At 42.7% G+C, this 58,037-nt stretch overlaps 5 protein-coding genes across 8 annotated transcripts; 4 read left to right on the top strand and 1 right to left on the bottom strand.

Moving 5' to 3' along the window:
- Positions 1 to 1,663: 1,663 nt before the first annotated feature.
- Positions 1,664 to 5,219, bottom strand: fam167b (family with sequence similarity 167 member B). The gene is made up of 2 exons (XM_005477629.4): positions 4,813 to 5,219; positions 1,664 to 4,338 (listed from the first exon to the last, which is right to left on the bottom strand). The coding sequence occupies exons 1-2, from the start codon at positions 5,149 to 5,151 to the stop codon at positions 4,075 to 4,077; spliced, it is 603 nt and encodes a 200-aa protein (XP_005477686.1). The 5' UTR covers positions 5,152 to 5,219; the 3' UTR covers positions 1,664 to 4,074.
- A 1,957-nt stretch (positions 5,220 to 7,176) lies between these two features.
- On the top strand, positions 7,177 to 15,772 carry zgc:154055 (myotubularin-related protein 9). 2 transcript variants are annotated; one of them, XM_003446228.5, is made up of 11 exons: positions 7,177 to 7,711; positions 8,021 to 8,077; positions 9,390 to 9,498; positions 9,638 to 9,763; positions 11,472 to 11,645; positions 12,212 to 12,429; positions 12,504 to 12,665; positions 13,624 to 13,765; positions 14,020 to 14,240; positions 14,326 to 14,477; positions 14,624 to 15,772. In XM_003446228.5, the coding sequence occupies exons 1-11, from the start codon at positions 7,527 to 7,529 to the stop codon at positions 14,722 to 14,724; spliced, it is 1,647 nt and encodes a 548-aa protein (XP_003446276.1). In that variant the 5' UTR covers positions 7,177 to 7,526; the 3' UTR covers positions 14,725 to 15,772. The 2 variants fall into 2 exon arrangements, with proteins under 2 accessions (XP_003446276.1, XP_005477684.1); XM_005477627.3 differs by lacking the exon at positions 8,021 to 8,077 and having other exon boundaries at positions 7,178 to 7,711.
- Positions 15,773 to 15,909: 137 nt separating this feature from the next.
- On the top strand, positions 15,910 to 19,761 carry tdh2 (L-threonine dehydrogenase 2). Of its 2 annotated transcripts, XM_003446229.5 has the most exons (9): positions 15,910 to 16,560; positions 16,686 to 16,892; positions 17,482 to 17,524; positions 17,609 to 17,679; positions 17,764 to 17,913; positions 18,006 to 18,178; positions 18,257 to 18,347; positions 18,430 to 18,699; positions 18,786 to 19,761. In XM_003446229.5, the coding sequence occupies exons 2-9, from the start codon at positions 16,700 to 16,702 to the stop codon at positions 18,929 to 18,931; spliced, it is 1,137 nt and encodes a 378-aa protein (XP_003446277.1). In that variant the 5' UTR covers positions 15,910 to 16,560; positions 16,686 to 16,699; the 3' UTR covers positions 18,932 to 19,761. The 2 variants fall into 2 exon arrangements, with proteins under 2 accessions (XP_003446277.1, XP_019204658.1); XM_019349113.2 differs by lacking the exons at positions 17,482 to 17,524; positions 17,609 to 17,679 and having other exon boundaries at positions 15,910 to 16,892.
- A 2,187-nt stretch (positions 19,762 to 21,948) lies between these two features.
- On the top strand, positions 21,949 to 33,439 carry srrm1 (serine/arginine repetitive matrix 1). 2 transcript variants are annotated; one of them, XM_013271921.3, is made up of 17 exons: positions 21,949 to 22,100; positions 23,014 to 23,103; positions 24,980 to 25,102; positions 27,319 to 27,489; positions 27,834 to 27,928; positions 28,025 to 28,273; positions 28,366 to 28,548; positions 28,644 to 28,763; positions 28,881 to 29,089; positions 29,286 to 29,366; positions 29,884 to 29,970; positions 30,177 to 30,312; positions 31,024 to 31,113; positions 31,312 to 31,791; positions 31,894 to 32,074; positions 32,366 to 32,542; positions 32,634 to 33,439. In XM_013271921.3, exons 1-17 carry the CDS (start codon positions 22,080 to 22,082, stop codon positions 32,742 to 32,744), a joined length of 2,604 nt encoding a protein of 867 aa, XP_013127375.1. In that variant the 5' UTR covers positions 21,949 to 22,079; the 3' UTR covers positions 32,745 to 33,439. The 2 variants fall into 2 exon arrangements, with proteins under 2 accessions (XP_013127375.1, XP_013127374.1); XM_013271920.3 differs by lacking the exons at positions 21,949 to 22,100; positions 23,014 to 23,103; positions 24,980 to 25,102 and adding an exon at positions 25,171 to 25,477.
- A 2,343-nt stretch (positions 33,440 to 35,782) lies between these two features.
- clic4 (chloride intracellular channel 4) lies at positions 35,783 to 54,629 on the top strand. The gene is made up of 6 exons (XM_003446185.5): positions 35,783 to 36,116; positions 47,481 to 47,590; positions 50,675 to 50,800; positions 51,125 to 51,231; positions 52,054 to 52,235; positions 52,875 to 54,629. Exons 1-6 carry the CDS (start codon positions 36,048 to 36,050, stop codon positions 53,037 to 53,039), a joined length of 759 nt encoding a protein of 252 aa, XP_003446233.1. The 5' UTR covers positions 35,783 to 36,047; the 3' UTR covers positions 53,040 to 54,629.
- The last annotated feature ends 3,408 nt before the right edge of the window (positions 54,630 to 58,037 follow it).

Here is a 58,037-nt window from a genome sequence, read left to right as displayed (position 1 = left end):
AAATATGTGCTTAGAAGACTGCCACAGCATAGATTAAGTCTCACTCATGATGAAACCACCTGAGTTCACTCTTTTTTCCGTTAAAGTGCAGAGTATAAATCTAGGAGGATGTGTGAAATGTGCTTCACTTTTCTCTTTTTTTATTTTGAGAGTGATGTAAATAGGTAGGTGCATGTGACTGAAGATAAAGTCTGATCATCCAAGAACTCTTCTTTGATACGTGCTGGGAGAAAAAGTGTCCCGCCATGTTTGGCGATCAGCTTTGTGCAGGCCTGGAGCTTTAAAGGTATTCCTTTCTTCCTCTCGACCACAGTTGTCACTACTTCCAAATGTGGTTGGAAATCACATTCTGTTACGCAATCAAACTGTGATGCTATCAGTGTGCAGAAAGTTTTCCAGGCCTCCTACCTCCTGCTGCATGATGCAGGTGCTGGCCTCTTTCATGAATGTAAATGAGGGTTCTTTTTTTTGCTTTTTTTTTTTGCCTCTGGTGCTTACTCATGTGCATCATGTAAGCTTACTTGGCTTCACGATAAACAGATGGATTATTATTCTTTATTTACACTGTAATATCTTCTTCTGCTGGTTTGATGGCAGGCAGAAAGATACGGGCAAAAAAGGGTCACGGGAAAGTATCTCCACAGGGCAAAGAATGAGCAGCCTGAGAAACACAAGTCTGCAGCCCTTTATTATGAAAGCATTCACTCGAGAATGCGGCCTCAAGCAGTAGTACTTAATCCTCTGTGTCTTCCATATGATACTCATTTCCATGTGTCTAACTATTGAGGTCCCGCGACCCACATGAGATCACACAACTCCTAAAGTATGCCACTTGTGATCATTTCAACAGTCCTAGTTGCGCTCTCATTTAACACGGCGTCTGCGCTCTGCCAAGGCATATTTAGTGTCGAGCTTGACTATGTCTGCTTCTGCACATCCCTCCAGGGCCCCTTTCATACGTCTGAGTGTTACAGCAGGTCATGGCTGTCTCTTGGGAGGAAAGAAGATACCGTTGTGCCTGGGTGGCTTTAGGACCGAGGGTGGATGATGGAGATGGATGTGGGGATGTTTTCCCTCACTTACACCGACAGAAATCATGCCGTCATCAGCATTTATATCTCTGTTCATCCATACTCATGTCTGCTCCTCCCATCTCACAACAACCATTCATTCGAGCTCCTTTAAACATGGCAGGAGTACCTCTGGGCACCCGAGTAAGTGCAGGGTCGAACTGGCCGTTGTTTGGATGAGCAGAGCTTGTTTGTTTGGCTGTCCTTGCTGTGTTTATAGCTCAATTTCAGAGCCTAAGTTCAGAGCATAAGTTTAACCCTGATCTTAAACTGAGCCTAACCCTAATTCTAACTTCAACCAAAACTACTTACAAACAGGTCTCTGAAAGGCAGTAAAAAAGCAAAAAGAAAAGGGATATCTCACCAAAACTTTTAAGCTTTTACAAAATGTCATGACTCTAAACGCTTGAAACCTCAACCTGTTTCTGAAAAAGGTGGCTGGGAATGTTTTTATTTCACTCTATTCGCTGTGTGTGGTTTCCTGAGACACTTATGTTGCTCAGATGAGTGTTTTTTTGAGAAAGCTGCCACCCATTCTGAACAGGCAGGTGTAACGCTGTCTCCCATCATAAAGTAATTATAACTGACTCAAATATGACAAAAAACTCTTTAATATGTCCTTTGTGTGAAAGAAAAAGATTTTGAAATTTACACTTTAAGGCGTTTTTCTTATATATTCATTCAGTTAAGTCATTACATTCACATTACAACTTGATTTAACAATCTGCATAGAATAATACATTTAATAGATGTTTTACACTTTTAATGCAAGCAAAGTTAAATTCATTCATTCTTTTTTTTAAACTAAACTAAAGAGCAAATCATTTAAAACATAAAATACACTTGGTCACTTGCCAGCCACATATAGTCTAAAATCAGGGCTCTGCAGCATCCTGACGTGCTAATGGAAAACAAAGAGCATCGGACACGAGCTCCTGGTTTGTGTCACTGCAGCGGCTAGGTTGCAGAGATATTTTTGGTTTGTGAAGAAGAGGTGTAAAAATGCTGGAGTGTGACCTGCCTGTGGCTGCTGTAAGTGTCTGCATTAAAGGACTTTGTTTACTTCAACGTGTTGCTGAGAATTTCTTTATCGGCCCAGACCAGACAGGAGCAGCTGCCTTCATGCTTCAGTATCAGTAAACCTGTGTTTCCCAAACTTTTTGGCTCATGACCTTTTGAAGGGGTCGTTAATGGCTTTGCTTAAATCTTACTTGACATTCAAAGGGCCAAAAAATATATTTGATGGAAATACATTTGACTCTTTTCAGAAGTCGTGACCCAGTTACTTAAAAAATAAATAAATAAAAATCTGCAGATGTGAACATCAGCAGTTAGTGCACGGCTGTGCAGAAATGGTATCTAATCGTGATGCTTGTAAAAGCATGATGGCATGTAAGAAGTAAAGAGGCTTTAACCTTACTTAACTGCAGTCCTCACATGGCAGATCAGGGTAGATTAAAAATAAAACTTGAGTCATGATTTCAGAGAAGAGACGTTGCTGCTGAGGTATTTAAATGTATTTTAGGGAGAGCTATTAGATTCCATTATATTCAAGAGAAGCCAGGCAAAGTGAGAAACTCAGAGCCAACCCAAACCAGTCCAGAGAGATGAGTAGCATGAGTAGCACTGCAGGCCACAGGGGAAATATGTCATTTTGGTTTTTATCGTTTTCTTCTGCATGGATTCAAGCTTGAAAACAGCTTCAATATGTTTTGTCTTTATTTCATTTTCTAAATTGTAACATCTCATTTTTGTTCCAAGACCTATTTAGGTTGGCAGCAAAACTTCTGAGGTGATGTAAAGTAGTGTGAACATTTCCTCATTTTCTGCCATACAGTGCTTAACAAATGATTTAGAAATCTGTAAAAAAAAATAAAAATAAATAAATAAATAACTTGAAGTAAAAATAATTTTCTTTTGTTTTTTATCAGGCAAATTGTTGCTTCTGTTCAGGAATGCAAGTAAATGACTGTAATTTGTAATTTGGCATTTTAATCAATAACAGTAATAATAATAATGTGCTTTACTATTTTTTCAGTAAAAAATTCACAGATAACATTAATTATAATTTTTATTTAATTTTCATTAAAAAATATAAATTTGATTAAAGCGCCTGCACATGTTGCCAGATTTCAGAAGTATAAAAATTAATTTGGTAATTTTCAAATGCATGCTCTAATGCATTTGCTAAGCACTGTATATATAAGTTATATCTGTTCTAGGCACATTACAATGGAGAACATTCATATTAAACATGAATTAAGTTCCCAATAATCAGAATAATGAGGTCAGTGTATGCAAAGTAATCCCTGTGAGCCCAAAGCTCAGGCTGCAGACTGCTCCAAACACAGTTCCGACAGTTTTTTCTAATGACCTCAATGAGAGGGGATAACCTTAACAAAATCACCTCACCTCTTCTCAAGAGGGGCAGCCAATCACAATAAAGCTGGCTTCGAGGTGCTGAAATGTCTCGTTTCCAACAGTGGGTCGAGTGAGCTCAGTAGAAGGTAAATAAGGCATTTCTGAAATGTGAATTTCTACTGTACTCCTGCAGAGTCCAAGAATATAAACTGAGCTATAAATGAGCTATTGTGACGCTTAAACTTCTTTGGCAAATATGAATTTGCATCACCAAATCGCCTTGGTTTCTGGTTTTAAAAACGTACTCAGTTCACTGAGTATACTTCAGTCTAGCTCTTAGTCTTCATTAGTTCTCTCAGTCAACAGCAGAGCTGCCCAGACCTCATCCAGCAGGAAGCTGCATGATGATAAAGGTGTGTGCCCTGCAGGTCTGTATGCACAGGCTTCCTCATGCATGTCATACCAAGGCACACATCAAAGTCATCATCGTTTTCATTTTCATTCACAGCTGCTAGTGGCTGCTCTTTACTTTTGCCCGACTGCACCTCCCAAAACGGAAATAACCCTTTATAACAATAATGCCTACACAAACACAGAGGAGGTGACGGAGCGTCCTCAGTGGCATGAGCGAGGCCTGCGGTCTTTAACACAGTGAGAAACGCCTGGAGTTGATGTTCATCTTAGTGAGGCCCAGATGTTTTAGAGGGGTGGACAGAGCAAAGGCAGCCTTCATGGGGATATCACACAGCAGGTCCGACTCCTCTCCGCACTCCTCCAGCTCATACGTTGCGTCGTCCAGCATCTCCTTGTGACGGTGGCACACTTGCTCCACTTTGAGCCGATGGATCTCCACCCGCAGACGGATCAGCTGACGGGCCAGTTGGTTGTCCTGAACTTGCATTTCCCTCTGAGGGAAGAGGAGGGGGTGGAGGGAGCGCGGTTGAGAAGAAAGGGAGTTTCAGTGTTCAGTTTAGCAGAACATATGTGGAAGTTTGGATTTGGATGGTGCCTATCTTCTCATCAAAGGGTATAAATCATGTGGAATAGATGGGTTGCAGCTTATGAGAAAACAGGCATCATATTGTTTCACAATCTGTGTGTTTAGACTTCTTTCCCTTAAGTTAAGACAAGTATTCATGCAAGGAAGATCACTGACACCTAAAGAGATGCCTATCTGTTTTAAAGGTGAAGTAGGAGATAGATAGCTATCTGTATTTCTCAAGAATGGATGAGGATTCTGTATTATTTATTTATTTATTTATTCATGTATTAGTTTTAATGATTGGAGGATGAGATTATCAAGAAGTGCTAATTATCTCTCAAGGTTTGACGCATCTTTAGATAAAAATAAAATCAATTCAAATGCCCTGGAGGAACTCACCAGCTCTTTTCTAAGATGCTCCAGGGCATCGTCCATGGTGTCAAAGCCACAGATGCTGCCCACAACCAGTTCGGAGCTCCCGTTCCTCAAAATTTCCGGCACGGAAACGACTTGCTGTCCTCCTGAGCCAGGACCGTCCGCGGAATTTCTTTCCTTCCACGCTCGGCTCTGTACGCGCTCCTGCCACTCCAGGTAGGACGGTCTGCGGGTCTGTAACTTCAGCTTCTCCGTGAGCGCTTTCACGCTGTCCAGATCCTCCGTGTCGCCCTCGGAGGACGAGCCGTCTCCAAGCTCTTTAAAATCCATCGACGCAGCAGATTGTTGATACACGCTGAGCATTCAGGGAGCAGGCTTGCTTTCTGCGCTGGCAGCTTGGCGATTAGAGCGCAACAGGTCCATGCCTCCTCCTTTATAGGGAGAAATAGCGCAGTGACCGCCCATCCCGCGCAGGACAGGGAGGCCGGAGAGTTTGCAAGCTTTTGTCAGGCGAGGGAACAAGATACCCTGAAACCTAATCCCTCAGGATCTTACTGCAAAGTCTGATTATCTGCCTAATAAAAAATAGATTTTATTACTGTGCATTCACAAGTTAAATGACTTAAAACTATTTAAAATATTTTTTTACATTTATATTACAGGAGAAACTTCCAGCAAAGAAACGAATACAGATGCATGTATTTCCTGGACATCACACGTTGATGTGCAGGAATCGCTTTTCTCTTTCTGCTTGCCTTGCTTTGCATTGTTTTGATCTAAAAGTAGGTCAATTAACTGCCTGCACTGAAGTACAGATTAAATTTCCATCTGCAGTATGAAAATGGAAATAAGCAAGTAAAGTACAAAAAAAGTGGATGTATGAGAAAAATCTATACATATTTTCACACAGTCAGGTGAAAAACAAAGTTTTCTGTTCAGCTATGTGAAAAACTAAGTAGCCTACAGGCTTACTGCAAATTCACCACAAGGTCAGACCGAGCAATGCTCAGAAAAACTGCAAAAACCCAGGAGCTCCTTCTCAGACTCTACAGGCCCCAGTTAGCATGTTAAAGGTTAAAGTTCATGATAATAAAATTAGAAAAAGACAGAACACGCTTGGCTTCTTTGGAAGGGTTGCCAGGAGAAAGCCTCCTCTCTTAAAATAACATGGCAGCACGGCTTAGGTTGGCAAAGTTGCAACTGAACAAACCACAAGACTTCTGGAACAACATCCATTTCTTTGTCCATAATGCACAGCACCATGTTTGGAGACACCCAAGCATAACATGTCAGCACAAACCCCTTATACCAACTGTGAGCACGGTGGTGGAGGTGTGCTGATTTGAGCTCCTCTGTATACCAATGCAGAATGAAATGTGGAGACATGTGTCCAACAGAGAGAAATTGGCCAAAACTGAGTCATGTAACAGGACAATCACCCCAACCACATCAGCAGAGATACAACAGCTGAACTGCTGAAAAAGCAGAAGAATCAATATGCTGCAATGATCCAGTCAAAGTACAGACCTCAACCTGACTGAAAAGAGCTGTGCATGAATGAATTCCTGCAAACCTCAATGAGCTGAAGCAACGCTGTAAAGACGAGCGGGCCTAAAACTCTTCCGCAATGATGTGACACATCGATAAAGTCAAACAGAAAACTGCCAGAGGTACTTCTACAAGCTCCTGAATCATGGGGGTGTACTCAGTTTATCACTAAGACTGCATATAAAACTTACTGGATACATAAACTCAAGTACATAAATAAATCTAAACTAGTTATTTTAGGCCTATGTTGCTCACTTTTTTCTTTCATTCTAAAAGTTGTTTGCGGGTGTGTTTTCTTGCATCAGTGTTCCTGTTTTTATTATTGTGGTTTATGCTGCATGAATTATATTCCCTGGGGCAAAATGAGTGTTTAAATGGATGGACGGGATAGGACAAAGCACCGTATTTTCCAGTTGGTTCAACAGCCGTAACAGTGTACTCTATCACGTTACGTTTACTCTTTACATTAAGGATAGATACATATTTATATATTTTACAGGTGACTTTATTTAATGCAAAACATGTAAAATTGCAAAATATAATGAAACTAGTCATAGCTGAAAACTGTTGATTCAGTACCAGCTACACTTGTTTACACTGTAGTGCACCGTAATACCAGCAAAGTGATACTGTGTCAATATTTTGTAGGTGACAGAGTTCAATATTTACACTCAGCAAAAGCCAACTTAGTATTTGGCAGATGAGTTGTGATTTACGCTCTTTTGTGCGTGAGTATGGCGCCATCTAGTGACAATCTAATATACTACAGGCACCTCACAGTGCCCCCCCCCCTCTGCAGTGCGCAGTTTTACCAGTGATAAGTGACACTTCTCACTCACTGTCTCAGGAAACGTAGACTTCCGCCTTTTGTCGCCTAAAGCAGCACATTTTCCACTCCCACGGCAGTTGAGCTTAGCCAGCTGTGTGTGCAAAGGTGTAGCCACATAAGAGGACGACAATGTTAAGGAAAATATGAAGCTTCTTCTATTTATAGACTTCTTATCGCCAATCAAACAGAGCGCGGCTGCAACGCTGCCCAACCAGCTGTGCGTGCAGAGGAGGAAACCTGCTTTCGTTTTCTTACAAGAGAGGCGAGGACGTGATTGAGGTGCGCTCGGCCACTTCTGCAGTTTAGAAAGAACAGAAACAAAGTTCTGCAGACGGACTTTGGGTGTTTGAAGGGGGGGCTGATGGAGTTTGCTGAGCACATCAAGACGGCCAACGTGGAGGATGTTGTGCTCCGACAGCCGCTGCAACCCCCGAGCAGAGGAACCCTGTGCATCACCGGCCACCACCTGCTCTTCTCGGACAGGGAGGAGAGCGACTCCCGGCAGGTTTTATTGCTCCTCAGGAACATCGATGCCATTGAGAAAAGGTGAGGGAGGATTGAGGTCAGAAAGGTGATAAGGAACCAGATCAAAAATGTGTCGTATTAAGAAAATTAACGAGTATCCTGCGAGAGCAATGTTGCACTTTTCTCTATCGCAATTATTTTTTTTAATTTTAATTTGATTAAATTGTTGATTAAATCTTTTGATGGTGGACTCGTCAATCTTAGAACTTATTTATTATGATTATAACTCGCATGATCAAGCCAGTAATCACACTAATCAACACGAAACGGTGTGAACTTGCCGGTAATTCCTCTAATCTCTCATTCCTTCCTCAAATCTTTTTTAACCAGTGTGGAAAACCTTACGGGCTATTCCGGCTTCTTCTCTAATGCAAGCCACAGTGAAAGGTTGGACATCCTCTGTGTTGCCATGTCATGCTGTGTACTGCTCTTGTTACCCGCAATTCTGAAGAAGTAACATTTCCCAACAAGATTAACGCAACGTTTTTTTTCCGTTTGCCACCTTCCTCATGCTCAGAGCTGTGTGCTGCTTGCAACTAACAGCTTTTTTTCTTCTTAGCTTTTAGAAAGCAATGTGAAACCTTTTGGCAGGTATTGCCCCCCCCCCCCCCCCCCCCCACACACACACACACACACATACATACATCTTGGAGAAGCGCACTGCGGTCGTGAGTTCTCAGAATCGGCTCTTTGAGCACAAGAATGACAACATCACGGAGCGTAAGTTTGATAACATCATGGAGGAGCTCGCGGCTCCCCAACGGGAGATTGAGTGACCAGTGTTGGACTGTTAGAACAACTTTGAAATTCATATGAGTTGTTCGCAGTAAAGTTAAAACCACCATCACTTCATTCGGATACCCCTTCGGCGCCAGCTGCGGTCTCAAGGCTGGAGCTGAACAACAACACCCTGATAACGACTGTGTTGAGACTGTTCTTCCCTTTCTATGCAAGGCCACCTGGGTTGGCTGGAAGACTGTTTACTTAGCCTGGCAGGGTGAAGGACACTGTCTCAGCTGAACTCTGGACACACACACACACGCACACAGCCATATACACATGCTGATGTACACTCATCCCCCCTCCAAACGCCTTCGACGCTTATTCCCTTCCGATGCTGACGGTGGATCATGGAGACCAGCGCATAGGCTGCAGGCCCGGATGTACTGTCTACATTGGATGTCTCTCACCCTTTACCCATCCCTGTTGCTTGTCATGTGTTTCTTTGGTGTATTAAGAGTTTTTTTCATGTGCTATGTGCAGAGGTGTTTTTTTTTCTGTTCTCAAACTGATCTCCCTGTTGGAGCTCAGTCTGGGGGGAGTTCTTTTTTTCTCCTCATCTTTCCTCATGTTGTGCTTTTCCATGTTATACCCCTCTGACCTGTCTTCCCCATGTGATGTTTGTGTAATGTATGTATGGTCGGAAGGGTAAGACGGCGCTGGCACGGCTGGCAGCCTTAACCCAATTTCCCTCGGGATGAATAAAGTATGATCAATCAATCAATCAATCAATACATATGCACCACATACACAGACAGTCTGCCTGCCTCGTTTTGCCCACTTTTTTTGCTGCAAGTCGAGCCTTATGCGCCGCCATAGGCAATGTGTGTGGCTCTTAGAGGGGGTGCATTTTTTCTTTTGTGTAAGAATCATATATTTGTGTGTGTGTGTGTGTGTGTGTGTGTGTGTGTGTGTGTAGGATGTCTGGTTCATCTGGAACAATTACGATGAAGTGTAAAGATCTGCGTGTGCTCCAGCTTGACATCCCAGGCATGGAACAGTGTCTCAACATTGCACACTCTATCGAGGTATACAACTAATGCAACCTGAAACACACAGGCATAAGAAAATCAATCTAACTGTTGGTCTTAGAGTAGCCTGTTGTTTTTCTGCATATGTTTTTCACTGTTTTGCATGTATTGGTAATCTCTCTTTAACTTTCTGCAGACACTGTCCTGTCTGGACTGCGTGTCCGAGATGTACCCTTTCTTTTACCGACCTGTTGAGCTCAGCCTGCCGGAGCAGTGGGGTCTCTCATCTCCTGAAATGCACTACAGTCAGATGAAGGAACTTGTAAGCAACATATAAAACTCTGTATGCTTGTTTTCTGCTGTACTGAATGTAATACTTGTAGACACAGACATTTTTTAGGTAACATTTTCCAGCTATGTCCCTCCAACCACATGACAGGAAAATGCCAGGGAAGTATACGGGTCGGGCTTCAGGATATCCTTCTTGCTTAGCTTTCATTTGTTTTCCCCTTAACTTCAGAATGTGTTGCACGCAGTTTGAATTCATGTTTAACACACCAACGTCTTCCCGTGGGAATGGCATGTTGCTATGGTGAAGGGTCGCAGCTGAGGGCAGCATTTTTGCATGTGTTTTACGGACACAAAATTCCCAGAACATGTAGGATATCTTTGCTTTTAGTCAGGCCAGCCTGAGTAGTGTTTTTCACCCAGGATAAAGTGGCTGGAATTTGCAAGTCCCAATTATTTCTGTCCCACTGTCACAACAGGAGCTGAGCTGTTCTGTGTAGTTATAAACTACGAGCCTCAACTATTCATACAGAAACTGTGACTCTATGCCAGATGCAGTTTTGAAGAATATCTTTTACCATTTAGGGAACTTGATGATTAAGTTTCTTTGATAAAAATCTGAAAAGCAAGAAAGTTGTCATAACCATAAGGCAAACAGAGCTATAGTGATTTAGCTTAGCCTGACACATTATAGGAGAATTCTTCAACAGCAATGATGGTGAAAGAAGCGTGACACCTTACTTTGGCGCAGACAGGTGATCTGATGCATGGTTTTTATGGTTTTCTGTCATTGTGATGTTTCAAATAAGAGTGCAGGGATGTTTTAAGATATTTGCTGAGTGGCTTCCAGAAGGACTTTAGTTTAGCTTAGCTTACAAAAACATTAGAAGTATCTGTAAACAGCTGATCTGGCTGCCTGCAAGGGTAAGAATCTGCAAGGGTAAGAATTAGTGAGCTTCAGAAGCAACACTTTTGAAGCTCACTGATTACTATGCTGTATTTTTGTGATTTTACCAGTTTTTTATAGGCAGGCTCCTCTGGCCACCAACCTCACAGTGCCAAAAAGACTTGACATGCCCCACGTTAGGTTTTGTGCACATTAAGGAAAGCAGATATTCAGTACAAGTCTTTGAATTGAAGCTTTCTTTACTTGGGAGAGAGCCAAGCTACTGTTTACAGTACTTATGCTTAAGTAACCAGCTGGTTAGAGTACATTTTTATTTGCTATATTGAGGAAATGGTACCTATTCATGAGGTTAACCGATTAGAATCAAGTTCCACAATTTGGGTTTTCAGGACTGCACCTAATCAGGTGTAGGTACTACTGAGAAAAAATGTCCCTAAAAGAGGCCACACAGGAGTGATCCTGCAGTCTGGACACGAAGAAAGGTGCAGACCTCCCTAAAATCATCCCCAAGTTCATTAACTGGAAAACAGCCTGTCCAGTAGTAGTCATGGTCTTTTATTTTTCTTAATCTCTTACTAAGAAATCAAATAAGTCATGATAGGGCAGTTGTTATTACTTAAAGATCCACTAAGGATTAGCTTGAAGCATAAGCACACGCTTTATGCAAAATAAAAATAATGGGACTTTCCTCACCTATGAACTGGACTACTCCCAGTCCAGCTCAGCTCAAAGAGTCCCCTGTGACTTTAGCAACCAGGAGGTTAGCATGAATAATAACAGGTTACTTGATACTAAAGCTCACATTTGCCTTTATTGCCTCTCTCGCTTTTTTCAGTATGAGAAGTGGAGACTGAGCACCGTGAACAGAGATTACTCGGTTTGTTCCTCCTACCCTCCGGCAGTCATCGTCCCAAAAAGCATAGATGACGACACGCTGAAAAAAGCAGCCAAATTCAGACAGGGAGGACGTTTCCCTGTTCTCTGCTACTACCACAAGAAGAACGGCATGGTGAGGTGACTTAGTGTTGACTTTTAGTGTCACGGTTTGTGGCAGAATGGCTAAAAGCAATATAAAATGTCCAAAAAGTCCAAACATGGACAGAAAACATCCGAGGAAACAAACAATCCAACAACTAACACGGGGAGACAGGTGGACAATATATAGTCTAAGGAAGTGAGAATGGCTGAGGACAAGACACAGGTGAAGAGAATCAAACAGCCAGACAGGAGGGAAGCAAAACTAGACAAGACACAGGATATAACTGACTACCAAAATAAAAGAACTGAATTGCTGAACATGGAGAACTTGACACAGGAGGATAGAACAGTACTCAGAGGAAAGAGAGCGAAACTAACACTCATAAAACCAGTGAACAGAAGAAAACAGTCAAATATTGCGCAACACTTGAAACTAGGAAGCCATAGAGAAACTCATTCCATAATGATACAAAATACTCGTGTAATCAAAGCAATCATACGAAAATAAAAGAATTTAAAGTCCCAAACTCAAAAACCTGTTATGGTTAAGGCTACACATTTAACTGAACATTGTTAACAGGATGAAAAATGTTGTAGGTAATCATGCGCAGCAGTCAGCCGCTGCTAGGAGCCAATAGGAAGCGCTGCAAGGAAGATGAGCTCCTCCTCCAGGCTGTGATTGAGGGTTCGGACAAAGGCTACATAATTGACACTCGCTCCAGGCAGCAGGCTCAACAGGCCAGGATGACAGGTGGAGGGTTTGAGTCCAAATCGTTCTACAGCCGCTGGAAGAGATTTCACAGACCGATGGAAAGGTGTGTTTGCTGAATGTCTGATAATACTGACTTGCCAAACTTGCTTCACTACACACTGCCTCATATGTGTGCAGGGGTAAAGCTCTCCAGGAGAGCCTAATTAAACTGGTGGAGGCTTGTGGTGACGAGTCCAACAACATGGACCGCTGGCTCAGTAAGCTGGAGAATTCAAAGTGGCTGTCGCACGTCCAAAATGCTCTTTCTACCGCCGGCCTGCTGGTGGAGTGTGTGGAGAGGTATGAATAACACCCACACTCTTATGACTTGGAAAACTTTATGGTAATATCTTGTGACTAATATGATTTTATCTGGAAAGTACCAATTTACAGCAACTCTCATCTCATCTCATGCTTTTTATTGCAAAGTAAAGGCTCTATAATATTCGAGAGAAAACCCACCGAGGATCAGCACTTGGTGACAGTGGGGAGGAAGAAATTTCTTTTAACAGGAACAGACCATGAACATAATCAGGATCAGGGAGAGGCAGCTATCTGCCTCGACTGCTCTAACTCTAAGATTAGGCTTCAAACTTTCCTTTTTGCTAAAGCATGTAGTTAGGGCTGGATCAGGTGACCCTGAATCCTCCCTTAGTTATGCTGCAGTAGGTGTAGGCTGCTGGGGGATTCCCATGATGCATTGAGTATTTCTTCTTCAGTCACTTTTCTCACTCACTATGTGTTAACAGACCTCTCTGCACTGAATCATAATTGTTATCAATCTCTGTCTCTTCTCCACAGCATGTCTTTATCCTGTCTTCTTTCTCTCACCCCAACCGGTCGCAGCAGATGGCCCCGCCCCTCCCTGAGCCTGGTTCTGCCGGAGGTTTCTTCCTGTTAAAAGGGAGTTTTTCCTTCCCACTGTCGCCAAAGTGCTTGCTCATAGGGGGTCATATGATTGTTGGGTTTTTCTCTGTGTGTATTATTGTAGGATCTACCTTACAATATAAAGCGCCTTGAGGTGACTATTGTTGTGATTTGGCGCTCTATAAGTAACATTGAATTGAATTGAATGTAGACACAGAAATACCAAGAGCTACCACAAGCAGACGCAGGACAAGGAAGTGAGGGCAAGCCAACAACCACTTCTTTTAAATCTTGAAGAAACAGAAAGAGGGCAGTTCCCATAACTGTCTTCCTTACAAATACACAGAGGTTTGCTTTTCTTACACACGTTAATGAGTGTTGTTTCTTCCAGGGATGGCCATTCTGTTCTTGTTCACGGCTCTGAAGGGACAGACTGCTCTTTGCTCATCAGCACTCTGGCTCAGCTCATCATGGATCCATGCTGCCGCACAGTGGAGGGCTTCCTGGGACTGCTGGAGAGAGAGTGGATACAGGCGCGTGCCAGGTTTTAAGTCGAGGAGGATTGAGAAGATTTTCAATGTCTTTTTTCTTGATTTGCTCCCATAAATGTTGGCGAGAATCCAAACAAATGCATTGTAATATCGGGGATCTTAGTCTACTTCTGACATGAGTGTGCAAACAAGTCGTGAGCTTTGAAAAATAGAAGCACAGCCAACGGCTACAGGACGGACTCTATCTGTTGCCACAAAATTAGATCCTAAAAGCTGACGTGTGTGTGTGTTTGCAGGCAGGACACCCGTTCCAGCAGCGATGCGCTCACTCAGCTTACTCCCATGCTCGTCTCCAGCAGGAGTCTCCGGTGTTCCTGCTGCTGATGGACTGTGTGTGGCAGCTGTGGCGGCAGTTTCCCTTGGCTCTGGGCTTCTCTGAGGCGCTGCTCCTGCGACTGGCGACTGAAGTTTATGCCTCGGATTATGGCACCTTTCTGTGTAACAGTGATCAGGAAAGGTCAGTTTTTTCTACATATTTAAAGATTGCTGCTGAGTGTCTTCATTTCAAACTAAGATTCACACTTTGTTTGCCTTTCAATCAGGTGTGCCTTGGGAGTAAAGGAAAGGACTCACTGTTTGTTCCAGGCTCTGCTAAGGCCCACGCAGAGGGATTACTACTCTAACCCCCTGTACGAACGCACTGAGCTAGCAATCTGGCCCTCAGTTCATCCTCAGTCTCTGCAGCTCTGGAAAGGTGAGCTTTACCCGGCATGTGTCTTCAGACCTCATCTTTGTTAGCCTTTAATGTAATTGCAGTGTTGCTGTTCTGAGCTTATATTGTTACTGCTTTAGTTTAGTTTAAGTGTTGGTGTTCACTCTGCCCCACTGTCTGACCCTCAGGCTATTTTTTGAGGTGGACCCAGCAGGTTCGTCACCTTGAAGAGGCTCAGGAGGAAATCAGGAACATGGTCATTGAGTGGGGGAAGTTAGCATGCAGCTGATGCCTCGTTCGTGTGAATGAGGTGGGATCACATGGTTCCAAGGAGTTAAAAACAAAATACCTGATTTTGATTTGACCTCTCGGCTTCAAGGTTGCCCGCTGGGCACCTCTGGACTGTTTTCGCCCTGGCTGAAACTTGTAGATCACTCCCAACCTGGAAGTCCCATTCTTATCGCACACCATGGATTTAAAAACTTCTGTGCCAGTATGATCCAGCTTTTATTAAAGATCATTACCTGTGAAGAGGACAGTGTCCCAGACCAAACAGCAGACTCCAGTGTCTGAGTCAGGTGAGGAGTGTGAGTGCGGTGAAAAGGCAAGACGATCTTCATGTTCCTTCTCAGAATGATAGTCAGGTTGTAGGCTCACAATTTTGATGTGTTTCAACATGCATCACATTCAAAAATGTGCAGGAGGCAGAAGAATTTCATGAGGATTAGATTGGCTTGGACAAAACAAGCAGATTTTGGATACATGTCTAAATTCACCTGTTTCACAAAGCTGTGGATACCCATTGTTAGAGATGTTAAGCAGGAAAATGGCACACTGAATTGTAACTAAAATGTTTTTCAAAGAAGGAAAAGTTGCCAACAGTGACGCTATCCAACCACTCAGCTCTGTTTACCCCAGTGGAAAATCTTAGTCTTTTTAAAGACGTGTGAAGACTTGCCTTCAAAACGGCAGTAAACATGTAACAGTATAGAGTATATGAAGAGTCCCTCCTACCTCAGTCAGACTCAGAGCAGTTTAACAGAACAAACAGAAATGGCTGGCGTCCTCGATGCTTTATATTTAGACAGGATCTTAAAACCACAGCAGTCCGGAGGTGACACAAACTTGCGAGAAAGATCATCTAAATTTAAATTAGGTGCTTTTCTTTTTAATGACAGAGTTGCAGAACTTTGTGATCCTACCTTGTGTGAATTAGAGAAGAAGGTTAACCTGAATATGTTGAACGTTGGTTCAAGATGAATGTTAACAATATGCAATGCCTAATATGTTTTAATGTACAGTATTTTTTACACTTGCATAAAAGTTTTCTTACAAAAAATGTGGTGCTTGTGTGATTTTAATGCACTCGGTTTGTGTTTCGCTCTAGGATTTTCATATATATTTATCCCATATTGTGTTAAATGATTCTCTTTTCTAACCTGTATGCTAAGATAACCTGACTGCCTCATGACTATAGATTTACATTTAATAGACTGAAGCAGGAGTACCTCTACAGCTCCTCATTCATCACTATGAACAGGCATATTTCACCAACATGTCTAACTGATTCCTTCAATACTCTCTCCTCTGTATTTAACAGCTTTAAAACTTGCCAAAGCTTTGTTATTTTCCAGTGTTTAGCATAATTGCAAAGGGATAATTATTTCATCATATGTATTCGCTCATAAATATTATGAATAGAAGTCGGCTGTATAACAGACACACCTCCCAGTCCTGTTAAGCTCAGCTAAACACTCTTCACAATGCAAATCCCTGTGCACAGCAAGTCAGCATGTTTGCGCACACGTTGCTTTGCACGCTGGAGACTGTAGTCCTGCTCAGTCAAGAGCCACAAGCCCTGGTGATTACACAAAGTGGAGAAGAACCACATAGCCCAGCATGACTTACTGCACCTGCTTATTTATCCAGCAGTGACTGGGTGAACTGAAACGGTGACCAATGGGCTGGTAATCTTTTTGATTCTGACCCCTAAATGCTGTCTAATCAGCTCTTATTTTATAGTTTAGTTTAGTGGAAAAGTTGTGAATTCACTGTTACATCTGCTGCTTGTGGAACAAGACTCATCTGCCTGGGATTTTTTTTTTTTTAAATCGTCAAGACACAGGTAATACATTTTCCCCTTTTTTTAAAAAAATTTCGAAACATCTTGTTTGTGCCCAGGTGTCATTCACGAGATTTTAAAGGGTTCGGTGTAATATATCTGCTTAAGTTTGGTGTCACTTTATCAAGGACTGCTCCTGGACATGAAACCGGGTGTGCGGGTCTGTGTGCCCTCTGCGGCGGTCCTGGGCCTGTTTTGCCGAGGCTGTCTCAGCAGGTCACGGAGCTGGCCCGGCCGCAGCTTCAGTTCTTTGCCCAGGCAGATGAGCAGGTGGAACAGCCAGGACACCTGCAGCCCCCCATCTCCTCAGGAAAACGTGCGCGTGCTCATCACAGGTGATGCAAATTTCCATCCATCATTAATGCACAATAGTTGCTTGTGTGTGACGTTAATGTATTCAGGAAAGGACTTTTCCACAGTTGCCCAAACACTGAGCCTGGGAAGCTGCCATTGTTTTCTACCACTTTCACTGCGCTGCCTCTGTTCTGAATTGTTGTAAGAGAGAATGAGTCGGATCATTTTCGAGCAGAGTCCCAGTTTCAGATCAAATCAAGTGTAGGAATATGATAATGAAGAATTATTTTTACTGGGGTATCAGTGTGAAATGCTACAAACATGTGCTGCAGGGTTTTTTGAGTTGTGTTCACTTTGCTCCAACAGTGGGAGCCCATTTTGATTCATCACAATAGAGTGTGTACAGACAGTGCTAGTGAAATAAAAGGGCCAATGAGTGACTGTGGGGAGAATAATAGCCTGCTGTCACTTTTTGTCCTAGGATCAAGCTTTGAAACAAACACAAAGCTTTATTCATCTGAAAGTGAAAACCAACAACATGGATTTGACTTTTATCGATTTACCAGTCTTCCACAAATACAGATTATCTGTGTGCACAGGTAGAAAGTTAACGCCTGCCTTTGTCTGCAGGTGGGCTTGGGCAGTTAGGTGTGGGACTTGCACAGATGCTGAGGTGAGATTGTAGAAATTCCTGAGATTTTGAAACTTGCTAAAAGGTTTGAAGTTTAAATGTCGTCATATTTTTGTTAATGTCTAGAAAACAGTATGGAAGGGACAATGTAATCCTGTCAGACATCAAGAAGCCTCCACCTCATGTTTACGCCAGTGGTATGTAAAATCTCATTCAAGTATGCGTATTACTTTAAAAGTTAATTACTTTATTTTTTTTCTGGCATCACTGTTGTTTTATAGGCCCGTTTGTATACGCTGATGTTTTGGACTACAAACACCTCCGAGAACTTATTGTAAATAACCGCATCACTTGGCTGGTCCACTACAGCGCTCTGCTTAGTGCTGTGGGTGAGGCTAATGTGGCTTTGGCACGAAAGATCAACATCACAGGTCTGCTTGAATATGCACATGCTTTACACGTAACCAGGTTTTAAGGAACAATCAGGGTTGAACTCGTGCTCTCTTCTTTTCTGCCCATCCAGGCCTACATAATGTGCTGGACTTGGCCTTAGAGAACTGTTTGCGCCTCTTTGTCCCCAGCACTATTGGGGCATTTGGTCCCTCTTCTCCACGTGACCCGGCCCCTGACCTCTGTGTTCAAAGACCTCGAACCATCTACGGCGTGTCTAAAGTGCATGGTGAACTGATGGGGGAGGTAAAATGTTTTTTGCACGCGTGCTTACAGAGACGCTTGTGACTCCATTTCATTTTCAATCAGCTTCTCTTTCTTTAGTATCTCCATCATAAATATGGCTTGGACTTCCGCTGCCTGCGTTACCCTGGAGTGATATCAGTTAACACGCCTCCTGGTGGTGGAACTACAGGTATTACCTGTGTGTGTTGTGCAAATGTACTCCAATCCGTTGGATGTCATGGACTAAGTGCTCCGGACTTCTGTCTTCACAGACTACGCAGTTCAGATCTTCCATGATGCTCTCAGCACGGGTCACCATGAGTGCTACCTGCGACCCGACACCCGTCTTCCCATGATGCATATCTCTGACTGCCACCGTGCCACGGTAGAGTTCATGCAGGCTCCAGAGTGCCAGCTGTCACTGCGCACCTACAACATAGCTGCCATGAGCTTCACCCCTGAAGAGGTGGCCCAAGAAATCCGCAAGCATCTCCCTCACCTCAAGGTCACCTACAATCCCGACACTGTCCGCCAGACCATTGGTATGGTATCTTTTTGTTTTTAAATCACTGGTTTGACTGATAATAAACCAATATAAAACTAAATTGTCCTTGTTTGTTTTTTGCAGCAGACAGCTGGCCTGTGAGATTTGATGACACCAATGCCAGGAGAGACTGGGGCTGGGCGCCAGCCTTCGGGCTTGAGGAGCTGGTGTCGGACATGCTCCGCTCCATCCGAGACAAGAGGACCAACGAGGGTTTGCCAGTCAGCTAGCAAAACCTGCTGCATCAAGACTAACCAATGCCCTACCTACCACTAACTTTTCCTCAGTCTACATTTACCAACAGCACACTTTGTTTTACTTCACTTTTACAAATTGTCAACCAGTATCATCTGTTTGTCTGGAGCATCGCTGCACCGTGCCAGGGACTGATTGTAAAATGGAAATTCTCAGTCATAACCTCTTTATATTCAGTGGAAAGTGAGATGTCAAACACATGTGCACCCACACACACACACACACAGACACACACACTTCAGTCTTTTCAGGGAATCAGATACTGTCAAACCTTCTCTTCATCTTTGTGGTTTTTATTGTTCTCATGGTATAAGCATCACTTTACACATGGGCATGTTGCCTCAGGTGGAACAGAAATATTTCTTAAGCTTTAAAGAGTTTCAGATGTTGATCACATGCATGGGCACACCAGCGTGTTTCAGCGTCTGTTACAATATCTAATACAATATGGACAAGTTCCACGTGTAGAACAACAAATCTGTTGGACATTTTGAATCCAGGATCATCTGGAATGACTGGCTCAGTTGACTTTGGACTGTAATGAAAAATCATGTATCCTGGCTGTTTTGTAAAGCACTCTTTTATAATATAGACTATCAAGTGAAACTCACAGTATATACAACCGCACTACCCTTGCCGTGGCACAGAACAGGAAGCCTTTACTTTTTTGCCAGCGGTGTGATTACAAATATGAATGAGTAACAGTATCAAATGAGGCCGTATTTACTTAGGAAAACAATATATTAAAAAATGCTGTGTACTTTGAATCAGACCTTTAACAATAAAAATATTATTTACCCAAAGAGCACTGAATATCGTATGCTGCCAAAGTTTCTTTTTTTCTGTGTCGTTTTTACATCCGAAACACCCGATCAGCATCAAAACAAGAACACTATAAAATGAAAAATTTAACTTTTATTTAAGAAATAGTTAAAGTTTTCTCATCTATGCTTTCATTCTCTAATTTATTCGAGTAACATATACAAAATTAAGGTATTCACCAGCCACTTTGTTAGGTACACCTGTTCAAAATATCTAACTAGCCAATCACACCAATTAAGGCATGTAGAAAGAGTCCAGATAACCTGCTGAAGTTCAAACCAAGCATCTGACTGGGGAAGAAACATGATTTAAGACACCTTAAATTATTATTTTCAGACTGGCTAGTCTGAGTATTTAAGTTCCTGATCTTTTGAGATTTTCCAACACAGCCATTTGTAAGATTTGCAGAGGTTTAAAAAAGAGAAAATACCAAGTGAGTGGCCGCTCTGGTGAAAATCTAGCGAACAGGAAGGCAAAATAAAAAAAAACATGTTATAACCAAGGTCTGCAGACAAGCATCTCTGACTACACAACACATCAACGCTTGTAGCAGATGGGCTATAACAGCAGAAGACGACACTGAGTCCTACTGGGTGAGCTAAAAACAGGAAACTGAGGCTACAAGTCACACAAGCTCAGCAAATTTGGACAAAATAAGACCGGAAAAACATTGCATGGTTGATAAGGCTCTGTTTCTGCAGCAGCATCTGGATGATAGAGTCAGAACTGTAGTAACAACACGTAAGCATGGATCCATCCTGTCTGGAATAAGATAAGATAAGATAAGATAACCTTTATTAGTCCCACACGTGGGGAATTTGTTAACAATTCCAGCTTCTGGTGGAGGTATAATGGTGTCGGGGGGATTTACCAAAATTTCTGCAGAATGTTTCCAGCAATCTGTTGAATTTATTCTGTAAAGAACTAAAGGAAATGGTTATAGAACAGGGCTCCAAATATAATGTCCAACTGATTTGTCTGTGAAGATTCTCAGTCATCCAGGTCATCGTAGTCAAAGGAGTTTGCAAAGAAAAGCGTCTGGACTTCCGTCCAACTGATTCATTTCTTGACAAATATGGTCCAAATTTGATTTTCAGTGCCCCCATCTCTTGTTATGAATGTGGAATTTGTTTTCTGGCTGGAATTGGGACGGGGGCTCCCTCCCCCCGGAGCTTCATGGGAAGCTCTTTAATTTTATTATTAAGGTTTCCCAAAGAAATCTCTTCAGAAGCAAAATTTTGCATCATTATTATACATCACAATTTTTTTTTTGTTTTTCTCATTTGTTTATCTGAGCATTTATTCTTACTGGTGAATGGCGGTTGGTGAGGTTCAGGTTCAACAAGCTCCTAACTGGACAATGGATAAAAACAAAATACTTTTTAAAATCAACAACATTTGAGCAAACCAGTTTAAACCAAGGTTTGGGTCTTATTCATATCTGTGCAAGCTGTCTCTGCATATTGAGGCACATTCCAGTCACTGACTGCTTTGCCAAAATCACTTAATGCAAAATGGACTGTGATTTTTGCAGATGACATTGTGATCTGTGGTGAGAACAGAGAAGAGGTATGAGTAAAACTGAGTACACGAGAGGAACAACACAGGTTAGCAAGGAAGGTGAGATGAAATAAATGAATGAAAATGAATGAATGAATGGTTTGGACATGTGCAGAGGAGGGATAGAAGCTATATTGGACAAAGGATGTTGAAGATGGAACTGTCAGGCAGGAGGAGAAGATGAAGACCACAGAGAAGAAGGATGTTGCAACAGAGGAGGATGCTTGGGATAGGGTGAGGTGAGGGCAAACGGAGGCTGGGGTGACCCCTAGGAGCGGCAAGAAGAAAGTACATAGATGGGTTTGTTTGTTTGTTTTTTAATTTAAACAGAGACATTCCTAAGTGACCTCAAAATCTTTTATTTCAGTGTACATTGAAATAAATAATTCCATGAAGATGAATATCTCCCCATGTTTACCTTTACCAGCGTTTGTTGGAGCTGCAGTTATGTGGTCAAAGCAGAGCAATGAGCTAAATAATGGAAGTTCGTGTGGCGCACTGAAGGCCTGAAGCACATTTAAAGCCAGCAGCAGAATCTCAAGAATAACAAAAGCTAAGCTAGCGACTGCCATATTTCGTGCATCAGGTGATGAGCGGAATCTTCTTCCTCCTCACTGTAGCTGCAGTACCCGTTGCTTCCTGTGGGGGCACTCCATTTATCCGGCTCGTCACCCTGAATTTCACCGGCGGAGCAGCACACGGCTTTCTCCACAGCAGCAGTTACGAACCATTTCACCTAAAATGGACGCGGGATTCTTCCGCGTAAGTTCTTCAAACTTTTATCTTTGTATTTGGTATATTATTATTTAGCTTTATGTAGATCTATATACGTTTTATGGGATGGATGTTTCCTATGTGTCTTTAGTGAAGAGCCATGCAGCTAGCTAAACAGCGGTCAGGGCTTCGTCTATCAACTGGGAGCCAACAGTCTCAAGATTTGCAATCAGTCTGCTTCGCCTAGTGTATTCTGGGAGTTATTGCGTGTTCCCTACATTGATGTTTTCTGTCCTATAGTTTATGAAAATGTGTAGCTTCCTAAGTTAAAACCCCGTACGTGTTATTTTACAGACACATTTACAGGAAATAGACGAGTCAAGTTAGCTAGCTAACTAAAGATGGCGCCCGGGCGGTGCATCGCTCCTGTCTCCATGAGCTAGTCACGACTGCTGCTGTGCTGGCCTTAGCAAGTCCTCCGTGTTTGCTGAATAATGACATTAATGTGTCTTTTAATATTCTGTCAATGTCAGCTCCGCTGTCAGTCAAAGTAGCCTTCGGGCTGTGCCTATTATTAGCCTGTGCGTTCGCTTTCGAGGATTAAGCAAGTGGTTAGCATGGCTAATGCTAGCCGACTGGTGTCAGTGTCGTTTGCGGCTCAGGTCGAGGAGCTAAAAAGAACATGAAGCGGCGCTCTAGGGAACACACGTGTCTTAAGTCTTTATTTTAAGACGCGTTAGCGTAAGCAACGTAATGTTTTTCCATCCTAAACTTTGACTGTCGTTAATAATGTTATCGGTAAGTAAAACTGCTGTAACTAACATGGGCCCAATAGTGAGGAGGCTGTGCAGCCTGAGACTATAAACACTGTTCGAGACGGGTTTCTGTCCTCCTCTGATTTTACATGTCCAGTGAAAGCTGATCATCACGAGTCCGCTGATGTTGGCTGTTATTTCTGCAGGGTACGAGTGCGGAGCAGGACAACCGCTTCAGCAACAAGCAGAAGAAACTGCTGAAGCAGCTGAAATTTGCAGAATGTTTGGACAAAAAGGTAAATGATTACCCGCAGTGACATTTGTTTTGACATTTTTTTTCCAAATAACTGTTAGTGATTAGTAAAATCAGAATATTTTAATCTTCAAAAATCATGTTAAATAGTTATCTACAAACTTGTATCAACATGAGCCTGGACATTCATACACCACAGGTATGAGGGTGTCTGTGAGAGACATTTTAGTGGTCACCACCTCACCAGGCCTGTGATTAATGAGCTTAAGTCAGGTTTTGTTTTTTGTTTTTATCCAGTAGCCAAAAATTAAAGGTAAATGTTCATTTTTCTGTTAATTAGGCATTACTATAACTTTGGTTTAATTATATATAACCTGTTTATATTTTTAGTCTCCACCCAAATGTCATTTTTGAACCTTTGCAGGGGACTGCCTGGTCATTAACAGGTGGGACAACAATTATTATAGTTGAGTAACATTTAAGGAAAGCCACAAAAGTTTTTGATTTAAAAAGTCCTTCTTTTTTGTCACTGTAACGTCTTAAAAGGACACAAAGAAGTGACAGTGGGGTTGAGGGTAGGACGCCATCTAGAGCGCACCATAGTTGAATAGAAGTGATTATTGGAACAGGTTATCACTTATAATGAAAACTTGACACATGATGTTTTCAAAGCAGATCTTAAAACAGCCAAATGTGTTATCAGTTGATAAATTAATGTTAAGCGTTGTTTGTATTTGTCTTCTGTCTATTTTTATTTGTATATCACGTCAGGTTCATGTGACCTGCCCAGGGGCTTGAAATGAAAATGAGCTTTTTTGATAAATTCTGGCATGTATAAGTTTTGTATTTTTTTGAATCGATGACCACTAAGTGTTCCTATGGTGCACTGGTTTACACATTTGTCTTAACAAGCAAAAGATCCCGGGTTTGTTCTCCGGAGGAAATACAAATCCCTCTGGGGTTGCATCATGCCAAATCAGACATGAAGAGCTACCTGTTGTGGCGACCCTTGTGTAGCTTAGATTGACGTCCCTTAACATACAGCGTCACAGTCAGATAAAAACAATTTTAAGGTGCAACGAGATAAAAATTAAACTGGATCCCAAAAGGGAAACTTCTTTGATACAGCAGCTAAAAGTTAAGTCAAATACAACAAACATAAAACGGGACAGCTTTATAGAGTAGAATGAGACATCTCATAAAGTAAATGTAATATTGCAAAACTAATATCTTATGTTAAATTAAAATAAATACAGTAAAATATAAATTTATACAGAAATATAAAGCAGAGCTTTTTACTACATTTTTCACCCCAAAGCCATCCCTGGTGAGAGAATTTTAGATCTTTTATTTGACAAAGAAGGTTTTAAAATTGACCTTTTGTCATTTTTAAATACAATTACTCAGCTGTTTATTTTTACCATGTAAGTCAGATCTTATAAGGATGGTAAAGCTTTTTTTTAAATGTATTTAAATCCTTGCCATAGATGAATCACTGTGTTTTGTATTGTGGGATTTGTGTGTAATCTATTTAGTCGTCAGACATCAGAGTGAAATGGACAGGTTTTTGTCAAATAACACAGTCGCTTTGTGCTCTGATTGCATTTTGTGCCCATTCTGAGCCAGGAAAAGCCATGTTGCATAATAATATATTTATAGCAAAGCAAAATAAAATGGTTAAAAACGACTTACTAAATGTGGCGACAAAACAGAATCGCAAATATCAGATGGAATTAAAGCAGCTGTGTATAAAACAGTGTGATCGGGCAGCGCAGGGTTGAAATAAACTGTTAAGATGAGAGAAGAAAACAAATGGTATGAAAGAGATCCTGTATCTGTTCAGGTGCTTATAAACTGAAACTTACTGTACACTGCAAATGGTGCTGCTTCTCTTCCCTAACTGTTTGTTTCACGCTCAGGTGGACATGACCAAAGTGAACCTAGAAGTCATCAAACCTTGGATTACGCAGCGAGTCACCGAGATTTTGGGGTTCGAAGATGACGTCGTCATAGAGTTCATATTTAACCAGCTTGAGGAGAAGGTAATGTCTTTAATCGTGTTTATTTTTTGTTCTTTCAGAACTGTCATGTATTGAAGGGCATTGCTTAGTGCTTAGTCAGTAACAACGATATAAGCAAATAATTACACGTCCTAGTCAAACTGAGATTGAATGGGAAAAGTAACAGTTGGTGTAAGACTGATTTATAATGACATTACCATGTTTTGCTGTTATGTGACAAAGTGCCTTTATCCAGCAGTCTTCTAATGATGATGTGATTTATGATTTAAAAGGCCTGAACCAATATGGATGTTATACCTTGCATCAGAAGTATAGCACCAACACCTAATTAGCTCTCTCCTGAGCCCAAAGTCACTGAGCCCAACTCTCCCTTCATGATGCAGTGTGTGGTTTGAGGTGAGTTATATGCAGGGATCACCTATATCATGTCAGTGAAAGAAACGCCTAAAAAAAAAAAAAAATCAATTTAAAAAAAAAATGCCATAATCATATTCTTCATAGGTGTTGACAGCCCATCGGTAGACTGCCCAACTCCCTTTAAACGTAACAGCAGGTAGAGGCTCAAAACAGGGCATAAATGGGCTGAAACAGCCTGATTTTCTGTACTTTCTACCAATTGGGTTATCATTCAAAACTGAAAAGTATTGTCTCACTGACCACCTCTGATTGCAAGTTTTTACTGTCTTTTGCACTCTGTTGAGTGTGGTCAGAAGTGTTTTCGCTTTCACTTGTTACCACACATAACAGTCATGTGAGGGTGTCAAGAGCACAGCCCAAGTGTATTATAACATCACTGCAGCAAGTTGAGAACTTCAACCTCTGGAGGTCAGCATAAACATGATTTTCACCCGTAAGAAACAATACTTTTCAACTTAGTTTTAAGTCAGTACAAGTTCACTTATTCATTTTCTGCCTTTACAAAACCCTTCTTAACAGTAAACCTGTAATATTGTAGATCCTATTTTCGTAGACTAAAGTGTACATTCACTCCAGGCTGTTTTATTTTACAAGCATTATGTCCAGCTGTTTTCCTTTCCATAAACTCTACTCTGTCCCACTGATAGATCAAAGCATGTAAGATGTCTGGAACTTGGGTAACTTCCATTGCACAGACATACTTTATAAAACAGGAAACATTTCAGATAACATTTCAGATAATACTCTGTATTTGTAATTACCATACTGTCGGTGTACTCGTATATTTTTTGAATGCAAGTTTCGATTTCAGTGCCATTTATCTTCGTTTATGGCTCGTTATTCTAAGAAAATCCAGATGTATGTATTTTCATATTTTATGTCACCAGCATCACACATGTATATTATTTTTTTACGTATTATTTTATCTTTTGCTTGCCAGTGGGTGGGGTGGGCTGTTTAAGCTAAATTTAAAGGGTTACTGTTGCATAATGGAAAACAGTTGATACAGTTAATGAGATTACGCTATCTCACAATCATTCTATCAGTTGTTGAAATAAAACTCCGTTTTTGTGTAACTGTGTACTCATTATTGCTTGTTCGTCTCTTGCAATTTAGATAAATGATATAACATTAAGCTCATGGTGGTTGAGTCTCAAGCAGTAGGGAGGCGGAAGCAAGCCAAGGGAGCTCCGTGCCCACTGATCCCACGGGACTCACTGAAGACACCGGAACTGTACTTGCAGTGTTGGGTTTTAATGCACTCTGTATTGTGGCTGTTTGTTTACCTCCTGAAGTGTAGACTGTGGGGAGACTGGAAAGCAAGGGGTGGGTAGCGACCAAGGGGGTGTATGGTAGTGGGCTAGCACTGAAGAAATCAAATTATATCTAAAAAAAAAAAAAAAAAAAAATTGTGTTATGGGAGGTTTTGTTTTCTTCTTCTTCTTTTTTGTTATGGTAGATTGTAAATCTAGGGCAGCAGAATTGCATGCTGTGTTTATTTTATTTGTTTTAACATCTCTAGTTGTGTCTCCCCTCAGCTAGCTCACAATCTCAGTTTCCTGAGTTTGTGAGTACAATTTAAATCAGTCTCATTTTTGTAGGTTGAGTCTAATATTGGACCCAGGGATGTTAAATATTCTAGTCAGTGTCTTACATATTTTTAAGATGGTTAACTAAGTAGTCTGAGGTATAAATTTATAGAGGAGTAGAAGGTAGGGAGCCCCGTTTGTGGGACCCTACCCCCCCTTGCTGTTTGGTCTTCAAGTATTTCAATGGCTACGTTTCTTTTTTTTCCTCCTCCCTTCGTGTGTGTGTTGCAGCACCCAGATAGCAAGACGATGCAGATCAACCTGACAGGCTTTCTGAACGGGAAGAACGCCCGGGACTTTATGAAGGACCTTTGGCCCCTGCTGCTGAGCGCCCAGGAGAACATTGCCGGCATCCCCTCAGCTTTTCTGGAACAGAAGAAAGAGGAAATCAAACAGAGACAGGTGAGATTTTCTAAATGGTGGAAGCGGGGATGGGCAAGATCACGCTGAGCTTGGTGGCTTTTCATTTATTTTTTTGAAAGGGTGTCATACAAGACTTTTTCTGTTTTGTTTGTTTTGTTTTTGTTGTATGTTTGCACAGCTGCTCCTCAACCAATTACATGTAGGAGGGGACCTGTAGCACAGACAAGGAAATATAATGGTGTAAAATAAGTCTTGACAAATTCTGCAGTAATAAGACCTTTTTTCTACTAAAACAAACTATATAAAATATATCACGTTGAACTTGGTAATTATTCAAACATAGGAGTAAAATGATTCATCTGTCATTGATCTGCTTCTGGCAGATTGAACAGGAGAAACTTGCTTCTCTGAAGAAGGTGGATGAGGAAAAGAAGGAAAAGGACCTCAGAGAACGGGCTCAGTCAAAGAGCCCCAGGAGGTACGATTATTTTCATTTTGCGACCCGTAGATGGAATTACAGCTTGTGAATTCGTTGCGCAACATGCAAACCTCTTGTATTTTCCTCTCTGGCCAGGCGGAAAACGAGGTCACCATCACCGCGAAGGAGGTCACCATCACCACGGAGGAGGTCACCAGCAAAGCGGGAAAGGAAACGCAGCCCCTCGCGCTCACCAAGGCGCAAACAAGCTAGTCCAGTTGGTGGCAGTTCACCCCCTCCGCCCCTGATGCAGCTGTCCACAAAATCTTCGGAGCAGCCGGTAGAACCAGATACTTCAGGAAGAGCTGTGCCAGAGGCAGTCGTCCAAGAAGCTTCTTCCACCTGGTTTGTGGAATTCTTGCTTTTATTTGAAGTGGATATTTAGTTGGACGGGTATTATTTAGAACTTGAGACATTTAAATGCTTTTCTTTTGCAGTGAGACAGTTGTGGAAGTAGTGAAAGCCGACTCTGTGAATGAAGTCAAAGAACAGTCGCCAGAGAAAACCCTTAAGAAGGAAGAAAGACCAAGGTCGCGAGAAAGGGAGAAGGACACGAGGAGGGAAAGACACCATCGCTCACGCTCTCATTCCCGCTCTCGGAGACGCCGCTCGCGCTCTAGGTAATTTGACGGGTGGCTTTAACTTAAACTTTGATTATGAAAAATCAAAAACTGTAAAGGAGTTTTCTATATTTGCTGACTATCTACCCAATCAGATCGTACTCCCCTCGCAGAAGACAAAGTCCCAGAAGGAGAATGTCTCCTCGTCGTAGGAGCCCTCCTCGACGTGCACCAGCTAGTGCCAGGCACAGACACAGGCGTTCCCCCGTCCGCAGGTCAGTATATTTATTTTTTGTATTGGCATTGATTTTAATTTTTTTTTTTTTTTTTTTTTTTTTTTTTTATGCTGTCTGTGGTATACAGAAGACTGAAAACCTTTTTGTGTCCCACAGGAGGCGCTCCCGCTCTGCTTCATCCTCTGGTAGCAGCTCATCAGGCTCTCGCTCGCCTAAAAAAGCAGTGAAAAGAATATCTACCACACCACCCCGAAAACAGGTCCATCATCCTGATACTTCCATTAGTCCCACAGGCAAGAACAGACGATCGCCGTCTCCACGAGCTAGAAGGGGCCGGGGCTCTCCTTCCCCACCCAGATCATCAGGTGTGCTTCAGTTCCTCCTTTGTACATTATATTAAGTTATTTTTACCTATGAAAACATTTGAAGACTTATGCTTATTCTGCACACCCAGTGTTGGATTCCAATGTTAAACTTTATGAGTAATCTCTAAGCTCTTTGCTGTTATTTCAATAAATCTGTGACAAGTGCATATAATGTTTGCTGTGGATTGTTTTTCAGGGTTTAAGAGAAAACAAGGAGGAAGGGCTGATTCTCCCCCTGACAACGTCAAGCCCAGACCATCTGAAGGCTCCGAGTCGGGTAAGTGTAAAACGTGTTGAAGAACTGCTGCTTTTCACCTCATGGATCTCTAAATGTGGCAACTGTTTAACACTTTCACTCAGCACTTTGCGCCCTGTGCAGTTACTGTGGCTTTCAGCAGGATGTACATGTTCACTTGTCATGCTTGTGCACCATATTGTGTACTAGGAGAGCTTAGTTGTAATTATTCTCATTGAGAAATTAATTTACCAACACATTGTTGGATACTTGTGTGACATTCTCGGCATTCCCGAGCCTCAGCCTTTGGCTTGCTCCCACACTGAGAAGACTGAGTCTGTATAACCTGAAGGATCTGTTCACAGGATGAACCTGAGCAACCAGAACTGTTAACAAACTGTGTACTAATGCAAGGGGGAAACTGTAAATGTTGTAACATGATGACAGACCAAGCGTCAGAGCTATAAGTCTGTCTTCTGTAATACTTGTAGCATTTCCTTGGCAGTCTGTTTCCCGGCTTTGCTAACACTGATGGGACACTCAATGCTCTGCATTTCAGAGGAGGATAAAAATGAGAAAGGGGCAACAGCAGATTCGGTGCAGCAGCGACGTCAGTATCGCAGGCAGAACCGACAATCGTCTTCAGGTTAAAAGCGTTTTTATCCCCGTTCTTTCTTTTCCCATACCCCTCCCCTCTCTCTTTAACAAGTCTGTCCATGTCATCTTGCACTCATCGTCTCATGGACGTTTGAAGCTGTGTCCTAACCCCAACCTTGGTGTTTTTTCCCTGACCGCATACAGCAAAGGCTTCGCTGAGGCAGCTCTTCATGTTATTTGTTTGTGTGGTTTCAGAAACGGGGTCTTCATCCTCGGAAGATGAGGCGCCCAAGAGGGCAACAGGAGGGTCAGGTGCCAGAAATGGTGAGGTCAGGAGGAGGCGCAGTCGTACACCGTCTCCTCGAAGGCGACACAGGGATCCCTCTCCGAGGTCAGATAACACAGTATTTACACATTATATGAGCACTTTAACCTCCAAATCTTAGTAGTTTGTGCTCTGCTTATCTCGTTGTTTGTATTAATTTTATTCCTCTGCGCCGACAGAGGCCCACTCATGGCCAGACAGTGTTACGTTAAGTGCAGTGTATCACTATCCGCCCACTTTCATCCATAATGTGGCACAAATGGAGCTGCGTGGGTGCTGCTCTTCCTAAAAGTGGATGTTTATTTTCCACATAACATAGTAACGTAGGCTGTACTAGCTGGAGAGCTCTGGATCACAGTCTGTTGTTCATAGAAGAGCTAATAATATCTTTTTTCTGTTTTAAAGTCTTGCTCATTGTGCTCGTGCCTGACCCTGGACCAGTCTAGACCCTGGGCTTTGTAGTACTCTGGCTGAAGCTGATTTACAGTCAAATCTAAGTTAAAGATTGTGACACATTAATTACATTAAGAATTTGTAGGGTTTTTTTGTCACTGGGAGTTTTTTACTGGTATATGTGTGTGTGTGTGTGTATATATATATTTTAATCCAGTGATTGCTCTATTTTGGCCAGTGTATCCTTTATTACCAAATTCCTTCAGGGTCTTTATAACAAATGTTTTGACTCTTTACAGACCTTGAATAAAGCTCCAGCTTGTCTAGTTATGGGAGGCGGGCGGCCACAAGTTGGTGACTCTGATTTTGTTTTTTCCTTTGCAGGAAAAGACGTTCTCCATCTCCAGTACGCAGACGTCGCACCCCTACTCCTCCTCGCCGTCGCAGATCTCCCTCTCCTCCTCAAAGACGCAGGTATAAGAATGTTTCCTTTTAAATTTAGACCAGTAATTATCCAAACATTAGTGTTGCAAACAGACTCGTGTGCAATGGCATGCGTTTCATACAGGAGTCATTGTTCCTGTCCTGTGGTTCTTATGAAGTACTTAAAATTTTATGAATTACTTACCAATTTTCAAGGATTTCCTAAAGGTTGCATTTCCTGCTTCACAGGTCTCCTTCCCCACCACCCCGTCGTAGATCTCCATCCCCCAGACGATATTCTCCCCCTATCCAACGTCGCTACAGCCCTTCACCTTTGCCTTCTCAGAAGAGGAAACTGTCTAACTCGCCCATGAAACGCTCTTCACCGGCTACCAGGCGACGTCCCTCCAGATCCCCCAGACACAGAAGCTCTCCTCCTCCAAGAAGACGATCCCCTCCCTCCTCTTCATCTCCACCCAGACACAGGAGGAGCCCCATGCTGCCACCGGGGCGGCGAAGCAGAGATGCACGATCCCCTGTTGCAGCATCCAGACGCCTCTCCCCATCCCCTGCAAACCGCAGTCACGCTGTTAGAGGATCCACAACCCCCCCACGGCGCTATGAAACCTCGAGCACATCTCCGTCTAACCAGCGCAGACAGCAGTCACCTCCACACAACAAAGTCATCCGCAGAGTTTCACGCACCCCAGAACGCCGTGACAACCAGAGGTAGGGATCACTTATTTGTCAGACAGAACAGCGTTTTAGTCTGTTTACCTGTGACATTTTAGTGTGCCGATCATCTGATGTCACCTGTGTCATCTCTCTCAGACCGTCTCCAAGCCCTCAGCCTATAAGAAGAGCGTCCTCCAGATCTGTTTCCCCTGAACCAGCAGCTCAGAAACGTCCGACTCAAGCATCCGCCTCCCCCTCCCCGTCTCGCTCTGCCAGTGCATCTCCACCACCAGCCAAGAAAGCCAGCAGCGGTTCCGGAAGTCGATCTCCAAGCAAGGTTTGAGCTTATTCGGAGATATTTTTTTTTTTTTTTTTAATGGAGTGGAGGTGGGGGAAAAAAGCTTAACGGTCTAACTGTTAAAATCTGTGCACCCCAATCATGGCAAGTGTTAGCCTCAGGAAGTTGAACTTTTACAGCATTGTTAAAAGGAAATGTGAACTGTGAAATTCCTCCAACAGAAACACATTAACCGTAAGCTAAGCTGCAGCCATAATCCTTCTCTTAGCTTTGTGTTGATATAAACATGCTTCATGCCTGTGTCGTCAAGTTCTGACGTTTCTCTTTCAGACTTCGGATGTTGACGGCAGTGCAAAGAAAAAGAAGAAGAAGAAGGAAAAGAAACACAAGAAGGAGAAGAAGCATAAGAAGCACAAGAAGCATAAGAAGGAGAAGAGCAGTGGTGCTGCTGTGACTGGAGACACACAGGAGAACCAGGCTGCAGAGGAGGACAGAGATTCCAGAAAGGTAACATCGGTTTCCTCTCCGTCCGATTTCTGTTCGGTACAACAGTGGATATAGGCCGTTGAGTAAATGATGCGTTGTTGTTTTTGTTCAGGAATCGGACAGCGACGTGGAGAACACCTTAGATGATCTGGAAAAGCACCTTAGAGAGAAAGCGCTGCGCTCCATGAGGAAGGCCCAGATGTCTCCATCACAGATGTCCTGAAAGCGAGTGCCTCTCACTCGTGAATTTTCCAATCACTCTTGATGTTTGTCATCAACCTGGTTCAGCTTTAGAATGTACAAATTGTTAAACCTTGACTTTTGTGTTTCTTTTTACTGGTTTGGTACATTCTGAAGGGTTTGATTTGTTGGTTAGTGTATTATCTGAACTGTAAAGAAGCTTGTGATGTTCATAATTTTAATTTGTCAGCAGGGAAACAGGTTAGGCTCAGCGGTTTTGATTTGGGCAGGTTAAATATTATTTCCACAGCCTACAGTAGATTCTGTTGAGAAATGATTGCATGTGCAGTGATCGTCTCTGATGTGCATGAACCACTGACCTTATGAAGTATAGGTAACTATACAGTAACATACAGTTACTTTTGCCTTTTAGTTGTGAGAGACGGCTGTGTCCACTATTAAAGAGGCTGTAACGGAACCTTTTGTCCCATATTGTAACTCAATAGAGGTTTCAGCATCATTTAACACGCTTATTTTTGAGTTTTAAGTTCTTGTTTGAAGACAATGTGATACCTGCTTTAAGTTTTTTTTTTTCCAAACCGATAGATGATGCAGTTTGTGTTGACACCCCTGTACCAAGCTAATCTCTGTGGGACTGCTAATAGTATCTTTGTATTTAGTAATTTTGCCTCTTGTCATCTTGTCCTTTCAGAATTAAAACCTTTTTTATAGGATTAATGGTTTTGGAACATTTTGTCATTCATTTTTTTAGTGTAATAAAATGTTGTAGATTGAAAAGAATCTAAAAAGGGATTATTATTATTATTATTATTATTATTATTATTATTAATTTTATTTGTTTGGAAAAATAGCTTGCTGCAAAGTCAGGACAAGCAGCAAAAAGCCTAGTTTCTATTTCTCTGTACACAATCAAAAGTGCAATTGCCAAATATTTTGGTGTCAAATTAGTAAAATTCTATTAAATCCGTCTTAAACGACAAACATTTTTCCTAAGAAGTTCCTAAGAATACAATTTAAAATGGGTTCTTTGCTATGTTGTCTGTGATGTGCAGACACAACACTGGTTCATCCCTTGAGTTAGCCTTTTTATGCTTGAATGATTCATAAGCTGGTGTTACGTGACTTAACAAACAAAAGAATTGGACTGAAAACAGTGAAAATACAGCCAATGTCCAAAGAAAAGCTTTGAAAGACCATCAGAAAGAGCACTTAAAAAAATTACAAGTCTGGCTCTTTGGAAGCTAAATATAAAGAAGTTAGGGGTGGCTCAGAACATTTGCACAGTAGTAGGTGTAGACTTCAGGGCAGATGCAGGAGACACCTCCCTCAGAATGTGTATTTCCCCCCAGGCAGAAGATTTACGTAAAGAAAAAAGTACTATACCATTACTCAGCAAAGCAACAATTTCTCCGACTGGGTGGATCTCTAACTGCCCGAAATATGATTGTGAATTATGAGCTTCTACCACCGCTGACGTTTTGTGGTAAATGTCATTATCTCCGCCACACACATACAGTGTTGTGATCTCAGCAGCAGCAGCACGTCTCCTCCTCATGATGGCTTCCATATGCTGCAGCTCCATGACGATGAAAAAAACTAAAAAGAACAAGAGGAAGGTCCTTTTTAAAAAGAAAAAAAAAAAGAAAAAAAAGATATCTGCAAAAAAAGTAAAGTTCATGATGGAAGTGGTTTGTGGAACAACCCAAAGTAATAGTTGTCTGTATAATTTTATCAGTCTCTCACATTGTTATGGAGGAATTTTAGTCTTCTTAACATTGCTTCAGTTCATTGAGGTTTGCAGTCACCACAGCATTTTAGTCAGGTCAGAACTTTGACTGGGCCCTAATTCTTTTCATTCAAATGTGTTCAAGCTTTAACTTTCGGACAGATGGCCTCATATCTGACTCGAGAATACTTTGGTACACAGAGGAGTTGGTGGTCAACTCAGGTGCCCGGATTCTGTGGCTGTAAAACAAGTGCAAATCATCACCTTTTCACTCTTTTTTTTTTAGAGAGAGAAGTTTTCTCCGTTCATACTTTTTTACTATTTTTAGGATTTTTAACGTTTAATATCCTAACTGAGGCCTGAAGAGTCTGAGATGTAGTGCTTCTGCAATGTCTCTGAGTACTACACAGTCTGACCTGTGGGTAAATTTGTTGGGATTTCCTAACCTGGCAAGATTGTAGCATTATGTTAACACATACACGAATGCGTCAGATCAGCAGGCTGCAAAAACTTCTGCTCTTTTGCAGATGATCAGTTAATCAAGTAGATTTGATTACCTGGCTTCCACTTACCCTCCTAATTCCTAAGGAAGCAGTGAGGGTTTTTTTTTCATAGGACTGCATAGAATCCCTAAGAAGAATTTTGTGACTCTAGATTAAGTCCAAAGTGCTGTTTTTTCCTCACCCAGAACTCTGATAACTCAACATCAGTGAAGATGATGCTGTTGTATTTCATCTTGAAGCTGTAGCTAAGCCTCTTGTGACAGCTACACAATTCAGCAATCAAAACCACAGTCGAAGCCATAGGAGTCCTTTACTGAATGACCTGTTCATAAAAGCAGTTTCTGTGCAGGAAAACTGCTTCTTGAGTCTGCAGCAGAGCTTTGAATTTGACTGATTTCTCTAAAACTTATCGCCTCTTTTCAAGCAGCAATGCATGCAGCTTACAATGAAACAGAATCGACCCAAAAAATATTTAAATAAGATAAAAACGAAACTGAAATTTGGAATAAAGGAAAAATTATGAAATTAAATTAGTTTATTATTACATATATTTTTTTTTAAAAAGGAGAATATTTAAAAATAAAAAAAAATGTATTTAAATGTATATTTACAATAAAGGAAAGACGTATATTATCATATATAAATAAAACTATTCAACTGGCTTACTGAATGTTTAAAAAAACCAATGATATATACTTTTTTATGGTGCCTGTGCCACCCCTCTGAAAATCCTGGAAACGCCCCTGCTGTTTACTGGGATCCTTAGCGACCGGACTCCCTTCACCTCCAACCCTCCCCGCTGATGACGTCACGCTTTAAATATTCCCGTAGCTTCTTCACATCGTCCTCATCACCACCCAACCAGCAGATAGCGCCTGTGGCGGGTCAGCCTTACGTGTGTAGCCTGGAAGCGTTTCTGTTGTCTGGAAGGCGCCGCTGCTCTGGGCCGCTTTGCTGTGCAGACCCGGGAGGGAAGAAAAAGGCGTCTTAGGGATTGAGTGCGCAAAATAAGGGGGGAGGCGGATAAGAGCTAAGTCGGGCGTGGTAGCGGGGAAAACTCATCTTTGTGAGGAGAAACTTCAGAGCAGCAGCCACCATGTCGCTGTCGGTCCCGCAGAACGGAGTGAAGGCGGATAGCGAGCCCGTTATCGAGCTGTTTGTGAAGGTAAGACCGCAGGATAAGTTTTTCTCTTTCTCTCTCAGCGAGGACACTTGGCTGAACCCACATCTGCGCATTGTGCTTTCACGCGCTTTATTTCTGCCTCGAAAGCGACTAATGTTAGAGATTTGCACAAATAGTGTCTCCACACTCTGTTTGGAGGCGTGTGTTTGAAAGGCTTGGAGCTACATGTTCAGGCGTTTTACATCCATAAACCTCTTTGCCATTGTGGCCATGTGGAGCCTGCAGTGTCACCAGCAGGGCGGATACGGCCATCTCCCACCTCTCCACCCCTCAGCGTGGATGAAGATCAGCCTGCCGTGCTGAAAACTAGGCGCTAATAGTGCAACAAAAGCCTGGCAGCTCTGCTTCATAAAAGTCCAACCGACAGCGGGATACATGCTGCAGCTGCATTTTCGTGCTTGGGGCACTAAGTGGTAGATTGTATGAGAACTGACCCTGGATCAGCTTTAAATAAGAGTGCAGAGTGTTTGATGTTTGGTTCCACAAAAGCAACAAAGAGTCCTGAAGGACAAACTGCTTCACCAGTTTTCCAGCTTTGTTTCACACACAAAAGAAAGTGTGTGGCAGACAATGCTGTTGGTGCATTTTCATTAAAATTGCTTAAAGTGGGCAGTTGGGTAGCTTAATGGATGATCTCTGGTTCAGTGGGGACCGTGGTGGTGGTGGTGGTGGTGGATGCCTGTTTTTTCTTTCTTTGAGCCTGATGCTTCCCAGGGCGGGAAAATGGCACCGGGAAGAATAGAGGGAGAAGCACACTGGGACTGAAGGGGGCTGGGGTAGTGGGAGGAGGCTTTGGGCTAGTGAATTAGGTGTCACTGACCAAAACGGCAGGCTCATAACAGTAACAGTGGCTGATTGCCGCTTTGAAAACACTGATACATGCTACATATGAGAGCAATTACCCTCGATAAGCCCAATTTATAAAGGATCCCTATCGAGGAGAACCGCCTCCATTAGATCATACCTGTTGGATGCAGTACAATACCCGCCTCCATCCTGTTTGTGGTGTTTTTGTAGACTCTGAGTTTAAAGAGGTCTCCTCAGTGTAAAACTACAGGAACAAACCGTCCAGTGCTGCTTCTACTACTGCATTTCACAGCCTACAGGAGAGGTTACATCATCCCGAGGCCTGGAAGGTTTGCACTTGTGGCCAGCTCTTCCCTCCCAACCCCTCCCTTTCTAGCCCGCGCAGCCAGAAGTTTCTTCATTGTGTATCTTCTGGACACGTCTGCATGGAAGTGTGCTAGCCTTTCTCTTCACTCCCTCTCACATGGCTCCGTGTTGCATGTACCAGAGTTTGACTTGTACACATCTATTATTCATGCTGCCGTTTTCACTGTGTTGCATTAAACACAGCCATGGGAGACAATGGCTGGCATGCAGGTTGCCATAGGCACATTGCTGTTAGCTGGGCCTCTGGGAACAGCTGATAACAAAGTGTGTGTGTGTGTGTGTTCTCTCCACACACGGCTGTCAGATCTGTTAGGCCTCTGCTACATATCAAAGCTGACTAATTACGCTTCCAGAATATCAGTTGCCACAGTGTCCATGTCTATAGATTGAGGCGGCAACACTGTTTACTCATTAAAAGTAGCTGGCTCACCCAGTTCAGAGACTGTTTGATGATCTTGCAGCTTTTTACCACCAGTGTTTATAGCAACAGTTGTCAAACTGCTATGGGAACACTTGCAGTGGGCTCATCAAGGGTGGGGAGGCGAAGCTCGTATTGTCTTTGTTTATTGCTCTGTCACATCAGCACAATGTGATGACTTGGTAAGTGGGAGGATCGACCCTTGACCTCATCTCAGCACAGCAGATTAGATATTGTTTTTGATCATGAGTAGCTGTTGGGCTGTGACTTCCTAGCATCCACCCAACACATTAGAATACTAAGTGACATGTCATAATTCAATGGGACAGTCTGTTTTTGTATTCTTCATTTGCAATTGTTCCTCTTAATCACGACCTCATCCAGACTTGGGAGCACATTCGACTGCTTCAACCTAAGCACCAGAGCATTGCAGACCAGTGTTTTGTGGTAATGCCCAGTTTCTTTTGATGTTTTAGGTAATGGTGCTGTCTCCTGCTGGTCTCCTTTCCATGGTCGCGCCAACTGTTTGGCTTTTCTGTGAATAAAACTAACCTCTGCTTAAACGTGATTGGTCAGTCGAGCTCGGGCTACAAATGGAACCTCAAAGTTTCACACTTGCTCTCGCTCGCTACCTCTAAATCCTTACTTTTGACACAATCATTCTGCTCTTCAACGGTTCTCACATCATTTCCTCATCAACTTCATCACATTCTGACGATCAGCCGTCCCGCCCTGATGGTGTTCAGCTCCAACCCTTCTGCTGGTTTTGGGGGCTATCACAGTAGAAGGCAACTCTCCTCAAACCTTCCAAATTCAACCTTCAGCCTCACTTCTCCATCAAGTCTTCTCGTTGTCCAGATTTCATCCTGATCTCTACAGAGGAGAAGTTTAAAAAACACAACATTTAAGATTATAAGAGCAGGAAGAGAGGAACTCCTCAAAGAGTCGAAGGAGCTTGGAAAGAAAAGCGTCTGGACTTCTTTAAATTGCTTGAAGACGTTTCACCTCTCATCTAAGAAACTTCTTCACTTCTGAACTGAAGAAACTTCTAGGATGAGAGGTGAAACGTCTTCTTAAAGAAGTCCAGACGCTTTTCTTTCCAAGCCCCTTAGACTACGATGACCTGGATGACTGAGAACCTTCACAGACACACTCGACACAGAGAAACTATGTTAACTTTTTTCCTTTCCGTACCAAGTCAAAGGCACAACCAAGGGTTAGCCCACAGACCAGTTGTTCCATTAAATGTTAGAAAACTAATCAGCCCCATTTCCAAAAAGTGGAGGAAGCTTCCAGGTCTCAAGTTTCTTTCACCTGCATTCTACTTAATGGTCACAAAGGAGCAGGAGCTTTAATCCTATATTCTTTTTATGGTTATTCCACATGTTTTTGGTACTGCCACCTGGTGACAGGATGCAGCAACAACATGTAAATGCCAGCATGCAAAGCTGTGCATAAGATGGGAGCACAGCCATGCTGGTTCTTTACATTCTTCATTGTTGGTTTTGTGTTCATAACTTGCTCTCAAATTATTCTGTATGTTTTATTCAGTTTTCCTTACAAAGATTCTCTGAATTAACTCGGGACAGGCATCCAAATGAGTCATTCTGCACCAGCATATGATCATGGGTGCATGACAGTGAATGGAATATAGATGAGTCAAAGGAAACAAACAGGCTTTATCTCCGCTCGCATTTGTGCATCTGCTGGCTGAGACTGTGCCAGGGTCACACGACCGGTCGCAAAGCCTTATGCTGCTTCCAGCTCTCTTGCCAGCAGAGGCTGAAAACATGTTCAAGAAGTGCTTTTAGGTCTGGATGGCAGACTGTTAACAATGCCATGGGAACCGTGGAGATGGAGGCCTACAAAGCCCAGAGAGGCGCTCACAGCTATGCAGCGCTTCTGTGCAGTCAAGGAGGCTGAAACGTTGTTAGCTCGGTCTGTAAAAGTGAACGATGACAGCTCGGGTTTAACTTTATCTTAATGCGCTACACTCTGAGCTATTTGCAGGCTTTGCCAAGATCTGCTCGTCATGTTGTGCAATCAGTTGGAGCATGTGACAGTGAGATGTATGGCTTGTATACTGCGGCTCGTAACAATGCACTGCTGACCCAAAAGGTGTGACTGTTAAAATGTTGGCAGTTGGAAGGGTTTAGTATCACTACCCTTAGCAGTGAGGTTCCATTTATTGTTTGTTTCTTTTCAGCATAAAATTCCTTTGTCCCTCGGGTGGTATTTGAGGGAACTAAGTGCTGTTTCTTTATAGGAAAATCAATAGAGCGCTTTATTTTTTGTGAGTAACGCTGCAGTCAGCATCTTGAGTTAGAGGACAGAGATTAATGGCTTGTTAGTGGTGTAGAGCTTGCTGAGCTTGTGCTGTGTGTCCTCGTTTCTGCACCATGGACTTGCTTTTGCAGCACCTGGCCTGTCACAACTTCTTCTTTGTAACTGCCTGGTTGACTGGCTCTCTGGCAACTGGCCTAATCGATCTGGCAGTGTGTTATTACACCAATCTGAACTGGGGCTTTGGAACCACTCAGAAGTTAATTTATCTTCATGCCAGCGGAGTATAACATGTACTTAAGCAGCACAGCCCTACTTGTACCTAAATAAATGGCTCTTATGTAAATGATGTTCAAATTTAAAAGCTTGAGTCATCTCATTGAGGGGCGGAAGAGCTGGTCTCATTTCTGCTGTTCAGTCAGGAAGCTAATGGCTAATAATGCATTTTTCTATGAACTCAATGACAGGAAATGAGGTCAGTCGAGAGCAGCACGGATAGGAGAACTTAAGGAATGGATCCGACCACTGAGTCATGTGTTACACTATTATTGTTAAGGCTGTACCTGCCACAGCCTCTGACTGTAGCTCCTTTATTACCTTTATTTTCAGAGGTGGTGTGTGAACCCTTAAACTACATGCAGTACATCAATAAACATGCACCTTCATTTGATGAAGGTGCATGGTTATTGCTGACTTTATACTTGGCTTGTGGCAAACTTTTATATATGTGGAAATGCTGAGTACTCGTGCAAAGTTGGGCTTGTCCATGAGTGTTTTGCATGTTAGATTTTTATGATGGTGTAAAAAAAAAAAAAAAACTGCCCATCACGCACCAGACAGGCACTGAAATGCAGCTCGCTGGTGGGTCAGAGTGAATCCTGATGATGTGGGTGGTGTTTGTGTAGCCACGGTCTGGGCTTCTGCTGCCATATGTGTATCTGGCATGTGTGGTAATGGCACACTAAGGATGTGTTGATGCCAAAGAGTGCTTCATAGCTGTCTAGATGGGGCTTTTGCTCTGAAGAAATCACTACAGGGTTTGGGGTTGTATTGATTACAACACTGTGCAGGCAGACTTGAAGTTTACTGTTAGAGGCTTTTTCAGGAATCAGTTTTGTGTCGTTTCAAAGGAAAGTGTGAGGAGAAACGGGCAGGAGCAACGCAAACATTTGGCTTTTGTGTTTGCCAGTGAGAGCACGTCTCCCTTTATGGTCAGTGAAGTGTTTGCAGAGGTGGGGTCGGGGCCAACCTGAGTATGCAGCTTATTGTTTGTATTAGAAACTTGGAAAAAAACAGCAGAGTGAGGAGTCAGTTGGTTCATGCTAGTCTCCCACATTTACTGTCTGCTCTGCCTTCATTTTGGATCTGCATTACTCATAACTTCCACTCACCCTGGGCCTGGAGAAACCTGACCTGGCTGCTGCTTATCTCTTCTGGTTATTGAGTAAACTTACATCATTGCCACAGCAAGAGTAAGCCACTTTTAGACGTCAGCTTTCCGCAACTTTCCACTGAATCTGATTGGTTTTTGCATAGAAATCCTGTGAACAGTAGGCCTGTGTCTCAGTGGAAGTCTTAAGTTTTCCCCTGGGTGATGTCAGCCTGAGTCACAGCCACACCGAGGATGTTGTGATGTTTCCATGTCCCAGCAGAATCCGACTCCTCTGCGCACTCGGGCACCCACCCTGTCTCAGGTTGGAGTGATTCAGCCAAGAGGCCAAATGTGACTGGCTGTCTTTGTCAGTCTGCCAGGAACCCCTTTAAGTACCTAAAGCTTACTTCACATGTTGAATTGTTGCTCATCTTCATTTCTTATTTTGTCTGATTTTCATCAAACGGCTGCTGAATTCAGATTGATTTATTTGGGCAGACTTGACAGGCTGCTTGGTATTGACATAAAAATGCTGGCATTTAACTATGTTTTTTGTTATCCATAATCTACTTTATGTTTTTATATCTTCTTTATGATCAGCTTGGTCTATAAAATGTCTCAGAAGTCCAAACACTGGATAGTTTATGTGTGTAAAAGTTTTTAACACAGATTTTTATTTTATTCTTAAATAAAACTTGATAAAAATTAATTAGATCCTTTCAGAGTAAAATAAGAACATATTATTATTTTTGTTCCTTTTGGCGTCTTATTCCTAGATGTCAGCTTATGAATAAGGTGGTGATGTATACAGAGTCAGTTCATGTACAACTAGGAAAGTTTCTGGAGAAAATGCCAGCAGAACTTCTGTATTTTCAGTTATTTTACATTGTTAAATATTAAAATTGGCTGTGGTGTGGCTGTAGTTCCTTAGCTGACCCTCACCCTGCCATGTCTGAAAGTGTGTGGCTCAAGAATTCCAGCCTGACTCTGTTTAGCTTAATCATTCGATGCCAGCGTAAGCTGACAAACCACAAGGGGAAAAAATGGGCAGTTTTTGGGTCCCGCTTCTTTTAATCCTGACTTGGTCTATATATGTGTGTGAGTGTGTCCAGCAAACAGGGAGAGGCGCTGCCATGACGCTAGCAGGGCTGCCCACCCTCAAACGGACATTCCTGCTGTGTGTCGAAGCAGCAGAGCTCGTTACTTCGTCAGTTCCTTATTCGGTCAAGTGTGGCTTGAACTCGCTGAGCAGCCCAACCTATTTAGAATGTGAAGTGTGCTGGGGAGGGGAAGGCGAGGGCCGCCACGTTACTAAAATTAGGTGGTGAGCAGAGATTGGGAGGACTGGGCCCAGCATGAACAGGATCATTGTCCTCAGCTGCTCACTGTAGAAGCTGTGATATCACACCGCTGCTCTAGAAAAGGAATGTCTGACTTAGAATAGAATAGAATAGAATAATCCTTTAAATGTCCCACAAGGGGAAATTTGGTTGTAACAGCAGCCAAAAAGACACATATACAAACAAACAAACAAACAAACAAACAGTACACAGGACACAGAACAGAAACATACACAATTTTTCTTATATATTTACATAATGATGAGAGGCTTTCTGTGAGTGAGAAAGGTGTGGGGAGCACATTGAGCAACTCTTTTATGTGCCAGGTTGTAAAATGTTGTTGGACTACCTTGTGTCCCTGTTAAAAGTACAGCCATCTTTAAGAGCTCAGATGGCAATGAAACGTTCAGGAATCCGTGTCATCACTGCTGAGATCTGTTGGACATTAACACGGATGTTCCTGACTGACTTAGTGATTTAAACAGGAGATGACACACAACAGGCGATGGATGAAGTTGAACGTTGTCTGTACGGAAACTGCGTGTGACTTTAGATGATTTGAAACCATTAATCAGATTCTTAAGTAAACAAAGTGCATTTTAAATGTTTGAGTGGATTTTTGTGGATAAAACTGCACACACAGACTGCAGCTGCACTTTGTTATGTTATAGTTTCAGGTGTGCAGGTCTGCGAGAGTAATAGGCTTCATGGAGATCTTTAAATGCCTTCTAATGTTTTACTTTATTTTATTTATTTTTTGTGACCATGGGGGTATGGACCCGAGGATACCACACTGCACAGCACCAGCTATGCACTTCACGTAAACTTCAAAGTCTGAACTGAGTGTTATCCCTGCTTTAAGATGGATGAAAGCCCCACAACCCAGCGTGGTTCTGCAGTGCTTTGATGTTGGAAATGAAGGATGTTGAAGAGTAATTTCCACCTTACTTGATTCCATCTCCTGGGGTGCAGCCCGGGCTAGTGATGGGTGGCTGTGTAGCATCTGAGACCCAACAGTGAGCTGGCGTTGTACAGTAATGCATAAAGAAACATGACACTTTGCTAATATCCCCGCTGACGCCTGGAGAGGGAAGTAATGTTGAACCATCCAATAGGAAAAAAAGTCCATGAGGAAGTGATGAGAGGTGTGACCTCAGCGCGTTCAAGACGAGTTGGCTGCGTGTCATGCGCCCTTCCAGTGTCTCCAAGGAAGTCCTGGCCTACTCCTGCTGGTAATTGGCTGACATGAGAAGGTCATCAGCTGATGCAGCTCACCTGGGCTTTCCAGGCTATAAAAGGTGACTTACTCTCGCTTTGATTTAACAGAAACTAGTGTGCACTCCCTCCGTGTCGCATACTTGGAGCCAGTTTGTGCCGGTTGTCCTGGGAACCGCTGCCTGCATTCCTCTGTGTGTTTTGTTTAAATATCGGTTTGGTCAACTTGCCTTGGAATTCTTTTGCTGGGAAGGAGAACTAGAGCTTGTGGGAGTGGTTGGTAGAAAGGACCACTTTGTGTGTTGTTGTCTTCTGTTACTTTGACTTGTGTTTTGGCTTGGTTGTTACATCACTGGCTCCACGAAGAAAGGGAAAGGGAAGTGATAAGAAGTATGATCTCACTGGCTGGAGAAGGCTGTGTGTGTTTGCCCACCCTGTCCCACCCTCATTGTACTCATCGATGCGTCACACTGTCCCGAGCTCCCAGATAACATCCAAGATTAAACATGACTCACACCCTTCATCAAGCAGCTGTGTGTGCTGGGATTAAATAAACAAGCATCTGCTGACTTACCATCCACTGAGCCTAAAATAAAGCTGGAGAGTCTGTTGGCAGCAGTCAGCTGTTGCTGCTGTGGGCCCGACGTTATTGCAGCACATTTGCATTTGTGTGAATCTGTGAACGACTTCTGCAAAGTGCGACTCATTTTTAAAAAAAATTTCATAATTTTTGTTTTTACGGAGGATTAACAAATAATTATTGTGTGTACTTCTTGTAAATTGTGCTTCTTTCCAAACTCGTGGGCTTTCCCTTATATAGATTTTCTCCCCTAACTACAGAGTTTTATTGCATTTTTTTTGCTTGCTAGCTGATGACGTACCCGGCAATCTACAAACAGAAACGCTTTGTGTTGAAGCCCTTTCCTGAATGTCACACCTTAATAGAGGCCTTCTGGAAAGTGTCAGTTGGGCCCATAGGCTCCATATTAAGAAAAAAAAAGAAATCAAAGGTTTTCTGATTCTTTTGGATCTATTTTGGCTATTTTGAAAGCAGAAGTGCTTAAAATGTCAATCAGAAGCCGTTCCTACAGTTCATTTAGTGTCCAGCAGCTGCTCCCGCGGAGCATGTCGGAAATGCAGCTCTGCCAGCATCACTGCTTAAACTAAACAAAGCACCGTCTTCGGCGGGAGGAACAGGACATTTCTGGAATAGTTTCTCCCTCCTCTCCAAATGCCCAACCCCCCTCTGACTCCACAGAGGGGCCCAGGATAAGGGGAAAGGGATAAAGAGGGAAGAGAAGGAGGAGGAAGAAACAAGAGGGCCAAAAAGCACACTGGAACTTGCTATCTTTCCTCTTCACGCTTTAAGCATTCATGACCACTTTGTTCTCCCTCCTGTTGGTTAGCACCACATGATCCCCAGTTTCCTTCTGGTTTCCTGTAATCTCTCTCGTAGGAGTCTGAATGCCCAGAACCTGAAATCGCACTGAGACGGGAAGAAAAAATGAAATGTGTTTCTCAGCTGCTGCGGCCTTCTTCTTCACCACTCGATAAGCAGAACTCGGATGAACTCGCCTTGAAAGCAGTTCACTGAGTGGACGTGCAGTAACGTCTTTACAACTGACACTCAACCGTGTATTTGCATTTTATCACCACCAAAAGAGAGCTGGCTGCAGACCGCTCACCTGTGCATTGTAATCCTCTTCACAATGCATGCACTGCTTTCCATGTCATACGTTCTGGCCATTGCCATGGGAACAGTTGCTGTGCTGCGTTACCACCCTTGATGCAGACCTGAATGGTTCTCTGTAGGTGTAGCGCTGCGGGGAAAATGGAGTAATCATCCCATTGATGTCTTTCTGATCCCCTTAGGTTCAGCTAATGCTAGTCCAGCACTTCAGGGCTAAAGCCTTATTTTGGAATTGAATCATGTAATGTGAAAAGGGGACTTTCATTTGCTAAACAATGGCAGTGATCTAATCCAAGCTTTTCAGATATTGAATTCAGAGAGGGAGAGGGAGAGGACCGTGGCAGTACAATGGGAGCCAGCAGGCAGATCAAACAGAGCCGTCTCACTGGGCGTCACACAGAGGACAACAGCAGCCAGCCTGTCCGCAGCAGCAAGGAGCTGCTGCACTGACTGAACCCTCCACAACAAAGTGCTCTATTGAGGACCTGCATGCCTGACATTAACAAATATATATTTTGAAAGTTAAAAATCATTTGAATCTTATGTGTATTCAGCACTCTTTTGCAAATCGTGGTATTTATGTGATTTGTATATCTTTTGCATTACTTGGTGTAGCAGGAACCTCTGTGCAGGTGAAAAAAGGCTGAAAAGGACTAAAGAAGCAAAGCTGAAGGGAATGAGCAGCGAGTGACGCCACAAGAGGCAGACAACAAAAAATAAATGACATTCAGCCTATTCAGAGGCTCTGCTACAGTTTTCCACTGAATGAATCAGTGAATTCCAGAGTGCCGGGGTTTCAATGACCTCCATGTATGTTCTTGTTAATAGAATAGCTTGACAGGCTTGGTTACCACAGAGCGCACCAGCTGGATGTTGGAGGTTGTGTGTCTGCTTTTGTGAATATTGAAGGAAAGTACAACAAAAAAAAGCAATTTTTCTCAATGCATGTTTTTAAAAATGACAATTAAGAAAAGAAAGTAAACAGGATTTCTTTAAGACACCACGTAAAACTCTTAATCAGATGAAACGCTTACTCTGCCTTCTGATGTCGAGTCCAGATGATATTTGTGTCTGCATGTCGGAGTCGAGCAAAAGATCATTTAACTGAAGAAAAATCTGGAATAAAACGAATAAAACAGCCTGCTGTGTGTGTGCGTGTGTGTGCAGATTAATTTGCTGCATTCTTCCCTAGTTTTGCAGTATTTAGGCTGAACTGCTATTGATTTATTTATTTTTTGAAACAGATTAAATTTAATATCCAAATAGCGTCTTTACCGCGCTCCTTCCGTCGCTAAACGATGAGTGTGCGTCATTAATTTGGAGCGCACACACCACTTCCATTGATCTCGTTCCCTCCACAACTCGGCCTTGTTTTTGTGCAGTCTGGCTAAGAAGGAAGCACGAGGCTATCTGGGCCTTAATCACTCTACAAGTTTCCTGTTGCTCTCAGGCTGTGGTTCTCCAAATGGAAGGGGGAAGTGTGCAGACGCCTTTAAAGGCAAGTGAGTCTGTTCTTCAATCTTTCCCTCCTGCTCGAGTCTGAAAGAGTCATTGTGTGAAACGGGCCCCTCTGGGTGAGCGCAGGAAAGCGCCCAGGTTGTGCAGCACAGCTGAGATCTCTATCGAAGTTATCAGGACCTGTTTGTGTTTTGGACTAAAGAGTAAGCAAAGTGCTGTCGGTCATGGAAATCAGTCATACGTGCGTTTAGATCTTTGTCTGCTAGATTGGGTTGTATGCCAGCGGTAATTAAATGTGAGATGCTTCCACCCATCTTTTGTGTACTCAGTTCTCAGGAATGGTACCTGGAATATGTCTCTGGTGGTTAATCCTCCTCTGTCTGTGTGTTTGTTGAAGGCGGGAAGTGATGGCGAGAGCATTGGGAACTGCCCCTTCTCCCAGAGACTCTTCATGATTCTGTGGCTGAAAGGAGTCGTCTTCAACGTCACTACTGTGGATCTAAAGAGGTGAGCGTTGTTCTCCTTCCTCTATAATCATCTGTTCCATCACTTTCTTTCTTTGTTAGCCTACTGGAGCGTTCCTGGGCGTTTCCCAGTGTACTGCTTTCATCCAGCCCCACCTCTGACACGCTCACTGCTTCCCCACTGCTTATTTGGTTTTCCCATGACCCCTTCCCAGGCCAGGGAAAATTGGAGGAAACTAAACATTCAGACTCTGGAGAGGTTATTTTAAGATTCTTGCCTCTGTTCACTTCCTGCCTAGGATTTCTTGGGCAACTGTCTTTTTTAAAACCACTGGGATCAGTGATCCTCTGCAATTTTATTTTTCCTTGCCAGCTGAAAGCCAACAAACTTTCACATGTGGATTCCAGTACTAAGAGCTCCAAACAGACTGAGTTTCCATCTGTATGATTCATCTAAATACTCCCCAAATGTTTGTCCACTTGTTAGGCCTGATTATTTTCAGCCGTATCCACCAGTCAGATGGACGCCTGGTTTCTGCAGTCTTTCTTTATGTGTCTTTAGATTTTTAAGATTACTGACACTGGTTTCCAGTGTCGTTCATCCTTTGTGGCAACAGCAGAGATGCATTTGATAAAAGCGTTTGCTTTTTTTCAGACTGCTCACAGGAGGAAAGTAATATCCATTTGACTAGTGGCTTAACTTTCACACATGCCTTGACGTTCAGGATGAGTGCATGGGTTTGGGTATTTTGCATATATTTTCCTTCCGGGTAGAAGGTCTCTGTGTGAGGCAGCGAATAACATCCACTGCTTTTGCTGTAGCTGCCCAAAGGCCATATTTGCTGCAGAAGCAAAAAACTAAATATTATTATTGTTTCTTATTGTTTAAGTTGGGTAGGTAGCAGCCAGTTAATCAAATGCATTTGAGTAAGTGATCATCAGCAAGTGTGAATTTTGTCAGTTTGCTGGTCTGGACTATTAAAGTGTGTTAACAGGATGTCAAGAAGGAGAAACATCAGTAATCTCAGAGAAGCAGCTGCTGCTGCTCATCAGTCTGTGAAAGAATGTGTCCATCATTCTGCAGCGAGAGAGATTATTCACAAGTCGTAAACATTCAACACAGCTGTGAATCCTCGCAGCAGTGGGTGTCCCAGCAAACTGACCCAGTCAGACCGTGCAGTGCTGAGGGGAAAAGTGCAAGAACTGCAGGGAAACTGCAAGAAAAATCCCACGAGCTGCAGCTTGGACTTCACAGGTGTCAGTTTGCATGTTAAATGACAAAGTTCATTAGTGTTAAAAGTTAGGAAAAACTGTAAAGTATGGCCTCTTTGGAAGGGTTGTTGGGAGTAGGGCAGGGCAATATGGCCAAAAATATTTATCACAATATTAAGTGCAAAATCAACTTTATTAGTGCAAAAAAAACCCATCAATGTATTTTCACTTAAACAAGCAGCTGTTTTTATGTGCATTAAAGCTATATAGAAATGTAACAGTGCAAATGCAAAGTCCTCGCTGACAGTTTAACCAAAAGGCATTTCCAGTGTAAACTGGCCAACATATCCTCAGCATAACCATGTATAATATCCACGAATCTTAAAAAGAGGTTATACACACACAATACGGTAATATTATGTTGAAGTACAGTACGTATCACTCCGCGAGGCTCCTGCCTACAATAGCCGTGATGCTCCGACAGTCCATTAAGCGGTGCGGCTTCATAGCTCAGCAAAGTCGTACTCAAACATTTGACAGATGTTTGAGCGCCGTGTGCCACATAAAATCGGTTCGGTAATAACGACGGCCCGCTTTCATGCTCTACCAAAAATAGTGCTTTGTTGTGTATCTGACAGATGAAGGCTAAACCAGTTCCACACCACTGATGTTGCAGCATTTTTACAAACCAGTTCTGGTTCATCTGTTTCATTCAACGATCCACTTTCGCCCTTCTCATTCTGCGTCGCCGCCATGCTTTTTCCGTCATCTGCGTATGAAAACAAAGGCACTGCGCATGCACGTTTTACCCATATTCTATCGCCATATTTCATTTTTTTTATCATTGCCTAACATTATACCAGTATTACCGTGAACAGTATGATATGGCCCAGTCCTAGCTGGGAGAAAGCCTCTGAGGCACAGTTGGCATTTGCAAAGCTGCATCTGAACAAACCAGGAGACTGATTCTGTAAGTTGCTGAATGGTGAGGTGTGCTTGGTCTCACACACTTTCTGCAGTTCGTCTGGTTTTTGTTGAATAGATAACAACAGCATGACGTACCATGTGTTTTTTCTCATTTTAAAACCTGCAAAGAACCTGATTATTTTATTTATTTATTTTAACTGAAAGTGGGACTAGTTTCGTGACTGTACTGCAGATTCTGGTGACACAGCATCTGTAATTTTGGGTCAACAGTAAAATGGCAACAAAGTCAAATATCGTGTTTTATTTCTTCTTGTCGTCTTTTAAGGCTCTCGTGTTTTTCTGTGATTCGAGGCAGTTCCTTCCTCACTCCTCGGTGATAATCGGTGGGCATGTCACTTCCCCCTGACATGCCAAAGAGTTGAAGTAATTTCCCCTTTTTTCTGCCCTTAAATGGTTTGTCCCAAAGCTCTCCATCATTATGGGCATGGACTCAAAAAACCTGCACTGTTGGATGAATGATGTTGATGGTATTATTAATATCGGCCGCACTGTTTAGACTGTCCCCACAAACCCATCAGCAGCTGAGTCACTGCTGTTTTGTTGTTTTTATACTGAAGACTCATTCAGCACATGCTCATTGCTGTTTGTGTGTCAGCCTCATCTGCCTGCCAGAGACATCTGGCACGAAATGTGCTGGTTTGAAGGCCACAGAGAAAAAAGGGGACACAAACAGACTCGCAGCACAGCGGCTCCAGCTGGAGGAGGAGGAGGGGGGGGATTGTAGAGGTCTGAAAAAACATGCAGCAGAAACGCAGCCCTTTAAATATTTGAACTTAAAATAATTACACAGTATATTATACACACAGTGTTAAGTTAAATCTCTGGTTCCTTTTGTGGGGATTAAAGCAGGTTTTACATGTTAGAAACAAGCTCCTGGATTGGTTCTGCCTTCATCTGCCCACTGACATTTCTCCAATCCGTGTCCCAGGAAGCCCGCAGATCTCCAGAACCTGGCCCCCGGCACGCACCCACCCTTCATCACCTTCAACGGTGAGGTCAAAACTGACGTCAACAAGATCGAGGAGTTTCTTGAGGATGTTCTCTCCCCGCCCAAGTGAGTGCTTTCTCTTTCAAACTCCTGCGATGACTGCTTGCCACACCTACACGCCAACACTCCCCACTTATGATTAACTCCACCATGAGCAGTTAATTACAGAGCCTTTTGTTGATCGTAAATGACGATTAAATAAAGTTTTGCGGTATTTATTTTGTCGTCAACACATTTTATGAGCCTTCCACTTATAGTGTTGGTGTCTATCAACAGCAAATGGGGCTTTTATTGAGCTGTTCTTTGCTCATTTTTATTTTCTAATGATGTCTGCACAGAGAAAATGTAAAATAACAGCAGCTTACGTGGATTCGTGTGTTTATTTTGCAGGTACATCAAGCTCGGTGCACGACATCCTGAGTCAAACACCGCTGGCATGGACATCTTTGCCAAGTTTTCTGCATACATCAAGAACTCCAAACCAGATGGGAACGAGGGTAAGTCTTTACGCGCATGCACGCGGGAAGGTGCAGGACTCAGGAGCAGAGATATAGAAAGCTTTCAGCTTCAGTGTGTAGTATGTTTTACTGGTTGCTAGGTGACACTGGTAGCCCTGCCTGGATTGGTGGATTATAGCCCGACTTGGGAACACACAGCGCCTTTGTTCTGCTGCCTTCTCCTGTCCTTTCGCTCCCAGTCTCACCTGGAACTTTCTAGAAAAGTGCACAGCCATGATCCAGAGAGTGAACTGGTGCTCATGACCTCACCCTCCAGATTTATGTAGCCCACAGTCTGTAAATGACTATCAGAAATTTAATATATTATTGGAATAATTTGGGGGGGGGAAAGTAGTCTATTGTCTTTGAAATCCCGTTGTGTCCTGCTTTGGGGGGAGATGTGGGAGTATGATGTTTTGGAATGTAAAAAAACAGACTTATCATATCATGTTTTAGTTGGCTGATCTCCACTCTGAGAAAATATCAAACCACAGTGAGCTGGATGTGAAAGCCAAGGCTATGTCAACAGAGTTAGAGAGTGAATGTCATGGTTCAGTGATAAGTTACGGGTTAGATCTACTGTCAAACCACTACACCTACTATGTGTTCATTCATGACATACTTTCTATTTGTGGAATGAATTGTTTAGTATCTGTAGATGGGTGGAGTATGAGGACAAACTATCACCTGTGCATTCCTTTTGAGATGGCATTTGAACTTAGAAAAGTGCTCTCATATTTATAAAGTGCTCTCTGTGTGCGTCTCTTGATGAAATGCTGCCACCGTGTGGTTGCTCTGCAGTAACTGTCTCCTTCTTTGCAGCTCTAGAGCGCGGGCTGCTGAAGACCCTGCAGAAGCTGGACGAGTACCTTCGCTCGCCGCTGCCCGATGAGATCGATCACAACAGCATAGAAGATGTCAAAGTTTCTAACCGCAAGTTCTTGGATGGGGATGAAATGACCCTGGCTGACTGTAACCTGCTGCCCAAACTGCATATAGTCAAGGTGAGTCGTGAAACACACCTGCAGGCGTTGTCATTTAATCACCAACTCAGATGTTTTCTTAAGAAGAGAGCGTACACGCTGTACTTGAGGAAACTCTCACCTCTTGCTGCACCTGCAAGGGAGGGACTGGCTTCAATTATTGGAATAATTGAAAATGGTTCTCAGGCCAATTAATCTGAATAAAGCAGAACACCTGCGTGCGTGCTCGGGCTGGTCGGATAGAAACAGCTTATTGTTTGGAACTGAAGCTTTTCAGTCACCAGCAATGAGGCTGCTGTTCATGCTTCTGATAATAAACAAAAAGGTCCTAACATATCTCTACAGGGCATTTAATTTTCTTAGTTTGTGATCATTTCATAAATTAATTTTCGAAAATACTAAAAACATTTTCCCACAGCCCAAGGTTATATATTTATATATTAAAATGCTTTAGTTAATATTGGTGCATCATCAGAAATTGTGCCGTTGCCACTCTATACTTGTTACTTTTCCATGCTCTGCTTCAAAAATTACCCAGCTACCCCGGCTCCCTTGGTAAATCTTAACAGTTAACCTTTAATGTGTCATATTTCTAGAGTTTTTGGGACTTGTGCATCAACAATGTGATTGAATGACTCATGTTCCCCTTCATTCTTTCAGGTGGTGACTAAGAAGTACAGAGGCTTCGAAATCCCCAAAGAGATGACGGGCATTTGGAAGTACCTGAACAACGCCTACACGCGCGAAGAGTTCACCAACACCTGCCCCAGCGACAACGAGATCGAGATCGCCTACGCAGACGTAGCCAAGAGGCTGGTCAAATGAGCTCCTCCGTCGCAACCGCCTCCTTCCATCCTCCATCACCTCTCTACACTCCCCTGCACCTCCCCATCCTCGGCACCGGGACTGATGTGCTCATTCACGATAAAGGAAAAAAAAAAAACTTTGGACTTCTTTTCCTTCTCTCCTAATCTAGAGTGAACTCCATGCATGACTTGGTCATTCATTTCTTTTTTTTCTTCCGGTCATTATGAAGGTCTGTTTAGTTGAATCACCCTCGCTCATATTTGTCCCCTTTAATTGCTTTTTGTTTTTCATTTGCCAATGAATGTTGTGAGGCGATGGAGAAGCAGCCAGGCGTGTACATCAGTGCTTGTCGATGCTGGGAGTCGAGCGCACTCCCTGATAAGTGACCTTCAAGCTGACCTTTCCTCCGTACGCAGGGGGAAAGGTCACACGCTGGTATTTCACTGTCGTCTGTTTAAATTTCACTGTCGTCTGTTTCTTGGATTTCTGAAGACTAAGAAGCTTTTTTTCTTTCCCCTCATCTTTTTTTATGTAAACAGTGTTGACGCTTCAGTGTTTTTTGGCTCAAGTATTTGACAGGTTATAATAGAAGCTAATCCAAACCTAAGTGGTCGACATATCAACTGAGAGATGCTTTATTTTAATGTTGAGCTGTTTAAAATAAATGAGAATATTTGTAACTGCAGGTAAATCTACCTGGCAACCACGCTCTGATTTCCTCACTGCCCTAAGCGGGCACAAGTCTTGTAGCTCGGTAGAACTGTAGGAAATTTCCCGTACTGCTTGCAGAAGTAACAGCAGGAAAAATGCAGCCTAAGAAATATTCACCTGTATGTAGCTTGTTATTGCCTTTGAAAGCGGCTGTTTTAATCAATAGAGTTTCTCCTCATATTGAACACGTTGTGCTTACTGTAGCCGTAGTTTGGATTATACGTCATGAACCAAAAATGGGGGGGCACGTTATTCTGGTCTCACTGTGGACGACAAATGAAGAAACCACACACGCTCACGGTCTCCTGCTTCATAACACACAGGGTGAAGGACAGTAATGTTGGGTCGAGCACCAAGAAAAGCAACTCTAAAGATATTTATGACAAAAAAAAGAATCGAGAGTAGCAATGAAGGAACAGCTGTTCAGATTTCTTTCATCAGTCCGTATGTAGGTCGATCTCTGAGGTAGCGAATGTAGTAGCTCCAAAAAGTGCTTTAGTGTGGATAAAGCAAAACCTGTTTTTGTTTTCTCCCATTTGCCATGTTTTTTTTTTTTTGTTTTTTTTTCCTTTCATAAATTTGTTATAAAACAAATCTGATAGAAAAGGAATTGTAAATATTTGTTTTCATTGCTCAGATTGTAAATTTAAAGCAATTCATCTGAACCTTTGAGGAAACGTGCTTGGATTTGAACACTAGAGAAAGCATCTCCTCTTTGCCTTACTCGTTTCTCTCTGCAGATGTTTTGCAGGAAGGATTGTTCTTTTACGATATCATTTCATGACAACGTGAGTGTGGCGTTGTACCAAGAAAATATCCAAGCTATGACATTGTTTTGGTTTTTGTTTTTTTGTTTTTTAACAATATTGACTGAATTAAATAAACTTCTTATTGGCACTCGGGGCTTGTGTGTTTGTTTAAACCATCAGTGTTTCAGTTACATTTCACAGCCCAAAGTAACATCCCATACCAAATAAAACTAGCTAAATGCACTTAAACCTTATACTGTAACATAAAGACAGTCTAAATCCATCAGTGTGAAGATCTGCCAGGGTGGTAAAAGTGGAGAGGAAGAGCCATCTTTTAACAGGAAGACGGGAAGATGAATTAAAAAAAAAAGTCGAAGGAGCTTGGAAAGAAAAGTGTCTGGACTTCTTTAAGTTGCTTGAAGACACTTCACCTCTCATCTGAGAAGCTTCTTCAGTTCTAGGGTCAAGTGGTGGAGAGTCCCAGATTTAAGCCCTGTGGGAGGGTCCCTCCAAGACGGACAATGGACCCCCTACTGATCCTTTACCTAATCACATGAGCCAAGGTGTGAAAACGGGTGAAGGTCACAATCAGCCAAGGTTTCGGGTGAACGCTTTTCTTTCCAAGCTCCTTAGACTACGATGACCTGGATGACTGCGAACCTTCACAGACATGAATTTAAAAAGCGTAGTTAAAGCTCCAACGCCACTTGAGATGTGCTGGAATGAAAAAGAGGACAAGATGTGTGTGAAAAGCCTTCAGCTGATCCAAAATGCTGCAGCAAAAGTCCTGACAGGGACTAGAAAGAGAGAGCAGATTTCTCCTGTATTGGCTTCCCTTCATTGGCTCCCTGTTAAATCCAGAATTCAAAATCCTGCTCCTCACATACAAGGTCTTAAATAATCAGGCCCCATCATATCTTAATGACCTTGTAGTACCATATCACCCTATTAGAGCACTTCGCTCTCACACTGCAGGCCTACTTGTTGTTCCTAGAGTATTTAAAAGTAGAATGGGAGGCAGAGCCTTCAGTTTTCAGGCCCCTCTTCTGTGGAACCAGCTTCCAGTTTGGATTCAGGAGACAGACACTATCTCTACTTTCAAGGTTAGACTTTAAACTTTCATTTTTGCTAAAGCATATAGTTAGGGCTGGACCAGGTGACCCTGAATCCTCCCTTAGTCATGCTGCAATAGGTGTAGGCTGCCGGGGATTCCCATGATGCACTTAGTGTTTCTTCTTCAGTCACCTTTCTCACTATGTGTTAATAGTAGTGCTGTCAGCATTAATCTCGTTAAAATGACATTAACCGCATTAACGTGGCAAATCTCCGTTAGTGAGTTAGCACGGATCGCCCCGTGCGTGGGGCTGCACGGCGTCAACGCCCTCACGCACGGGGCGTTTAACGCTGACAGTACTCGTTAATAGACCTCTCTGCACTGAATCATACTTCTTATTAATCTCTGTCTCTCTTCCACAGCATGTCTTCTATCCTGTCTTCCTTCTCTCATCCCAGCAGATGGCCCCGCCCCTCCCTGAGCCTGGTTCTGCCGGAGGTTTCTTTCTGTTAAAAGGGAGTTTTTCCTTCCCACTGTCACCAAAGTGCTTGCTCATAGGGGGTCATATGATTGTTGGGTTTTTCTCTGTGTGTATTATTGTAGGGTCTACCTTACAATATAAAGTGCCTTGAGGCGACTGTTGCTGTGATTTGGCGCTGTATAAGTAAAAATGAATTGAAATTGAATGTGTTTAACAAAAGATGAAAACCCTATGCAGGTCTACTATTCCTTAAGGCAATTAAAAACAGAAAAAACTTTGACAAGCTTCAAAGAAATGAAATATAGAAGGAAAATATGTTGTAAAGCTGTAAAGCGGTCGACGAGTTCTATACTCGGGGTCACACTGATGAGAGCGGCTGTGTTGGAAACGCTGCTATTTAAGAAAAGGGAGGAAGGAAAGATGGAGGCGGCTGACTTAATGATGTTAAGATTTGTGTTGGAAATGTAAATATGGACAGGATTAGGAATGATTATATCAGAGGGGAAAAACTAAGAGAGGTGATATTGAGTTGCTTTGGATACGTGTGGAGGAGTCATTATTGGTATGCTGAAGATGGAGCTGCCAGGGAAAAAGAAAAGAAGTCCAAAGCGGGGTTTATGGGTGTCATGACAGAGGATATGGAGATGATTGGTGTGACAGTGGAAGATGCAGAGAACTGGGAGAGATGGAAAATGATACTGCTGTGGCGATGACCTCCAACAGGAGCAGCTGAGAGAAGAGGGGAAAGTAGGTTACAGTATTTTTGATATTAGGTCTCAGGTTGAGCGGTTTGGAGGCAAAGATGGAAAGGCAAGGCTGAGATGGCTTGGACATGTGCAGAAGAGAGACAGTGGATACACTGGACAAGAGGAAAACTGCAGAGAAGATCCATGGAAGCAGTGAGGGAGGACAGGCAGAGGGTTGGGGTAACAGAAAAGGATGCTGGGATATGGTTTGATGGAGGCAGATCCACTGTGGCGACCTCTAAAGAGAGCAACCCAAAGTAGAAGAGGTCTAACTTGATTTTGTTCCTGATGCTTTTTACTAGCTTTAGTATGTAAGGTCCTTGGCACTCTCACCTTTGGTCTGACCTGTCTGATGTTGGACTATGATAAAGAATTTCGAATACACTACAAACACTGTGGTCCAGCTTCTTCTCTACAATCAAAACAAGCTTTCTCACAGCCAACGAACGGCTTACCCTGGAACAAAACACACCTTCTAATGAGTATCGGCACTACAGTTTGTCCAGGTGCACAGCATCAGGATCCTGATTTCACATTAGCAGCTATGACTTATGTTATTATTTATCTTTTCCTGGTGTGATGAATGTCTCTCTGCGTGTTGCTGTGATGTGAGAATAAAGTTTCACTGCAATAAAAGTAGACATGTAGCAGTTATGGAACCATTTATAGCCGTCTGTGAATAAGGCCTGAACGAGAATTTGAGGTATTGCGTTTAGTTTTATTTTCCGCTTAGTCGTGTTTAACAAAAACAGATGTGTGCCTCTGCCAGAGAGGAAATCCACATCTGAATGACTGGAACCGGTAGCACAAAAACATCCCAAGCATCCCACAGAGGTACTGGTCAGCCTGACATCTTTAACTCTTAAAAATGAAATCAAATTAAGTCCCGATTAGAAAATGCAGCAGGAATTTGTTTTCGGCACGATAATAAAAATATCTATTCTATATCTATCTGAGACTGAAGAAGTCACTTGGATGAGTGACGAAACGTTTCTCCCACAAAACGCTACGTCCAGATGAACAGAATCAACTTTTGGAAAAATATCTATTGTTGGCTTTCTTGCTTTACCTTCAAATATAATGCTGTGAGTCTGCAGGATTTGGAGATCTGATACACAGATTTACAGGAATCCTTGCGCCAAAACATGTTTGTTTCCAGCTCTGTTCTTCTGCAAGGAATGTGTCATGTGGGTGTCCGCCCACTGTGGCTTCCACCTCCCCCCCAAAGACACCCATTTGCAGTAAACTTGGTGATGTTTTTCAGCCAATTCCCTA

The sequence above is a fragment of the Oreochromis niloticus genome, linkage group LG19 (assembly GCF_001858045.2).
Source record: "Oreochromis niloticus isolate F11D_XX linkage group LG19, O_niloticus_UMD_NMBU, whole genome shotgun sequence".
In the NCBI taxonomy this organism is placed as follows: domain Eukaryota; kingdom Metazoa; phylum Chordata; class Actinopteri; order Cichliformes; family Cichlidae; genus Oreochromis; species Oreochromis niloticus.
Note: the sequence above shows the minus strand (reverse complement) of the source record. Positions and strands in the feature narration are given on the sequence as shown.

Bases quoted from the DNA above. Each gene is read 5' to 3' on its own strand.
- srrm1 (XM_013271921.3), top strand. From the start codon at position 22,080: ATGGACGCGGGATTCTTCCGC. The intron at 29,367-29,883 runs GTAAGTGTAAAA...TCTGCATTTCAG, and splicing joins ATCTGAAGGCTCCGAGTCGG to AGGAGGATAAAAATGAGAAA. The intron at 32,543-32,633 runs GTAACATCGGTT...GTTTTTGTTCAG, and splicing joins AGGACAGAGATTCCAGAAAG to GAATCGGACAGCGACGTGGA.
- clic4 (XM_003446185.5), top strand. From the start codon at position 36,048: ATGTCGCTGTCGGTCCCGCAGAACGGAGTGAAGGCGGATAGCGAGCCC. The intron at 50,801-51,124 runs GTGAGTGCTTTC...TTTATTTTGCAG, and splicing joins GATGTTCTCTCCCCGCCCAA to GTACATCAAGCTCGGTGCAC. The intron at 52,236-52,874 runs GTGAGTCGTGAA...TCATTCTTTCAG, and splicing joins CCAAACTGCATATAGTCAAG to GTGGTGACTAAGAAGTACAG.
- tdh2 (XM_003446229.5), top strand. From the start codon at position 16,700: ATGAAACCGGGTGTGCGGGTCTGTGTGCCCTCTGCGGCGGTCCTGGGC. The intron at 16,893-17,481 runs GTGATGCAAATT...CTTTGTCTGCAG, and splicing joins CGTGCGCGTGCTCATCACAG to GTGGGCTTGGGCAGTTAGGT. The intron at 18,700-18,785 runs GTATGGTATCTT...TGTTTTTTGCAG, and splicing joins CACTGTCCGCCAGACCATTG to CAGACAGCTGGCCTGTGAGA.
- fam167b (XM_005477629.4), bottom strand. From the start codon at position 5,151: ATGCTCAGCGTGTATCAACAATCTGCTGCGTCGATGGATTTTAAAGAG. The intron at 4,339-4,812 runs GTGAGTTCCTCC...CTCTTCCCTCAG, and splicing joins AGCATCTTAGAAAAGAGCTG to AGGGAAATGCAAGTTCAGGA.
- zgc:154055 (XM_003446228.5), top strand. From the start codon at position 7,527: ATGGAGTTTGCTGAGCACATCAAGACGGCCAACGTGGAGGATGTTGTG. The intron at 12,430-12,503 runs GTGTGTTTGCTG...ATATGTGTGCAG, and splicing joins TTTCACAGACCGATGGAAAG to GGGTAAAGCTCTCCAGGAGA. The intron at 13,766-14,019 runs GCGCGTGCCAGG...GTGTGTTTGCAG, and splicing joins TGGAGAGAGAGTGGATACAG to GCAGGACACCCGTTCCAGCA.